At 33.4% G+C, this 66,378-nt stretch overlaps 1 protein-coding gene across 1 annotated transcript; it reads left to right on the plus strand.

Moving 5' to 3' along the window:
- Positions 1–31,744: 31,744 nt before the first annotated feature.
- On the plus strand, positions 31,745–37,062 carry LOC107841047 (pectin acetylesterase 8). The gene is made up of 13 exons (XM_016685057.2): positions 31,745–31,899; positions 32,003–32,157; positions 32,286–32,368; positions 32,989–33,115; positions 33,215–33,294; positions 33,398–33,484; positions 33,613–33,737; positions 33,890–33,950; positions 34,799–34,852; positions 34,930–35,007; positions 35,689–35,770; positions 36,304–36,443; positions 36,749–37,062. The coding sequence occupies exons 1-13, from the start codon at positions 31,844–31,846 to the stop codon at positions 36,917–36,919; spliced, it is 1,299 nt and encodes a 432-aa protein (XP_016540543.2). The 5' UTR covers positions 31,745–31,843; the 3' UTR covers positions 36,920–37,062.
- The last annotated feature ends 29,316 nt before the right edge of the window (positions 37,063–66,378 follow it).

Here is a 66,378-nt window from a genome sequence, read left to right on the forward strand (position 1 = left end):
AGGCCCCAAACATATGATTTTCTAAACACGAAACATCAGGGGTTTAAATCAACCCCTGAAACAGAAGAAGATTAGTCTCTTTCTGAAAAGGTCCAAAATAGATATGTTTGAGTGTTTGGAAACTAGAGTAAAAGAACCTAAAGCTGGTAATATCCTCAAGAAGATGGTGGGGGGATGGAACATTTGTTGTAACTACCCAAGAATTTGGCTAATATGGCAGCCTACAGTAAATGTGTCTATAATCTTGAGAAAAGAGCAGTTCATACATTGCTATGTCACTGATGCTTCAGGAAATTTCTCAGCATATATCACTGTGGTGTATGCCAAAAACAGCATGCAGGAAAGGATAGAACTATGGAACGAGCTCAAAGCATTGGGTGTTGCAATTCAAGAGGCATGGACCCTGAGTGGAGACTTTAATGTTGTGCTAATTTGTGAGGATCGACTTGGGTCACCAATCACTTAACAAGAAGTTCAAGATTTCAAGGACTGTATAGACCAACTCTAGATTACTTCACTAAGAGCAAAAGGTTGCTACTTTATTTTTTACAATAAACAGCAGCAAGATCAAAGAGTGTATTCAAAGATTGACTGGGTCCTGGGAAAATATCAATGGCTACAAAGATATGGTAATGTGGAGGTTGGATTTCTATTACCTAGGATTTCTTACCACTCTCCAATCTTGGTCCAATATATTAGTCAGCAAGCTTCCATACCTAAATCATTCAAACTGTATAGTACTGTGTTAGAGCATCAAAAATTCCCTGAGATTGTGGCAAATACGTGGAGGAAGAACTATTCTGGAACTTATATGTATAAGCTAAACCAAAAAGTAAAACTCTTCAATATGATTTGCAGGAACTGAATACTTATATGGAAACTTACACATAGAAAATTCAACAAACCAGAATACTATTAGACATCACACAGAGTAAGCTAGCCTCAGATCCTATGAATCACGAACTGATACAAGAGGAGGCCAAGCTACTAAAGGAATTTCAACATTGGAACTTGGTAAAGGAGAAGGTGTTAAGACTGAAATCCAGAGCAACATGGATCAAATGTGAAGATGCCGATTCCAAGTACTTCCATGCATAATGTAAGATCAGAAGTAATAGAAGCTCCATCACCTCCATCTATGATAACTCAGGCAACAAAGTTACTAACCCTGATCTTATTAAGAAGGAATTTATTGAGTTCTTTACTGGGCTAATGGGTGATTCTACCCCTGAGCTGCCTTGCCCAAATTCTGAGGTTATTAAGCAAGGGCCCTGCCTCTTACACTCTCAGAAGCTTGAACTCATACAAGAAGTAATCGACCAGGAAATCGTAAATGGAATGAAAAGTATACCATTAGAGAATTCTCCTAGGGTTGATGGTTTCCCTGTGGAATTCTACAGAAGTCAATGGACTATTATCAAAGATGATGTCTTACTTGCTGTGAAAGAGTTTTTCAGATCTGGTAAGCTTCTAAGAGCATTTTATTGCACTGCAGTTACTTTGATCCCCAAATGTTCCAACCCTTCCATGGTAAAAGATTTCAGACCAATAGCCTGTTGTACCACTTTCTATAAGTTTCTCGCAAAATCCTGACTAATAGGATAAAAAAAGGTTATTGATACACTCATAGGGCCATCACAATCAGCATTCATAGAGGGTAGAAGCATCATAGATAATATCTTATTTAGCCATGAGTTATTCAAATGGTACTCAAGAAAAGGATTATCCCCAAGATGTGTACTGAAAGTTGATCTCAAGAAAGCATATGACTGCGGGCAATAGTGTTTTCTTTTGAGTATTTTAGCTGATTTGGGGTTCCCATTGAAGTTTATCAACTAGATTATGGAATGTGTTTGTTCAGTTTCTTATTCACTGATCTTGAGTGGGGGCTTACAAAACCTTTCCAAGGAAAAAGAGGGATAAGACAAGGTGATTCTATGTCACCTTATTTGTTTGTTATAGCTATGGAATATTTGAATAGGGAATTGAAATGCCTACACCAGAAGAAGGGGTTTCAATACCACCCTAAGTGTAAGCAACTTGATATAAAGCACATGTGTTTTGCAGATGACCTTCTTCTGTTCTGTAAAGCTGATATTAACTCTGTAACAATGCTCCATCAAGCTTTCCTGAAATTCTCAAAAGCCATAGGATTACAAGCCAATATTGACAAGAGCTCAATCTATTTTTCTGGAACCAAACCTCAGGTCAAGCAGAGCATCCTGGATTTTTTGGGTTATACTGAAGGTGAATTGCCCTTTAAATATCTAGGGGTGCCATTGTCCTCAAAAAAGCTTACAATCAACCAGTGCCAACCACTTGTGGATAGAATAGTGGAAAAAATAAAATGTTGGAGTGCTAAATTACAATCATATGCTGGTAGATTACAGCTGATTAAATCGGTTATCTTTGGCATACAAACTTATTGGGCTCAGATCTTCCTACTGCCTAAAAGAATCATGAAGGTAATCACAGGCCTCTGTAGAGTGTTTTTGTGGACAGGAGCCATTCTAACTTCAAATAAGGCACTTGTTTCTTGGGAAAAATTTGTCTTCCAAAATCAACAGGTGGTTTAAATGTTCTGAATATATATCTCTGGAATAGAGCTGCAATCATAAAACAACTTTGGGCATTATCTGAAAAGAAGGATGGTTTATGGATAAAATAGGTGCATACCTATTATGTGAAGGCTAAAAATGTTGAATCCTATAACGGTCTAAAAAATGCCTCATGGGCAATTAGGAAAATTATCAGTGCACAGAAGTATGTTATGGAGGCCTTAGGACTACAAGGGGACTTGGAGGTTAGATTGAGAGCATGTGTCACAGGAGAGTCATTCACAATAAAGAAAATGTACAATGCTTTAACTCCCCAGCTCCCTAAAGTACCCTGGAAAAGTATTATATTACAACATTCAGTACACCCCAGACATAGCTTCATTCCTTGGTTAGCTCTGCTAAACAGATTTTCTACAGTTGAGAGACTAGAAAAGTTTGGAATTCAAGTGCCAAAAATATGTGTGGAAATGATGATGAAACACATGACCACCTATTTCTTGATTGCAGTATCACCAAACACTTATGGAGGAGGTTGCTGAATTGGCTAGGTATACAAAAAAATATAGGTAGTTGGAATCAAGAGACAGAGTGGGTATCCAGACAAGCTAAAGGGAAGTCTACACAAGGTGCTATCTTATGTATTATATTTGCAATGATGGTCAACATCATATGGAGAAGTAGAAAAAGCATCAGATTTCATAAGGGCAAATATGAAGAGGAAAAGGTCTGCAGGGAGATATTAATCCACATTCATATACAAAGTCAAAGGCATCAAAGATGGGGAATGATACTCCAATAAGCTGCGGGAACACCATGAAGCTAGATTGATGATTTCTTAATACTTTTGATTTGAAAATGTAATATAAGACTTTATGATTCTCAATACTACTGAGTAGCGTCCCTCCATGTTAGAAGGGGCAAAGCTAGTATAGGCTTTTAGTCAAAAATGAGAAAATAGGGAGTCAGGCCCTATTTTGATTTGTAAACCCATATTTTGGTGAAATAAAAATGTTTTATTTTCCAAAAAAAGATAGAAGAGTTTAAACATAAATGACAAAGGGACAAAACAAGATAGATCCCGAACTACCACTCTGAAATAATTTGAAAAACAGAAAAGAAAAGAAAACAAACTACCAGAACTCTTCCTAGTAGGGAGAGAGGTGACTTCTCAATTGCTCAGTTTGACAACTTAGCCACTGGTTTGCATAACAACATGACTAGAGCTTTCACCACGATCAGACACATTCCCTTCAACTAATAAGTTTTAGGTCCTCATGCTTAACTCATTGCTTCCCACATATTGTGCAGTACCATGTGCTGGCAAAGAACTTTGTGGGACGGTTGAGTTGCCAGTGTTTTGAACCACAATCAATTTTTCTTGAATCATCCTTTCTATTTCTCTTTTCAAAGCACAAAATTCCTCAATACTGTGACCCTAAACATCAGAATGATAAGTACATCGTACATGAGGATTAAAATTTCTTGAATACGGGTTAGGAGTATACCCAAGGAGAGGAGAGATCGTGCCTAACTCTCTCAATTTCTAGAATAAAATGGCATATGACTCCCCAATTGGTGTAAAATTATCCCTAAGCTTCTTGTTAAGAATTTTTGGTGTCTAATTAACATTGATGTAGGCTCAGAAATATAGCAATGATCATCAAGAATATTGAATATGTATTCACTAATGACCTGGGGAAGCACAACCATTGGATTGATAACCAAAGTGGAAGCCTCAATAGAAGGTTGAGAAATAAGAGCACAGACGGTATGTGGTGCTGTCAATGTGGTAGGTTTATACTAAAGGGCTAGAGAATGAGTGATGGAAGCATTGGGATGCTTTTGGCTTAGAATGGATTCTGAGGCATGTTGTAGTGCATCAACAATAGTAGGAAACTGGCTTTGCAATTGTGATAGAAAACTCAAGGCATTACAGGGTCAATAGTAGGGAATAGAGGAGGAGGCGACCCACTAGCTCAAACTCGATACATTTATGTCATTTGTTGCCTCAAACTCATAATTTCTTGCTTTAAACTTTAATTTTCCTGACTCTTTGTTTGATCCATGACGTCATTCTCTATATCTTTGTTGGACACAACTAAACCTTCCTTGGATTTGGTATGATGTGGAGGACCAGCTATAATGTCACAATGCTACAAACCAACCACCTTAAACTAACTGAACAAGAAATAACAAATGTGTTAGAGTTCAACGCTTTCTCAAAACCTTTTTTTAAAAAAGATCATCGAACCCAAGGAGGGCGCCTACGTATCTCATCCCCGAATTAGGAGAATTAGGTGTGCGTAGTTCGTGAAGTTTGGCCACAAAAGAGCCAATAAAACTCTTTTCTTTTTCTTTTTCTTGAAACTTTAAGAAGAAAAGAAAATAATAAATTGTCAAAAGAATTGACAAAAGATTTTTTTTGCATTTTTCAGTTTTAACATCTCTATACAAAATGAAACATATGATTACCAAAGAAAAATCTTTTTTGGGTTTTCGATTTTGAATTTCATACGAAAATAAAACTTGAAATTATTAAAGGAAAATCTTTTTTGTAGTTTTCTTTTAAAAGATATATATGACACCTACTCTAACTGAAGAGTGAAGAAGATCTTTTTGAATTTTTCAGATTTCTATAAAAAATGAAACCCATGATTATCAAAGAAAAATCTTTTGGGGTTTTCAATTTTGAATTTCATATGACAATAGACTTGAAACTATTAAAGGAAAATCTTTTTGTAATTTTCTTTTAAAGATGTATATGACACCTATTCTAAATGAAGAGTGAAGAAAATATTTTTTGAATTTTCTTTTTAAAAAAATAAGATCCTCGAACCCACAATAGACTGCCTACGTATCTCACTCGAGAGAGAGGAGAATCAGGGGTGCGTAGTTTTTCCAGATCGGACAATTAAGGATTAAAGAATAAACTAAATCTTGACTTGAGAGACACGACTACAACGATGAAAATAAAATATTTTTGGGGATTTTCAATTTGACACTCCACATAAAACTTATACCAACAACTATGAAAGAAAAATCTTTTTGGTATTTTCATTATATGAAATGTACAAAACTTCTACCATCTTTTTAAATTTTCATTTTATAAAAAGCTCCTATTGAAAAAATCTTTTTGAAATTTTCGAATTATAAATGCTTGCTAAAGAAAACAAAGGCAAAATGTTTTTGATGTTTTTTTATTTTTTGGAAAATTAGTGCAAAACATAAAAAATCTTTTTTGAATTGTGAAAAACAAAAGTCATAAAGAACACTAAAAGCTACGAAACTCTTTTTTGACTGACTTTTTTCTTTCCTTTATTTTTCATTGCCTATACACTTTACTTCTAACACATATTTTTTCCCAAATCAGTCCATCAAATGACCACGTTCCCCTCATAGATGCAACATTTAGAATGTAGGGATGTTTTAAAGGTGAGTCTCCAACAAAGGACCAAGTAGGTCCCGCTGGGTCTCAATATGATGCAGATAAGCATGACCTAAAGGCTGACCTACGCTTGGGTCCACTAACAAGGTCGTTTAGGGAAGCATATGGTCGATAGTGGTTGTTTTGCTTTCCACCCACTCCATACGTCCGACAGTTCCCCCTCCTAAAATAAGGGTGACTCAACTAGAGTTCGTGCGCACGACACGCACTCCAGGACTTGTTGTAGAAAAATTAGCTCGAGTTATGCACATGATGCCAGATATAAAGTGGTAACACACAAAAGAAAAATTGTAAACACATAGCACGTAAGCACTCAATAATAAAGTCAAACAGTAACACAAACAATGTTTATACACCCACAAAATCAAATGAATTCTGAAAATTCCCCAGCAGAGTCGCCAAAGCTGTCACACCCCTTTTTTTAACCAAAAAAAATTATCATTTTAAAGTTTGAAAGAGTTTTTATTATTAAGTGACAAAATGAATGTTTGTTTCGAAAAGGATTCATTTTATAATCAACTCAGAGTTGCCACTTGGCATAATCAGTTGTACCAAGTTACCTTTGGGAATCTTTTTACAAAACTGTTTTTGACTCTTTTGAACTGATTTGCGAACAGAGATTCCGGCTAAGGAATTCTATTGATCGAGGGGAAGGTGTTAGGCACCCCTCGATCCCGTCCCGTGGTTCGACCACAGTTGCTTGGTGGAGTATATCGGCTAATTGGACATTACAAATGTATAAACCACACAAAGCACATAAAACAATCGATCAAACACATAAAACAAAATAAATCCAAAATATATTGTTCAGTCCAATTATACAGTTCGAAATTAAAAAAATGTGAAAAATAAACCTTATTCTAACCTACGTTAATCCTAACTACGCTCTTGTTCTTTACCCGATGCATCGGACCTTGATCATGAATCGGGGCATTATCCAGTAAATAAAGACAACTTCCTTCGGGGCATACCACGACCAAATAAGTATAATTGATCCAAATTTATAAAATAAAACCATTCAACAAATATTTTCAACATTCAATAATCCACAAGTTCTAAATTTGCCTACCCGAACCTACTAATGCCTACCCGGCTCGACCTATCATGATTCTATTACGTTCAACTCATCAATGAATACAAATTTACTTTTATCGAGGCCAACCCCTTCCCGCATTGATTCTCAAATTAATCAATTCTTCGACTACCAATCCTAGTTTCTACATTCAAATCCAACACCAACCAACACAAAACAAAGATTGAAACATGTCAAACAACAAATCATTCGCATTCACATAAAAAATTAAAGGGAGAGAAGATAGAATTGGACCTCAATGCCACTTTTAAAATCGATGTAGTACACTGATTAAATCCGACAGAGTCTGCGCCGATGGACCTCGAATCGATCCTAATAACGAAACCAAGCCTCGGTATTTCACTTTTTACTCTGTTTTTCACCTGCCGATGAGATTGTTGTCTGAATCTCCATTGGAAGACACCGGCCATCGTGGTTTTTTGTTGGCGCGACGATGCCATCATCAGAACTATACCGAAAACGATGACGGCTCATCGAAATAACCCAACCAGCGCCAAAATCCCCAGAAATCTTGTCGTTGTTGTTGAGCTTTAAGCGAAATCCACCCGAAAATAGTATCCTATTAGCTCGTTAGTCCTAAACCGGCCATCCAACCCAAATGGCCGGTTTAGGACTAACGAGCTAATGGGATACTATTTCCGGCTGGATTTAGCTTAGAGCTCAACAACAACGAAGAGATTTCTGGGGATTTTGGCGCTGGTTGGGTTATTTCAACGAGCCGTCGTCGTTTCCGGTATAGTTCTGATGATGGCATCGTCGCGCCAACGAAAAACCACGATGGCCGGTCTCTTCCGATGGAGATTCCGACAACAATCTCGTCGGCAGAACTCTCACGAGTCTCGCCCCTGTCTTCTCTCTTTCTCTCGACCTCTCACTCTCTTCTCACCATCTCCCTGCGTGTAGTGATGTGTGTATGCATTTGTGGTGGAGAAGATGAGTGTAAAATGGCTGCTGTGGTGTCAATTGTGAATCTGTCAGGATTTCAGTGAGGTTTTTTATGTGCCTAGAGAGAATTGCGCGTGCTCTCTATTCCAGTGGGCCCCACTGTGAGTGTATATGCTGGTGTTGTATTCTATTAGGGAAAGGGGAAATCAACACTTGGGGTGGGGTCTAGGGGCCAGGGGTATGTGGGGTAGGGGCAGGGTGTGGGGTGGTGAGGTATGATTTATTAGGATAAGGGAATATTAGGGATTTATTGAAATTTTGTTATTTTTTGTATTTTCATGGGGCGTAGTCACATGGGTGGGGTGTAAGGTAACGTGAGGTAAAAAAAATGGATAAATTAGATTATTGGGAGGGACAAAATTAGGCTTCTACATTCACTATGAGTCAATAAAAAATTGTGTTATAAATTATGTTTTTTTCACTGAATGGATTTATTGGAAAATGCATGGTAGAAAATAGATTACTATTAAAATACTAAGAAGTTTTCTAATTTTTTCGTGTGAAAACACTATTTTTTTTCTTTTCTCATTGTTTTAATTAAATATCTGTGAAAATAGTCATTAAGCATTTTTCATTGGAAAGTTTCAAAGGGAAAATAGTGATATTAATCGCCATAAAAAGAACAGATTTGGGCATCTATGCTCGCCAAGTAAGAAAATACTTGTTTACTCTTCAAACGATACAAGTGAATTTATACACTTGAGTTTGAATTGACCAAACGAATAGATTGAAATGAAATAAATTGGAAGAAATGCACAGTAAAATAGGTAAAATCAATAATTAATAAGTATGAATTGAAGTATAAGATGATTAGATTAGCCTAAGCTCCAAGGGAGTTGGCTGGCAATGACATAGGAAATAAGTGATATTGAGCACTGAAATTGTAAACTCTATATTTTCTATATCATATGCCATATATTAAGTTTGACTTGTGATAAACTTTCTTTCAAAAATCCACATGCACACTATATATACAAACAGCAAGTATTAATAACAATAGACTAAAAGAGTGAAATAATATGTATAATATCGAGAAGCTATTTTATATTTGCTGATTAATTTAGCCATTCAAACATTGACAAAAAAGATACAACTAAATAATACAATAAGCTAGTGATATCAGAAACTCTAACACCTTCATGTAGACCTCAGCTACACTAAAAGATCCAAGTATTAGACTCATTTGGACACGTTAGAAAGTGTGTTATGTTACCTCAAGAATGTGCACAACCATATGATTGGCTTCAAAATTGGCTTTACATATGTCATTTTATTTGTATGTGAGAAGTGTTAAAAGCAGGGACGGACCCATGTGTAATTTTAGGGTGCTCCGGCACCCACTAAACTTGACGTAAATTAAGTATAATTATATAAGAAACACAGAATAAATAGTATAATTTATTAAAAACCACCTAGATAACAAACATATGGTTGGGTGTAGTGGCTTGAGGATGTGAATCTCATGTCTAGTTTTCTAGGTTTGAATCCCTATAGCTACATACTATTTTTTATAAAATTTTTGAGCACCCACAACTTTGAATTTCTGGGTCCGCCATTGGTTAAAAGGTTACATATTCTCCATCCTGGTGGAATAATAGAATATCTCTATGTTTAATTTCCCTCTCTCTCTCTATCTTTTTGAAGGTAAATTGAACTAGCCAAAACAAAATTTAGCTAGTGGAGATGTGTGCATGGCATGTGGTAGTGTGTTTTATCTTCGTGGATGCTTAGTTGGCATGCCACATAGACAGGGTTAAATGTACACTTGCAGAGAACAAATTAAAATATAACAGAAGCAACTTTAGAATTCAATGGCGGGTCTTGGAGGTGAATAATATGAGCCACTAATTTATCATCAAGTGAGACTACTATGTTTGGCTACAATACATGTCACTGCTTTTCATAAGTTAATAAGATATACTGTATAAGAAAAATACATCTAATGAGCTAATAATCATGATCAAAATCCCTAACAACAGAAAGTCTTAAGTTCTAATACATAAACGTACATATTCCTACTTATTTAGACAACAGTAAAGTTTGACCGAAAACATTGTCTATTCAAAATTTGTCTTTACCAAAATATCTTCAATGAATTTATTCAAGCAGCCGGAGTAAAATCATAATCTCCATCGTCATCTCCTTCTAAGGATGCAGCAGGAGCATAATCATAGTCTCCATCATCACCATCTCCTAATTCGAAAGATGCTGCAGGAGCATAGTCATAATCTCCATCATCATCACCATCTCTTTCTAAGCATGCAGCTGGAGCATAATCATAATCACCATCGTCATCTCCATCTGAACACAACCTTCTCTTCTCGAACCCAATAATCTTTAAAATTCCAGACATTCTAGCTAGATATGTAGTGGATATATTGTATGATATCTTTGCTAAGGTGTGAAGATTAATAGTAATTGTGTTGTGTATGAGAGATTGGTGAAGAAACCATATGGTTATATATAGGAAGGATCCCAAGTGTGAACTCTTTGGGACACGCTAGAAAGTGTGTTATGTTACATGAGGAATGTGCAAAGCCATAAGTTTGGATCCAAAATTCACTTTACACATGTCGTATGTGATGAGTGTTAAAAGGTAACATATTCTATATCTCGGTGGAATAATGGAATCTCCTATGTTTTATTTCTATCTCTCTCAATTTTTGGAGTGTAAATTGAACAAGCCAGAACAAGATTTAGCTAGTGGAGAAGTGTGCATGGCCTGTGGAAGAGTGCTTTATCTATGTGGATACTTAGTTGGCATGCCGCATAGACAGAATAGTGAATATATATGTCAAATTACTCTTTATAAATATATATTAAATCTTGAACACTTAACCGCTGCACATAGATAGGGTTATATACATTGCAGAACAAAATATATATGATGTTGATTGTCGATCACATTATTGTTGAACGTACTTTACTTACTCTTCCGTTTCAATTTGATTGTGTTACTTTTCTTTTTAGTCTGAGTCAAAATACTTTTTCCATTTTGTTTTACTTGGCCTTCTTGCTAAAAAAAATTATTTCAATTTGCTTGTCCAATTTATGAAATCAAGAGAATTTTATCATTTTTCTTCCAATACTACACCTATCATTAACTGACAACATAAAATATTAGTCGTTATATTTAAATTTTCAAAGCATAATTAATACAGTTAGTTTAGTAAAATTACCCATTAATAAATATTTCTTAAGGAGAGTACCAAATCAATATGAGATAAGCAAAATGAAACAAAAAGAGTAAATGTCTCTTTTCATTTTTTGAAACCCTTTTAATCCAGCTTTTCATATGACATGTTTTTTTTGATCGAACGAACACATTTTATTATCTTCAACTATCACCCGCTCTTTTTGGAGCATTACAGTGCAAAGGAAAAAAATCACTTCTACCTCATCAGCCAACTCCCGACCACACAACTCCTATTTTCCGGTCTTTGATCATATACATTTGATCTATGTATATAATTTTCGATCCAAACTCTATCTTTACAGATTATTCTACCCCGTATCCGATCAAAAATTCTACGTTCGCTCTCCTGTTGGATTTTCCTGATCACATTTGCGAACCTTGGAACCATGTTGTTTCACAAAGTTTGATTCCTTTCTTTCCATATGTGATATATTACCGCTACAATTGTTGCACAGATGATGCTTCTACTGATCTTGCCTACTGCCTTCCTTGCCGTTCTTTTCCATATATTCTTCAGGTCCTTGTCGTGCAAATTAATGTTAAGCCACTCCAAGATCCCTTCCAAGCATAGTCTTGAAAACTTACATTCAAACATTAAGTGTTCTATTGATTTCGGAGCTATATCGCACAACAAGCACTTATCACTTTGGCAGACTCCCATTTTTACCTACCTGGTTCTTGTTAGCAGCCTTCGATGCATTTCCAACCAACTAATGAAACTATGTTTTGGTATATTTCTACTATTCTAGACACCTTCCACCAAGGCCATTCATTATTAGCCCTTGTCCTCCAGTAGTAACCACTATGAATGGTGTATTTACCCCCCTACAGTTAGCCAGTGATTTTGTATATATCCGCCCTAAACTTTCTCTTTGATTGAGCAGATTTTCCTCCAATAACCACAACAATCTTAAGGTGGTTGATATTGCCATCAATTTAACCCCTTTATATAATAAGTATGACAGCCCAGGCTATTACCTGTGAAGTAAAATACCTATCATAGCAGCTCACGTTCAAGGTTATTTTTTTCTATGCTTTTAATACTAAAGAAGAAAGAAGAAGCCTATGGAAATACATGGTGGACAACACCAAACCTTGAATGCTAATGGGTGATTTTAACTCTGTACTTCATGCAGAAGACAGACTTAGAGGCAGTCCTGTCACCTGGATTGAGGTGGCTGATTTTGCTGCTTGCATGGAAAAGTATGGGTTGATTGTGTTACCTCACCAAGGTAATACTTATACTTGGAATGATAAAGCAATGATACCAGGATATACTCTAAGATTGACTGGGTATGGATAAATCAATAATGGCTAAACAACATGCCTACTAGTAGAGTAATTTTTCTCCCTGAAGGTACCAGTGACCATGGTCCTGCAAAAGTGAAGTTGACAGATGAAAGACACAAGAGGAGAAAATCTTTCCAATATTGTAATGTGTGGGGATTGCATCCACAATTCTTAGAGACTATTATAAAAGGATGTGAGAGGAATATACAAGGATGTGCAATGTTTAAAGTTGTACAAAGATTGAAATCGCTAAAGTATGAGCTCAAGCACATGGGCAATCAGCATACCAAAAGTATCATAGATGAAGCTGAAAAGGATAGATAAGCACTTAAGTTGGCACAACTGGATCTGCAGACTAATCTTGGATATAACAAACCCACAAGAAGATAAAATGTTGAATAGGAAGTATAAAAAATCCTCATATTTGGCTGAAATATATTTGCAACAAAAAGGAATGGTTACATGGTTGAAACTAGGTGATGAGAATACAAGTTACTTTCAATCTGTCATAAAGCATAAAATACCCAAGCAAGCTATCACACAATTAAATGACAGACAAGAGGTATGGAAAACAACTCCAGGTGCAATTGCACAGGTGTTTGTGACATATTATGAAGAGTTATTGGGAAGAAAGAGAGAAGTAATGAGGAAATCTAGTCCTTACTTCTTAAGGAATAGAGTAGTACTAACCATAGATCAACAACTACAATTATTGATTCTCTTTCACACAAAGAAGTCAAAACAACTATGTTCACAATTGATAGCAATAAGATCCCAGGACCTGATGGTTATGGATTTGGTTTTTTTAAGTCTGCATAGAGTATAGTAGGACCAGACATCACTACAATAGTACTAGATTTTTTTGAGAATGGCAAGCTCTTGAAGCAACTAAACTCTACCAATATATCCCTCATTCCTAAGGTGGATCAACTAGAGCTGGCTAGCCAATATAGGCCAATTTCATGTTGTAATGTGGTATGTAAGTGCATCTCCAAATTATTATATAGTAGACTGAAAAAAGTGGTGGATGCAGTTGTTTCATCTAATCAAGCAGCATTTATACAAGGAAGATGCATGTTTCACAATGTACTGATTTGTCATGATCTGCTTAGGCATTATAATAGGAAGACTTCCCCTAGATGTATCATGAAAATTGATCTTAGGAAAGCATATTACATGGTGAGTTGGGAGTTACTTGAGGAAGCACTGGTGGGATATGGTTTTCCAAGAAAATTCATCTAGTGGATATTGATATTGTCACATCTACTAAATTCACTATAAAAGTAAATGAAGAAGGATATGGTTATTTTGAAGGGAAGAGAGGTCTTAGAAAAGGTGATCCAATGTCACCATTATTTTTCATTCTTGTGATGGAGTACCTATCAAGAGAGATGAAATGCATGAGTTTATTGCAAGAATTTATATTCCACCTAATGTGTAAACCATTGCAACTTACACCTCTTATATTTGCTGATGATCTCATGGTATTTTGCAAATGAGAAGCAGGTTCAATTACAAGAGTGAAAGAAGCTTTGGAGCATTTCAGTGCTACAACAGTTTTAATGGCTAATTTTGAGAATCTAGCTGGAATGAATGATCAAAAGAAAGTTGAACTGCTTTCTTTAACTGGGTTCTGTCAAGGATCAATCCCAATAAGATATCTAGGACGACCTCTCTCATCTAACAAATGGAGTAAGCTGGACTGTCATGCATTAGTGGAGAAGATTACTATGAGGATTACAACTACATACACTAAAAAATGATCTTATGCAGGTAGATTACTGGTGGTGATTGCAGTTTTGTTCTCAATTCATAGTTTTGGGGGGTTAGTTTTTATACTGCCTTAAGGAGTGGTGAAAAAGATTGATAAAAAATGCAGGACATATTTGTGGGGCAGTAACACAGAAATTAGAAAGATAGCTCTTGTATCCTAGGAGAAGGTTTGTAACTCCAAAATGAATGGTGGTCTAAATATTAAAAGTTGTGGTAAATGAAACATAGCTTCTGTTGGGAAACTAGTATGACACATATTGATAAAAGAAGATACACTATGGGTTAAATGGATTCATGAAATTTACTTAAAGGGTGCTAACATATGGAGTTATCAGGCTCCAATAAACAGTAACTGGTACTAGAGGAAGCTTAATTCTCTGAAAGAGTGTATGATCAACTGGTATGTGAATTATAGATTTATACTCACAAAGACGGGGAAGTATTCTATCACAAGAGGTTACATGGCTCTTGTTGGCAATCAGGAGGAAATAAAAGTGGCATAACTTGTATGGACCAATATTTCATTGCCAAAACATCGATTTATCATATGGCTGGCAATGCATCAGAGGTTTTTACTAAAGCAAGGCTTATACATATGAATGTTCCAGTGGAGAATAATACATATTGCTTGTGTGAGTCATAGCAGACAGAAATAAGTCATCATTTATTTGTCACGTGCAGCTGGTTTAGGAGAATAAGAGAGGAGCTGTTGAGTTAGGTAAATCTTCAGCTACCACCTAGTGAATTAGCTCAAGTATTAGGAATGGTTAAGAAAAGATACTGGAATAAGTTTAGAAAGAAGTAGCAACAACAATATTGGGAAGTATGACATATCATATGTGGCGAGCAAGGAATTGGAAGCTTCACAGAGGGATTCAAGTGAAACAATTAGAACTAATCTAGCAGATCAAGAGAGAAATATTAAAATGAATTGAATGTTTTTAGGATTCAAGAAAGGCATATTGGAGTAGGGGATATTGGCAACAATTATGTATATAGTTACTTTGTAGTTCTGCTCTTTTGAGGCCTGGCATTAACATATTAAGATGTTGACATCAAGTGCTCTTTATTTGTATCTTTGTTTTGTTGGTTAATGGTATTCACAATGTTGCTAAAAAGAAAAGTAGAGTATTAGTACCTCTTTTAAGTTTAGTAGAATACAAATAAGTATGTTGCATCTACATAGATAAAACACATCTCTACTGGATAAATTATGTATTTGTTTGATCAATTTACCCTCTAAAAAGTTAGAAAGAGAGATAGAAATTGAAAATTGTAGAACTAGGTAGTTAAAGGTGTTCCAACTATGTCAAATTACTATTGCAATGACTCAGTGAAGTTAGTTATAACTAACCTCTAGCTCACCACTAACCAATCAACTAACCCACTAGTAGTCTTAGCTCACTTACTATCTGCATATATATACATATGTATCATGTACTATTGAATAACAACTTGAATAACAGAATTACATTCTTGGTTAATACTCTATGATTCACTTTGTTGATGGATATGAGATTCTTGATCTTATGAATCGCCTTTTTGAACTTAACCCCCTAATGTTCCAGAAGATTGCTCTAATCATAGAAACACTAGGAAAGGGATAATTTGTGCATCCTCTTTGGTGAGAGAATTTTCCTTGAATTCGTGATTTTTTTTTCATTTTTTCTATTTCTATTCCTTTTTTTCTTAACTGGTGAAAAACCTTTCATGTCTTCTATCCCTGTACCTTCATAGTTTGATTGATTACTAATTGACCAAGCAGTCACAATTTTTCCATCAGGAGAAGATTCCATATTTTGAGTGGAAATAGTCTTGTAATTTTATTTTTTTACAGGATCTGGAAGAGCACCAACATTTAGATCCACAACTAAATCAAGACTAGGTAGAACCTTCGTTTCGAAAGGAACTACAGATGACTCTTCCTCTTGTTCTTGAGTTTCTTCGTGATTGTTCACTTTATGATCTTACCTGTTTAGCCTTGCTCGGGATATTACTAGATTCCTGTACCATCTCACTGTTGTCATGTTCACTATATTGGGATCTAATGTTGCCATCTCTATCATTGTTGCTCTTTTCCATAATATTACAAGTCGCCTCATTATTATTTTCACCTGTGTTACTCTTTTGTAGATTGCCAATATCAACACCAATGCCATTCTCCCCTCTATTGCATTTTTTCAGAAAATTGGTATCGACTTCAACACCATTCGCTCGTGTGCCCTCTTCTCGAGTATTGTTTTGCTTAGTATCTGCCATCGTAACACATAAATCCTTCACTTTTGTAATCAGTTCATGTTCCTGCTCCATCTTATTCGCTTGTTTACTCTTCACAGCCCTCTTCTTTTTGGGGGTTTTGTCTTGTAAAGCTGCTTTAAAAGTCACAGTAGTTCGTTTCTTAGGCATTTTTACTATCCTTGTTCTTTCTTTTCATTTTTGTCCCCATAGACATTTACTCTTTTTTTTTCGTCAGTAATCAATATATAAATATAAATGAGACTCTAAGACAATACTATATGGCATGTCTTAGAGGCCTCCATTTTCATTTATCTTTTTTCTTCTTTTTTAATTTTTTTCTTCATTCTTTCACTAATTAATTTGTTTATTAATTAAAAAACATTCTATCATATTTACTATATGTAATTATATCACATAAGTTATAAAAAAACTTTCATCTATTTGTATTTTTCACTTAAATGACATGTCGTCTCAACTTCATTCTACTTAATTCTTATGAATTAATCAATCTATAAATACCATTCATCTATGAAATTATTGGATACTCATTTGTATTTTCTCCTTCTTCATCTTTAATAGTATTTTTTGTCCTTCTTTTCTTTACATTTTTTTCATGTGATAATATGATAATCATCATTTTGATAAAGATCATAAAAATATTTTTTAGAATTTTTTCTTGTATAATAATAGCTAAACATACACAAGTTTATCAAGATTAAGAAGCAAGTTTGATGGCGGTACAAAATTCATCAAAGAGACAATTAATTTAATTTGATACAAGTTTATCTAGAAAAAGAAGAAAGTTTAATGTTCTTGAAAGATTCATTAAGAGAGATTATCAAATTAATTAGTATGAGAAAGTATTGAAGTTTCAATGATCTATCTATCTGTCTATCTATCTGTCTCTCTCTCTTCTCTCTCTCTCTATATGTGTGTGTGTGTAACACCCCATATTTTTGTGCTAGAATTTTAATCGTCGTTCCTACACGTGTAAGCTCTACTAAGAATGATTTTCATGTGGATATAAGTTTCATGATAATTATAATAGTGTGTGAAAGGTTCATGAGGTTAAAAATGTTTATAGAAATAATTTAGAACCAAGTTGAGCTAAGATCCTTTGATTCGTCCAAAGCTTGATATTTTATTCTATAAGGGTCTACTTTAAATGTGTATAAATTATTATATACAAAGAATTTTTTAGATAAAGACCCACCAAATTGTAGATAATCGAATTAGCTTTCCAACGATATCAATCTGGCCTTAATCCAATACCCGAGCTAAAAGTTATGCCATTTTTCGTGTGAGGCAGTAAGGGATCGCGATATCCCAGCGATGCGAGGTCTGTTTGACCCAAATAGGGGTCGCGTCACGAGGGCTACTTAATCTAACTAGGGGAAACAACACTGTAACACCCCGAAAAATGGTTCCCGGAGCATCACACGATGCTTGAGGCTACGAGTAGCCCCAAGCTAACCCTTTGAGCCATTTTCATTTAGTTCAACACAAATCAACGGGGTTTCATAAATAACCCTCAAATATCAACAGAGTAATCACCATCCAAGAATAAAAGAATTTTAGAAAGATAACAAAATATGACTTATTAGTCAACTCCCAACATCTATACTAGTCTGACAAGCCTCTAAGAAAATCAATAAAACCAGTGAGCCATTGAGACATGCCCCAACTGACTCATACTCAGTTATCAAATGTAAATAATTTTGTGAAACCAACATCAGACATCACGTCCTCGGAACATAAGGACTCACCACAACAGAGGATGTAGAACAGTGTGCCCGAAGAATCACTGTCGAACCTGGAACTGAGCACCTGAACCTATATTCCGAGAAAATACAGCCCACATCCGAAGATGTGGATCAGTACCATGAAAAGGAACTGAGTATATGGGGGTGTATGCAGTTGTATAAACATCATCATCATAAATATTTATAAGAAATATGCAGGATGTATGAAAGACTCACACAGCCCGAAGAAAATCATCATAATCATGAGAGGATAAAATAAGTACAATAACACATGTGAGTCATCCTATAATTTGTCAATCACTTTATGTTCATCAAGAATATCAATTCTCATAATGTAAATATCATTTAAATCTTTCGAAAGAATAACTTTCACAATTCCACTTTCAAATCACTTCACCATTCACCATAGACACAAGGAAACACACACACACTGGGAGATCCTATAATCGATATAAACCATGTGAGCTACATGGAGTCCAACGTACAACCCACGTTGGGGAGAGTAGTCCTATCCTTGCCATCGGAGTAGGACTATCGATATCAAATCCACACAAACTAGTGATCACTATATAAATCAGCCTCAGGCTCACTCCTACGGGGGCACATAGTTCTAGGGAATTAAGGTTGCTTTATACCTCCCACTCGGTGCTAAATATTTCTCCCGAACTTAGCTTAGATTAGTTCAAAGATAATCCACAACAAAACAATTTCAGTAATATATAAATATACATCGGGAGCCATCATGCTTCCCATCTATCAAAATCAACCACGCTGTGGATTTCTTTTACACTCGAGTTCAAAACAACTCCATTAAGACCAAAAGGTCAAATCATTCAAAATATCTCAAATATTCAACATCAACGTGCTTATAACACACACTTTCTCAAAAAAATACAATTTACAATGGGGATTCACGAGCCAAATATCAAAATCATGATAAATATCGTTCAAGATTCATGCTTTATATCTCCACACATGTAAATTCATCTTTCAAAATCATAAACATCAAGATTTCATAATAATCATTATAAGATATGGGTTCATGCTTCAAATTCATAAAAATCAAATAAAAATCATGCCTTTGTAAAGAAAATTAGTTTTGGGTACAAGAATGAAAGAAAGTTCTTGTTGAAAAACCCCACATACCTTGAATGATGAACTTTAGATCGATACTCGTTTTTGAGATGTTAATCGTGCCTTTGAATAATGATTCTTGGAGTTCTTGAACTAGGAACTTGGAATCTTGAATAAATTTGCAGAATTAATGGTGAACTTTGGAGGTTCTTGAAGTTGGATGTAGGAGCTTAGGATTTTCTTTTGAAGGAAATTTGATGAAATATAACATATAATGCTTCTAATAGGCTTTAATATAAGGTTTGGACGGATTTTGGGTGAGGGGGAATGACCAAAACGCCCCTAAAAATCAAATAATTCTTGAATCTGTTCTTTGGTGGACTGTTTTGATAGTCTGAAGTAGATCAACGATAACGTTTTACTCCGATATCCAAATTGGATGAAACCAATTTCATTAAAAAGAGGACTCTCATATCTTTCCGTTGATAAATAGTATCTCACCCAAATCATTGTGTACGAGAATTTATGATTGTTTGAAGTAGAAGCAAAAATACGCCAGGCCTCAATACTTTTTCCTGCACGTTTTACTGTTCACTACTATTCACAGTTCGATCGGAATATTCATAACTCATCACTCGGGTGTCCGTTTTGGATGATCCATATATCGTTGGAAATATTATTCGATACTCTATGCAATGGTGGGTCATAATCTAAGACATTCCGCACAAAAAAATTGTAATTCATTCTAGAAGATAGAACCCAACACGTTTACGCACAAAATTTCAATGAAAAATTTCCCAGGGTATTACAGACACGAGGGCTATTCCCGCACTGTTTTAGCTTATTAAGGATCAAGGGACACTATGGTCCTTTCCCCTCAACCCCAATGCATCCAAACACGAATTATAACACCTAAAAGGGGCATTATTTGCCCATCTTCTTCAAATAAACTCATGCAAAAACCCTCTCCTTTTCCATGAAATAATGATTCAACCTTTTCCCCTCAAGAACATAAGAATTCAAGTATCAATTTCAAGATTCCTTCAAGAAATCTAAGAGTTCAATCTTCCAAGTTCAATAATTCTTCAATAGATATCAAGAACAAAGTTTCTTTGACAAGTTCGTTATTCAAGTTCAAAGATTCAAACTTTCTTCATCAAATCAAGTCTATTAAGGTATGTGGGGTTTGAACAAGAATAAATCTTTTGTTCTTGTACCCCAAAACTCGAATTTTATTAAAGATTAAATGATTTGTAAGTTAGGGTTTACACCCAAACCATCTTGTTTTGATTTTATGAATCTACAAGTAATTTGAGTATTGAAGTGCATGTTATCTCATTAAATTATGCTTTGACTTGAAGATTTCTATTATGATTTGTATTTTTCTATTGTGAATTGATATTGTTGATTGATTTCTAGATGAGTATTGAGAATGAAACTTTACTATGAAATTTTGAACATTATAATGCATATGTTTAAACCCAAGTATGAATTTTGATATTTCATGAAGAGTATGTTATTAGTATGCTTTAAAAAGCAAGCATTTAGATTTTCAAGAAAGATTGATCTTTGACCCTAAGCTAAGATAAGGAATCCACATTATTCATTTAGTTTGAGATTTAAAGTAGAAAAGCATAATTTGTCTTGATTATAAACCCTTATGTTATTTTAAGGTGGATTTCCTAAAGTTCTGAGCATAAGTATGGAGTAGTATTTAGCACCAAGTTGGGTATGATTCCAAGGTCTCATGTCCCAGAACTACGTGTCACCGTAGGACTAAGATTATTCCCACTTCTACGTGGATGACTAAGATTGTGATCACTTAAGTTAAGGTTCTATTCCGATGGCTAGGGTAGAACAGCTCTCCCCAACGTGGGCAAGACGTTGAACTCCATGTCATCTCACATGATTTATGTCGGTTAGAAGAAACTCCCAAGTTCCTAAGCCCAAAGTCCCAAAGATCCTAAGTCCTAAAAAAAGATATGAATAGAAAAGTTTTTAGAAAATTAAGTGTAAAAGGCTCACAAGTTTTACTCAGATTATGCTTTACATAAAGATATGAGCTTTCAGATTTAAGAGTGAGTCTTTTCTACACTTAGACAGTATGATTTAAAGAGACAATACAAGTATAAGTTTTAGAACTAAATGTTATGACTCACTAGATTTATAAAGCATGTTCTGCTTCTTATTACTACATATTTCAATATTTCAGATATTCCAACTTATGTAAGTCATTTACATTTAGTATGCATTTTTTTACAAATTATGATGATGTTTTACTTATGCATTTTACCCCCATATACTCAGTACATCCTCAAAGTACTGATCCACATATATGTCTATGTGTTATATTGTCTCATAATGTAGGTACAAGTTTTAGTATGCACATTCAGACTCAGACAGTTGCAGATTCTAGCCAGCAAGATAATGAGTCCTCCTACTTCTGGGACTTCAGTTAGATTTATTTATATTCTTTATTTTCTTAATCACATGTATTGATTAGTGATAGTTGGGGTCGCGTACTAGCTATCTATAGTCAGTAGAGTAGAGGCTTCACAGATGTCAGTTAGAGTAAATCTTATAATTTTAGTCTTTCTTTTCAGACTTTATCAAAATGTAAAAGTTGTATCAGTATTGTATTTTACAGATTCCATCATTTTTTGTTTCCACACAACATGTTATTCAATTGCTTATGAGTTATGCTAGTAGAAGGGTTAGCTTGGGATCACTTGTGGTCCTAAGCTCCATGTGACGTCTCGGGACAGAATTTTGGGGCGTTACAACACACATATGTGTGTGTAGATAGATTGATAGATACATACAGTTTTTATTGTTTAATTTAGTATTTCAATTAACTGTTTCGTCAAATGAAAGAAATGCACCCTTCAAGAAAAAGATTTTATTACAAAGTTTAACACTATGTAAGCAACGGAAAATATCTTCTACTTATTGCTTTGTTGATAACATAGAACTTATTGGCTCGTAGTTTTTTGACCAATGATTCATCATTTTTTTTTTTTACTTTTTGGATCTTCTTTTTGTTCGATTCTCTCTAATTCGAACTACATATCACTCGACTTTCACAATTAAGCATTTCAGTTAGTATTTCTTTTTCTTCAAGTATCAATAATTAAAAAAAAAATCTGACATCTCATAACCTAACTTAAAAATATGTACTCACTTCAAATACTGTCTTGCTTAGTCAGCATTTGAAAGGTCCATGCCAAGAAAATAACAGTAGTGGTGGATGAAAAAAAAAAAACATACGTGACATGAACCATTGTAGATCGTTTCTCACTAATTAGAAAACTCTAGGCAAGAAAAGAGTATAGAGTTTTTAATCCTTAGAATAACATCACTAATATTCTCTTTTTTAATCTTCTTTTTTTGCTATTCAAAATCACACCTAATGAGTTAAATGGGACATAATGACACTAGATTCAATTATATATTGATTTCTTTTAATGACTCACTAAAGCTATGTAAAAGAAAATTAATAACATGACACCTCTTTGGCCATGATTTAGTACATCAAGCTTTTTTTTTTTTATATTTTTTCTCATTTATTTTGTTGTAAAATTATTTTAATAACTCACTTTTTATTCTTCATAACTTCTATTCTTAATTAGTGTTAGTATCGTAATCCAATGGTTTTATATTTGTAACCTCTCTCAATTATGTAATAATTAAATTTATGACATCTTAAGATTACACCAAAATAATATTTCTATGTAAATTATAAATTTACTTTGAGCTTGGTTATCTTACACTTTTATAGTGCAATAAGTAAGAAAGAATAATTAGTTTATCTTTTCATGTCATAAACAGAAAGAAATATTTCAAAAATGATTTAAATTTTTCTCTCTTTTTTTTAGCTCTTTAAATAAACTTTGTGGTAACAATATATTCTTTCTTCTTTAAATCATGAAATTTGCATCTCAAATTAGTCTTAGAGTTTCGCTCTGAGTCGAGAATTTGAGAGACTCATATTTGGAGATTAAAAAAATTATATTGTTAATTCCAGTGTAAAAGACAGTATATATAACTTAATTCTTTTATGAAGATTAAATTTGCAAAAAAATAAAAATAAAATCTATTCACTAATATTTTAATGATCGTGCTAAGTGCAACTATATTCACTAGTATATATCTAAACGTAGCTCAAATTTCCCCTTCCTACATTAACTTTATCTATTTTAGCTAAAATGACATGTCAACTCACTAAACCAACCTTTCTCTCCTATCACCATCCAAAATCACCTTCTTCTTTGTCATATACACCGTTAACACCAACTTATTGAGCGATGAATATTGGTTACACAGAGAAAGCTATTTTTATCTGATTATAACAATCGAGATTCAAGTGTACATAAACATTCATTCTATTTTAATTCATGTGTATTACTTCCTTTTTAATTCGTATAAAAGGGGATGCCGCTTTCTCCATTTAATAGGAGTAATTGTTTAGTTAAACATATACCCTATATGACATGTTTTGATCTGAGAATTTAAAAGACATTCTATAATTATTCAAGGTAAGACGCATAAATTAAAATGGAGGGAGTAAAATCATATCTTCAAGTGAGAATATATATGTTTTGAGTTTTGACTACAATCCATGTCACTGTTCTTCATTAGTTAATACTAAGACATTGCATAAAAAATACATCTAATAAGCTAATGATCTTGACCAGAGTCCCTAACAACAGACACCTCAGTCGCAAAAGCTTTCAACTATATAAGTTACTAAAATAGAAACCTACATATTCCTATTTATTTAGACAACAATAATAAGCTTGACCAAAAAGCTATGGGCATTCTAAGTTTGTCTCTACCAAGAACCTTCAATGAATTTATTTATGCAGCCGGAGCATAATCATAATCTCCATCATCATCTCCTTCTAAGGATGCTGTAGGAGCATAGTCATAATTTCCATCATCATTACTCTCTCTAAACATGCTGCAGGGGCATAATCATAATCACCATCGCCATCTCCATCTGAACCCAACCTTCTCTTCTCGAACCCAATAATCTTGAAAATTCCAGACATTCTATACCTTAGAGAAAGGTTGAAATATGAGCTAGATATTGGATGTGTGTACTTGTACCTCTTTTAATAAGATGTGAAGATATATGGTATTTGTGTTGTGTATGATAGGTGCAGAAACTATCTGCTTGCTTATATATAGGTAGCCGAGAGTGCACTCCTTTGTACACGTTAGGAAGTGTGTTATGTTGCGTCAAGAATGTGCACAACCATAAACTTGGATCCAAAATTCACTTTACAGATGTCATTTTATTTGTATTCCTTGAGTGTTAAAAGGTTACATATTGTCTATCCTGGTGGAATAATAGAATCTCTGTAACTTTTTGAAAGTAAATTGAAATAGCCACAACAAAATTTAGCCTGTGTAGACGTGTGCATGGCACGTGGAAGTGTGTTTTATATACGTGGATGCTTAGTTGGCATGCCACATAGATACGGTTATATACACTTGCAGATCGAGAACAAAATATTACTCTCTCGGTTCGCTTTTATTTATCACAGATTTTCTAATTATATTTTTAATTATCAATTTTAACATATCAATAAAAGACAATTTCTTTTTTTCTATTTTATCCTTAGCATTATTAATTTTTCTCTAAGTTAATTTCAATGTATAATATAAATATCATTTAATAGGAATATTATAATAAAATAATCATGTTACTAATTAATTTTTTTAATGAATATGTCAAATCAAAATGTAACAAGTAAAATGAATGAAGAGAGTATGTTTATTGTTGATAACTATGTTGTGATGTCGATATGTCATTTGATGTTTGAAGGCTCGCTGATCCGAAGTGATAATTTAGAAAGATTTTTTTTTTTCATGCACGAATAATGTCGACATTGTTGACCATACCTTTCATGCATGATACTATTAACATTTACCCCTTCCCATTGATTTGGAATTGGTTCTAGAATAGGGTATTCATGATATATTTAGAAAGGTGCACAACTTTTGGGAAAATATAAAAAACCAATTAACTATTTATTCTTGTAGCAGACATCTTATTTCTATATTATAGAAGAGCTGATTTCGATCAGTTATTTATTATTTATTATTTTATTTTTAATTGCTTTGTAGTTTACTATATTATTCTTAATTAATTATTATAAGTTATTTATATATTAGAATTAATAATATTTTTTATTATATTATACCTAAGTAATTATTATAAGTCATTTATATATTAGAATTAATAATATTTAATTAAAAAGTAGATATTTATGATGTTTGTTTCAGTTGCTTTAATCGTGATTTTACTATATCATCCCTAATTAATTATTATAAACCATTTATGTATTAAAAAAATTAATAATATTTAATTAAAAAAATAGATGACATGTCTGCCTATATTAACCCTAATTTTTCAGTGATTTATTAAATTACCCCTAATTAACTATTATAAGTCATTTATATATTAAAATTAATGAATTATTAGAAGTCATTTATATATTAGAATTAATAATATTTAATTAAAAAATAGATATTTATGACGTTTGTTTCTGCTGCTTTAACCGTGATTTTACTATAATTTTACTATATCATTCCTAATTAATTATTATAAGTCATTTATGTATTAAAAATTAATAATATTTAATTAAAAAACCAGCTACTTCGTCATTTACTATATTATCTCTGATTGCTCCGTGATTTACTATATTACCCCTAATTAATTATTATAAGTCATTTATATATTATAATTAATAATATTTTTTTATTAGTCATTTATGTATTAAAAAATTCATAATATTTAATTAAAATATTGATTTCGACATGGCTGCTTCAAGAGTTGCACCGTGATTTCACTATATCACCCCTAATTAATTACTATAAGTCATTTATGTATTAGAAAATTAATAGTATTTAATTAAAACAAGAAAAATATGCGTTTATGACATATTTGTTGCAACTGCTTCAACCATAATCATCTTTGAGAAGATGATCCAAGACTTTATTGTTAATTGAAGTATCTTTTGTTCGAGTTTTTGTATGAAATAAGCCTATGAATATTAGTTTTACATCTTTTCTATATTTTGTAACAGGTCTCAATTTTATCATCAAACAATTAAAATAACTCGACTATACGATACATCATACTTTCTTATTATGTGAAAAAACTATTATATAAAACTTCACTTTTTAGTGAGTACCGTCAAATAGTTATTATTTAAAAAGTTAGCATTTTAAATTAATGTTCATATATGTTTGTATTTCATCAATATCAAATATTAATGCTAAAAAATGTTATAGTATTGGGCTCGTACTAACACGGCATGCACCTCTAGTTGTATTAAGAAGAATCGGTTAATACACGTTTCACTAGAGCTTGAAGCTTGAACTTCATACGCTTCACCCCTTACATGTTTTTATTTACTGATCACACAATATTCAACTACTAGTTATTTAATTTAATGAGTTAAAGTGTTAAACTAATAAGTAATACTCTCTCCGTCTCATTTTACTTATCCCAAATTTCCTAATTTGATTTCTCACTTGTTATTTTTCATTAATCAAGACAAGATAATTTTTTTTTCCTTTTTACCTTAGTATTAATTGGTTTATCTTCAAATTAAAATGTAAACATCATTTAATAGAGGTACTGTGATAAAGTAGTCTTGTTATTAATTATTTTTCTTAATCAATGTGCAATGTCAAATTGAAATGAGTAAAATGGGAAGGAGAAAGTATGTGTTTTTAACGTCAAACAAATTTAACTGTATCATTTTTTTCTCTAGACACTTATGATGTTGATTGAGTGCATATATATTCTTGACGCACAACAGTCATATATATCATATATGATTATTGCCACTAAATATTTTTACTGGCGACCTTAAGATTGATGTGAGTAGTTAATGTTATTTGTGAATGCTCCTGGAATTAATCACCATAAAAAAATAAAACCAATTTGTGGCAACTAAGCTGATCACCACAAAAACAGAAGTAAAGAAATATTCTTATAACGGTACAACTGAATTTGTACATGTGGGATTGAATTGATCAAACGATTAGATTGTATGAAGTAACTTGAAAGAAATGCACAGTAATTAACATGGGTAAAATAAAAAATTAAACAATTTGAATCAAAGTATAAGATTAGATTATTAGCCTGAGCTCCAAGGAAGTTGGCTGACAACGCTACCGAAAATAGTGATATTGAGCTTTAAAACTGTAAGAACTTAATGGCTCCACATTTTTAATCCAATTATCATATGCCAGCGATTAAATTTGATTACTTGTGATAAAAAAAAATCTTCCATGAATTAACAATAGACTAATCGAGAGACGTGGAATATAGAGAAAGCTATTTTTATATTTTGATGATTAATTAAATAGGCTGTTAACACATCGTCAAAAAAGATTCATCTAAAATTGTAGTAATAAATTAGGTAGTGATATCAGAAACCCCTAACATCTTGATGTAGAACTCAGCTACACTAAAAGATCCAATTGATATATCATTAATTGCATCTACTCTGAATCATATCATTAATTGCCAAAAAATCTCCAATGTATTCATGCAGCAGGAGCATAATCATAATCACCATCGCCATCTCCATCTCTGCACACAACCTTCTCTTCTTGAATCCAATAATATTGAAAATTCCAGACATTCTAGCTAGATAGTGGATCTGCTGGACCATTTTGCATCTTGTTGCCATCAGTGTTTAACTCTGCACCTGCTGGACCATTGTGAAGCTTGTTGTCATCAGTGTTTAACTTAACGCCAAGGCCATTTAGGCTTGTCCCACATTACTATACTGTGCAATCAATTCTTGGTACCAGAAGGGTAATTTGATTGCAAATGCAAAACCAATCCGATCCCCAATTCTTATCTGGTTTAACCTTGTTCAAAATCTATTTTATATGAGATAAGATTTGATACTTAATCCTTTTAATCGAACATTTGGTTAATTTTGTCATACCTTTCTGCACATCTAGCCTTCCAAATTTCCCAACAAACTAAACTACGATAGGTGTGGTTGGTAGAAAAAATTGTTAGATGGAATTATAAGGTTTGGGGCTACACCAATTCTTTAGAAAATAATCTTATAGGAATGTCTTTTCAAATGGTACACCTTCTGGCAGGAATGCACGGTAAGATTGCAGAGGGGCCTTCCTCGGACCCTGCGCATAGCAGGAGCTTTAGTGCACTAGGCTGCCCTTTGCATATGTTCAATATTCCAGACCCCATTGTTTATAACAGAAGCAGCTTTAAAATTCATTGGTTTGGTCTTGGAGTTGAATAATATGAGGCATTACTCCCATGTTTGTCCAGTGAATTTATCATCAAGTGAGACGACTAGTATGTTTGGCCACAATACATGTGAATTGTAATCATTTCTTTTCATAAGTTAATAAGATATACTGTATAAGAAAAATACATCAAATGAGCTAATTATCTTGATCAGAAATCAGAATCCCTAACAACAGAAAGCCCAGCGGCAAAAGGTTCCAACTTAGCTACTAATACATAAACGTACATATTCCTACTTATTTAGACAACAGTAACTTCGACCAAAATCCATTATTGTGTCTGTTCTAAATTGTCTTTACCCAAAAAACCTCCAATGAATTTATTCTGCTGGAGCATAGTCATAATCTCCATCATCATCACCATCTCTTTCTAAGCATGCAGTAGGAGCATAATCATAATCACCATCGTCATCTCCATATGAACACGTCCTTCTCTTCTCGAACCCAATAATCTTGAAAATTCCAGACATTCTAACTAGATATATAGTGGATATATTGTATGATCTCTTTGGTAAGGTATAAAGATTAATGGTAATTGTGTTGTGTATGATCAATAGGTGAAGAAACCATATGGTTATATATACGAAAGAGAAAACGTGTGAACTCTTCTGGACACGTTACAAATTGTGTAATGTTACAAGAGGAATGTGCAAGACATAAGTTTGGATCCAAAATTGACTTTATACCATGTCATTGTATTTGTATGTGATGAGTGTTAAAAGGTTACATATTCTATATCATTGTGGGAATAAAATCCCTCTATTTTTCAATTTGTATCTCTCTCGAACTTTTTGGTGTTTATTGAACAAGCCAAAACAAGATTTAGCTAGTGGAGAAGTGTGCATGGCCTGTGGAAGAGTGGTTTATCTATGGGGATACTTAGTTGGCAACTTGGCATGCCACATATACTTGTGATTACTCTTTGAGGAAGTCAATGAAATTAAATACACCTTTATGGTGAGTAAGCTCACCACAAAAAGTAAGCAAATACTCTATCCCTTCCTAAATAAGTAGACTTTTTAGCTAGATACATCCTTAATATTTTGATGGTTTATACTTAAATATATACCACCTTTCTCCCTCACAAAAGTACTCAGTGAGAGATAAAGAGAGAGGTTTTATACTTCCACCAACATATGATTAATGGAGAATAATAACTTTATAAAGCTTATCATCATATGTGATGAGATGTAAAGTTAATTTTTGGATGTGCACATTCTTGAGGTAACATAACACACTTCCTAACGTGTCCAAACGAGTCTAATAGTTACCTCTCCATTACCTATACATATAAACAAATGGTTTCTTCAATAAATGTAACATCCAATATCATAAATTTTAATATATGTACATATAGTTCAAGAATTAATTAAGAGTGATATATACAATGTCTAGCATTTTCAAGATTGTTGAGATTCATAAAAGGTCATGGCCAGATGGAGATGACTATACTCTAGCAGCATGCTTAGAAGGAGATGGTGATGACAATGAAGCAGACTATGATTATGCTCTTGCTGCATGAATTCATTCATTGAAGACTCATGTTTAGTGGCGGAGCCAAGTTTTTCATTAAGGGATTTCAAAAGTGCACATACGAACTAGTTGAAGGAGGTTCAACACCTACTATATACGTAAAAAATAATTCTAATCATATATAAATGATAAAATTTTTCATTGAAAGAGACTCGAATAAACCTCTGAGTTTATGCTAGCTCTACCTCTAATCATGGTTAGATCATGGTGGGATTTATAAATTAGAATAGATGCAAAGCTTTTAGTCAATAACTTACTATTGTCGAATTCATACATGGATGCAGAAGTTTTAGTTAGGATATTATAATTAGCTTATTAGATGTATGAAAGCTATAGTATTAGTACCTCTTTTAAGTCTAGTAGAATACTCATAAGTATTTGACATCTACATAGATAAAACACATCTCCACTAGCTAAATTATGTATTTGCTTGATCAATTTACACTCCAAGAAGTTAGAAAGAGAGATAAAAATTGAAAATAACAGCTTTTATTATTTCCACAATGATACAAATACAATGAAAGTCAATATTGGATCCAATCATTATGGCTTAATCTTTATTTCCACAATGCTAGTACAAATACAATGACATGTGTAAAGTCAATATTGGATCCAATCTTATGGCTTTGCACCTTCCTCGTGTAACATAAAACACTTTCTAACGTGTTTGTTGTACTAAAAATAAATATTTAATAATATTTATTGAGTTTGAAAAATAATTAAATAATTTATGCATTTGTATTTATTTTAATCTTAATATTAAATATTATTCATTATACAATGTATTTTCTAAATAATTAAATTTATTTATTCAAAGAATTATATTGTAAAATTACTCTATTATTTATTATTTCTTAAAGCATATGTCAAGTCAATAATAAATAAGTATTATTGGACAAAAAAAAATATTATGTAGGTTTATATAAGTGCTGTTTGGATTGACTTTTGACTTTTGGCTTATAAGTCATAAGCTATAACATAGAAATTCTAACTTAAAGATTGTGGCTTATTTTTAGCATTTTAGCTTAAAATTAAGTGTTTATAAGCATTTTTTAAATTTACACAAACATTTTAAAAGTGCTTAAAAGTAAATTTTGACGTAAAAGCACTTAAAATAAGTCAATCCAAACGGGGATTGGGGATCTGATAAAGATCATTAGCTTATTATTAGATGTAATTTTTATACAATTTTCTTCCTTTCAAAAGAATGATCGGTTTTGACTTGATACGGAGATTAAGAAAATAAATAGAAAGACGTTTAAAACTTGTGGTTTTAAATTAAAGTTATGTCAAATGTATCAAAATGCTATTTAATCTTGTCGTCTTAAATATGGCACGTGAAAAGTTAAAATTAAAATATTGCCAAAAAAAATCATTCGGACGAGAAATAAATATAAATCATTTTCTTAAAACTGATGGGGTATTATTAACTTATGAAAAGCAGTGGCAAGAATTTATGTACCTTACAAATAATATTTATGTTTCAAGGATTTTTTTTATTTTTTTTTTGAGAATATTCAGACAAGTGTATGGTTTTCTAATGTTGTGTTTTCTATTTTAATGCCTAATTTCCCTCTGCTCCAAACAATTTAACTTCTCCATCCTCCTATATATAGATGAGTGATTATGCTAAAATTTATTCATGGTTTTAAACATCTTCTGCAACATATATATTTTAAAAAGTAAATGCACCTTCAAAATATTGTTATTTTTTCTCTATCAACTTATATTTCTTTGTATATATGTTTTAATTAATCATCAACTTTTTAATTTTATGTTTTACAGGATGATGATGGCTTCAAGATCACTTCAACTTTTTATCTTGTTTGTTTGTTCTTTGACCATCATCACAATTGAATGTTCAGAAGTAGAAAAACAAAACCCAAATCTTTATAATATCACGAAAACAGTAGTTCATAGTGCAGTGTCAAAAGGAGCAGGTTAATTAATTATTAATATCTTCACTTATATGTAAAAATAATTTCATGTTTGATGAGATATTCCAAGAATAAATTTTATATTAGATTTACATTATATATGTTTAAATTTAATATTATTTATTTGGCAGTGTGCTTGGATGGATCACCTCCAGCATACTATTTTGATCCAGGATTTGGAGATGGAGTTGATAGTTGGATTGTCCAAATTTCTGTAAGCAATTTACAACAAATTTTAAATTCTATTAATAGAGTAGAAAAAAAATAGATACGTATTTTTTTTACGTTTAAAAAAGAATGACTTATTTTTTTTTTTAATTGGTTTAAGAAAAATGATTCATTTTTTTACAATACTTTAATTCCAACTTTCCTCTCCGTATGCTTAAGACTATAAGATTAAAGGATAATTTTATACATTAGACATAACTTTAATTTACTACGATAAAAATCAAAAGTCTTCTTTATTTTCTTAAACTTTGTATCAAGTTAAAATATGTCATTCTTTCGGAAACAGGGAAGTATATCGTTGTTTCAAAAAACATACTCTCTCTATTTTTCTAAAAAGAATGACATACTTTTTTTTTTAGTCCGTTTCAAAAACAACGATCCTTTCCTTTTTTAGCAACTCTTTAATTCAAACTTTTCATGTGGCATGTTTAAGAACACAAGATTGAAAGACATTTTAATACATTTGATACAATTTTAATTTTAAACTATAAGATTCAATAGTTTTTTTTATTTTTTTAAATTTCATATCAAATTAAAACAGATCATTCTTTTTAAAACGAGGAAAATAGTTGTTTCAAAAAAATTATTAAACGACATTGTTCATAGGGAGGAGCATGGTGTGTAAACGTCACAGACTGCATAGGACGTACCAAGACACAACTTGGTTCATCAAAATACATGGGTGAACAAGAATTTCGAGGAATTCACAGCAAAAATAAGAGTGCAAATCCAGGTATTTTTTGGATTAATATATCTTGAAATTTTGATGAATATTTTAAGAATTTAAGCATAATTAATCCCATATATGATAATTTTTATATAAAATAAGCAGATTTTTACAATTGGAACAAAGTCATTCTTGCATATTGTGATGGTGGATCGTTCGTAGGAGATGTTGAATATGTTGATCCAGTATGTTTTTTATCCAAAGCTATAATTTTCAATTCCACTTTAAAATATTTTCTTTTATTTGCTGTAAATAAATTATCACTACCTTATATTTTTATTTGTTTAGGCTACCAATCTTCATTTCAGAGGGAAAAGGATTTTTTATGCAATATTAGAGGAGTTGCTAGAAAAGGGATTAAAGAATGCCAAAAATGTATGTGACTATTTCATTCAGTTCTGTATTTATATAAATATGTAACACCTTAATTTAATATTATTATCGCAATTTTTATTTTACAAAAAAATTATTTATGAACCTCAATATGTATTTTGCTATTACAGGCCCTCCTAGCTGGTGGTTCTGCCGGAGGATATCCAGCTGTATTATACTGTGATAGCTTTCGCGATTCATTGCCAAGTGCCGCTCGAGTTAAATGTCTGAATGATTGTGGCTATTTTCCTCATTTGTAAGACTTTAACTTAAACCAGACTTTTAAAGTCATTATATTTAAATGTTATTTAAAAAATAAAAATGAATATATATATATATATATGATTAGCAAACTATTATATTTCGTCCATTCTAACTTTGAATATATATTTATCTTTTTTATAACAGCAAGAATTCTGAACTCGAAAAAAATTGGCACGTCAGATTTTCAGGAGTTGCCGAATTACAAGTATATTCTTGTTTCTTTCTTACAAGCTAAGTGCTAGATAAATTATTTTGTTGAATTCAAAATCGATTAGGCGTCATGAATGTCAAAATTAATGTGTGGTGTGATAAGAAATCCTAGAAAAGATCGATTGAGACTCCCTCCATGGTTCCACAATGATCTCTACGTACTTGTTCAGGACAAGTGAAATCTTCGATCTGTGTGCCTGGGAACAGCTCAAACAAAGAAGACTGTGACAAATCGATTAGCTCAGGTGAATGAGGGAGGATGTAAGAGATGATTTACAGACAAAAATATTCGACTATTCGAAAAAAATAAATATACTTCTAAATAAAGCATTTGGTCAATCTCTTCTTCAGTGTCAACTGTCAAGGTAATAGCTTTAGTTGCAAATGAAAGCAGTGATACTTCAAACCATAAAGAAAAATATACTAAAAGCATAATTATTTAGCTAATAATTGGCCTATATAAGATAAACTAATATAAAAAAATTTTAAGAATTTTGAGAGAAAATCTCCTCCAAAATAAAACTGTACACTGTAAATGTAATTGTGTTATGGTTTAAGATGAAGAGTCTTTATCATTTATAGAAGTTCAGAATTTCTTCCCCCAAAATCCCAATCATGGAAGAAATATTTTACAGTAAGAAAATTTTTTCCACCAAGAAATTAAAGGAAATTCTAATTACGTTAGCAAATCAGAAAAAATAGAAAAATTCAAGACAGATCTTAACATTTTATGTTGTTCCAACAATTCATGTAACTGTATTTTCTTTTTAATAATAATTTATATTCTAAATTAATTGAGATTATTGTTTCCTAAAAAAACCTCTATAATTATGTGAGTTGCAGGGAGCTGCCCAATCATTACCTAAATCATGCACTTCAAAAATGAAACCAGAATTGGTATACACTTTTAATTCCCTCATATATATATATATACTTTTTTCTTGAATGTTTTTTAATTTTCCAATTTGCTGCAGTGCCTCTATTCACAGAATATTCAACAAGATATCAAGACACCTCTTTTTATTTTCATGTCAGCATATGATAATGTTGAGGTCGGTAATTCATATTATTATTACTATTTTTCATCGTTTTTATTTACTCTAGTGTAAAATCTAATTTTGTGATATTACCTCGGTTTAAAATTATTTATCATTTTTTTATTTGGCACATTCATCAAGAAAATAATAATTGTTATAGTAACTTTACAAATTACCCCTATTAATTGGTACTATTTAAAATTTCAACCCCTATGAATTGGTACTATTTAAAATTTCAATAAGTCTTTGTAAATAAATTAAAGGATAAAACTAGAAAAAAATTGTTTTTTCTTACTATATAAAAAATATTAAGTAAAAATGGAAATCAAAAATAGGAATAAGTGAAAAATAACTTTGAAATTTCAAAAGTTTTTTTTCACAAACAAAGTCTATTTAATAAGATTAACTTTTAAGTAACATTTAGGGATGGTTTGGTGTGAGTTATAAGAGATAAATAGTTTTTAAATAAAATAAAAAATTATTTTATCTTATATTTAGTGTAAGATATTAGTTAGTATCAAGATTATTTATTCTATCATTTATATCATAGTGATAAAATAAATTATTTCACATATATGGAGGGATACTACCCCACAATAACTAATCTCAAGATAAATTATCCCGAAATAACTCTTTTCCAACCAAATCACCCCTTGCTATATTAATGCTTCTCCTAAATGAACTGTATTTTTGCAGACAAAATATACCTTTGGAGATTATATGGGTGGCCTGATTGACGGTGGAAAATGCTCAGCAAGTCAGAATCAAAGCCTGATAGGTTAGTATACACATGACCTACACAAAAATTGACTTTAGTAGGTGTTTGGTATAGATTTCTTTGATCCGACATCTTTCATTTTATTTTGATTTGATTTGTGTGGTATATTTTATTCTTTCAAATCTCACTTTTGAGATTTTTGTGAGTATATTATTATTGTTATTTTATTAAAAGTTTATAAAATTGTGTTTGGTTATACTTTGTGCAAAGAATATTTGAAACAATATTACGATAGAACTTCAAGTTGAATCTAATATTTGCGTAACTAAACACTAATTAAGTTAAAATTATTTAGGAAAAAAATAATACACCTTCTCAACTATATTATACCGTCTAAGTTGTACGGATTCTTCACTCTTGATGTCGCCATTTGTGTTGGATTCTTTAATAATACATGACTCCTCGCATTCGTGTTGAATTCTTTAAATATATTAAATTTGATGAATTCAACACACGCCGTTGATATTATTAAAGAGTGCAAGCAACATAATATATAGTAATATTTCTAATATTTTTGGATTTGTCAATTTCAGAAATGAGGTCAGAATTCTTAAATGCATTACCCAAAGGAGATAATCCAAAATTAAGAGGAGTTTTTGTAGACTCAGTACATCATCATAATAGCCTTCTGCGGAGGTGGATTCCTGAAACTGCCATTAACGTAAATGGCCAGGTAAGATATTATTTATTTATTTATATTTGAAAATGAAATTTATAAACTTAAAAGTAAAGTGATCAAAAATATTTTTTATCTTTGCCAAACATCTTCAAAAATAAAAAAAAAATATTTAAAATCTAAAAATACTTATAAATATGTCAATTCAAACACCCTTTAAAAAACACTTTTTAAAAGAAAAAAATTTCTCAAAATAAGCTGATTTATAAGTTTATCCAAACAAATTATTAATGAGTGAATTACTATTTTGATAGCGTGGCTTGCTAAACTATTTTGTTTTCCACTTTTGTTTGTTTATGCAGCTTCACACAGAGGTATTTGCTGATTGGTACTTTGATCGAAAATACACCTATTTGATTGATGAAACTAATGAGTTGCCACTCACAAATAATGCTCGACTCATATGGTCATGGAAAGTTGACAATGCAACTTACAATGCAACTGCTCGAGTCATATACAATACAACTCTCTAATGTTCATGTAAACTGTTTCTCATATATATATATGCATATATAAAGTTCCCTTTGACAAAAGTACTAAAAAGTTCTGGCCTCCAATATTGTGACATAAGTTTTACTTATCTAATTGTTTACTTATAAACTTATTAGTTTATGTATTTTGCATTTATTCCATCTAATTGTGTAACACCTTATGTTTTCGGGTTAGAATTCGAACCGTCATTCTTATGTGTATAGACTCGAACCCAATAATTTTTATGTAAATATAAGTGGATCAATTCTATAGTGTGGGAACATCTTTGACGATGAATGGAGGTAATAAAAATCTCCTAACTCAAAGTTGAGTTGAAAACTTTTCTGCTGGTTGAGTTTTAGTGGACATTCTTACTTGGATGAACTTCCAATGACTATTACTCCTATAATATAATAATTTAGGTGGCCTACTACATACCAAATGAAATATCTTCGAGTCTTCTTTCCAATGCATCTGATTTTACCTTAATCTGATATCATAGTGGAAAGTTATGCTTACTTTACCTAAGAATGTCTGTCTGCCAAAGATTGACAACAGGAGTTGACGAGCCGTCAACAAGTTGATGGGCTGTCAACTGAAGCTTTCAACGTTAGGCAGTAAAGCTCAAAATCTTTCAGAAGTTGACGACGGGAGTTGGCGGGCTGTTAACTAGTTGACGGACTGTCAATTAGTTGGCGAGCTATCAACTGAAGTTGTCAACCTTAGTAAAGATCAAAGATGGATAGAGATTGGCGACAAGAGTTGACAAGCCATCAACTAGTTTACGGGTTATCAACTGAAATTGTCAACTGCGAAATTCCTATAATTTTTTTTAGTTTTTTTAGGGGTATTTTTTTCTTTTTCTCACCTCAAACCCTACCCCACGACTTAAATCACTCTATAAGCATTATTTACTCATCAGTTATCAATTTTTAAATGTTCAATATCCTCTCCTCTCTTAAGAGAAAAGAAGATAGGTTTTCTTTTTAAAATTCATATTTCTAAGGCTCAGATTCAAGGTGTCTCAAATTTTGTTCATCAAAAAGAAAGGTAAAACGATCATAATACTCATCAGCTTAACTATGGTGTTTTCATATTCTAGAAAATTATATTTATATACATATGCTATGGATTTTAAAATTGTTGAAGATTATGAATTACGAACCCCTTTTTATGATGAAATTTATGCATTTAACTAGTGTTGTGAAATATTTATTGAATGATGAAAAGGTTGAGTTTTAAATGCTTCTTTAGCAAATTATATATTTTTTTTATTTATGTGGATTCAAAGGATGTTTCTTGTATTTTTAAATGCTCCTGTTTTCTCAAGGAGAGTGTATGAATCATGAAAAGATAACCACTTTTACCAGTTATAAAAATGTCTTTAAAGAATGTGATTTTACCTAAACTTGCTCATGGATTTTGTAAGAGAATTCTTATGTGATATCTGAATTAATATGGTGGTCAATGATATATGTTTCGAATGAAGGGCTATGAGGATGATATGATATGATACAACTTGCAAGTCTAGATATGACGATACCTTTTACGGGATGCCCTTAAAAGAATATGAGATGAGCTTTTATAAGAATGAAACATGATTTTAAAAGGCTAAATATGGTCTTTAAGCGGGTTAGATGGTTAACCGAGAAGTCATGAGTTGATAATCTTACAACCCAAAATAGTGTTTTCCTGACGCTGGAATTAATTCAGTCTTGAAATAAGGATGGGCCACGTATACTTGCCTCGGGCATTGGTATACTAAAATAGAATGTAGAGACTCCAATCCTTGTGGAAAACTTAGATTTGAGGGCTGGGTCAATGAGTTAAAGTCGAACAATATACCCCGTTGATAGTAAAAAGGTCGAGAATACCATCTAGCTCTGAATTAAATAAAAAAGTTGAGTCTATCTTTTTACGAGATTGATTGAAGCTTTTAAATTATTCCCATGTATTTTGATTTCTATTTTTGTTAAATTATTTTCACAACGCTCTTATTTATTTTGTATAAATTATATGTTGTTTTGGGGTTGTTATACATGCCAATACATTCCAAGTATTGACCATCCTCGGACGGCTACATCGTTTCAAAATAAAGGTTTTGAGGCTCAATCCCACGGTCCATCACAGTAGTAGAACCATCTGAAGCATCAGAGTTGGCGTGCCTCCATCTTTTGAAAGGCGTTTTTTCATGTGTTCATGTCTTTTAGTTTATGATCCTACCAGTGGCCTTATCCCGACCTAGACAGTTATTCTTCAGTAGAAGCTTCGTAGACTAGACTTAGTTAACCTTTTTGTTATGACCTTATTGATGGAGTTTTCTTATAAGATATCTTGAACTTCATTATATCTTCCGTATTTCTCATGAATTATGCTTATGATAGTATGCTATGGCATCTCTCGGGCCTTTGTGGTTCGGGATTCTCGTCACGATCAACGCCACGACTCAAATCCTGAATACTTGGTATCAGAGCACGATTCAGAATCTCAGGGTATATACAAAGCCGTATCGAGTTGATACAAGAAAAGATACAAAAATCTACAACACACACAAACGAGGGGGAAACAAGGGGAAACACGAGGTAACAAGTAAGATAAATAGACAGAAAGACAGACACAAAATGATATTCTAAAGGAAAAATAAAAAGTATATCAAACCCTAAACCCCCTCTTAACGATTACTACGAGCACCTAACTCTTATGTATACCTCAATGGAATCGGATTTCTGAGCAATCAATATTTTGAACCGAAGTATCAACACAAGCTAGTCCAAGCTTGTAATTCACTCATAAAGAGCATTCATTCATAAATTATCAAAAGTTGTAAATGAAATGACTAAGGCCTCTATTTATAGTGTTTGCCTTTGCATAAAATAGCTTGTTACAAAATAGCCCAAAGTGGATATTTGGGAAATAACCCACAAGGACTCTTCAAAGAATCCTCCAAGCTCCAAGCAATTATCCACACATAGAATTATGGGTTTAGGAGATTAAAAGGGGTCTACCAAGTTCATTCTCGAGCTCGTTGCTTGACCATGACTTGTACCTCTTTTTATTGGCCTCGAGTGATTTAATCTAAATCTTTAAGGCCCTTTGGATTGTATCATCCCCCTTCTTGAAAAGGATTCGTCCTCGAATCCAAACCTTGCTAAAACAAAGGAAGGATAAACAAACACGATATCCTCAAGCATTAGGGTTAGAGTTAGCACAATCAATCATAGCATCATGCCAAGCTTGCACACACTTAAGATATAACCAAGCATCAAAATAATCAATCAAGGGTTTATAACCTAAAATGGTAAGAACTACTTAGTCATTCAAGAGCTTTAAACAAAAGGGTATGTTAGAGGAACCATTGTAGTGAATCAACCGCTCATGAAGGTTCACATGGGTTCCAAAACTCAATAAGCACCAAAACCTTCTATGTCTCTCATTTGTGTTGGAGATCCTTCCGTTACACAAAATTGGTCCCTCAAGTAGATTATAAATCTCTAAGAAAGAATTTCCATCTTAGGGATAAGTTCCAACACCCTCACCCATGGTTGTCTTGTCTTCTTGCCCAAGCACCAAGTGGTATGAAGAGGAACCACCATATTTCAAATTATCACTAGGATCAAATGGGTAAAGTGACCATGGATATGGGTTTAGGAAACACTTCTTTTCCCCATATTACCACTAATACAATTATTTATACTCTCTATACTAGCATGATCATTAAAAAAGGCAATTAGGGGGTTACTCCGACTTAATCGACCAATATTTTCAGCATCATCATTCACTTGAGGTCCTTTAAACACTTCACAAGCATTCCTAAGAGATGGGATAGGTTCACACACAAGTTGGTCCTCATGACTTCCACAAGACAATATACTATCACTCAACACAATGGCTTCAATACTAGGTTGACACAAATTGATCTTTCTAGAAGAGTTAATTTTGTCATTATTATGATCAACTAGTGTATCCATACTCTCAAGTTGTACATTATCACAATGAAGTAAAGAGACATTAGACTTATCTAAATATAAGCTATCATTCACAGTTAGTTGGCTTCTAACCTCATTCACAAGAGTACAAGAGTTAGCTTTGTTACCTTGAAGTTCAATTAGAGCATGTCCACTCAAGGGAGATTGAAGATTTGGTGGATTAGGAAGGGTGGATTTAGGAAATCTTAGACGATCTATCATATTATCCATATTCCCTTAAAGAAATCTTTCCCTGCTCTCCATTCTTCCTTCAAGAGATCTCATTCGGCTATCCATGGCATCAAACCTTCCCATGATTGATCCAACCCAACTAGGAATATCACCTCCATCCACCATTGTGCCTATTAAAAGAAAAACTAAACAAAAAAACAAAAATAATAAATAAGTTAATTTTAGGAAAACAACCTCACAAGCTCTCAAGGTTCACCTTTGATTGTCACTCAATTGGAGTTGCAAGTGTTGATAGCTCCTTTTTACTCTAATGAGATTACTTGGTATTGATTATGGCTTGAGGTTAGAATGGATTCTTATTTGAAGGACTCAAATAAATAAAAATTATGTACGGACTTGAATAAAAACTAACAATGAAATGAAAAGAGAAAAGCTAGAAAGAAATAGGAAAATGAAAGAAGCGGACTCTAAAACTAATTCACAACTAAGTAGGATGATTACTACTTTTTAATTAGTGTTTGGAATCAAATAAAAGAAGTTAAAGAATCAATAAAAGAAACTAAGAATCTAAAATTGCGCTTAAGATAATTTGACGATTTGAATTGATGTTGCTGCCTCCAAGCGACGACTAAGGTGGGTGGGTCATCACTTGACTGACGCCTAAGGTTGAAAAAAAGGGGAAGTCGTCATACTTAGGTAGTGATTGTGATGACTTGGCCTTCTTTAGCTGCCGACTTATCACTAAAGTGATGAATATGGGCTAGTTATCAACCTTAGACAGTGGGGTTGATGACTTATTGTGATTGATTGTCACTTGGGATAGTCATCACCCCTAACCAGTAGGGTTGACAACTTGTTGTGGTGGCTTGCATTTGAGTTGATGACTAGAGGTGACGACAAGGGATAGTCGTCACCCTTAAACAGTATGCGTCTAAGTCTCTAATCATGCAATATCAAGGTGTGGAGGGTCTTCAAATGTTTTTCTCAACTTTTGGATCATCTTGATAGATTCTTGGAGATTATTGAAGGCCTTGATCACTTCAGTAATGAATCAATCTACACTTGAAAGCCTTGAATTCTTTGTGGTCCCCTCCTTTGTACTCACTGCTATTTTCTTCCTTAGGAATATTCCTTTTTTATGCCAATTGATCCTTTCCTCTTTTTGGAAGACTTGAAATATTCTTTGGAACAAACAAGTACAACACCTTCTCTTACCTTCCTTTAGGATAAAACACTCGCTTTTTGAATGTTCTTTTTCAATAACATATGACGAACACCAAGAACATTTAAAATTAACCCTTAAGAAAATGACATCGAAATTCGATGAAATTCAAACCCCAAGCTCACGTTAATAATCTAAGAACAATACCAACATTTTCAAGCCCAAAATCTCAACAACAAATCACCAATTTGAGAACCCACCTCAAATTTTCTTCAAACTCAAGCTTTAACAATGGTAGGTCACTCAACTCAACTCCAATTTAGCTCAAATTTTAGATCTCAACTTAAATAGTGTTAGGGAACAAGGATCTAACAATAAAAACATAAAATGACACAAAAATCAAAAACTTAATTTTTTAGCCTAGGGGTAAAATGGGAATAAAATGTTTCCATTGTGATTTTTGAATTTCAACACAAATAGACCCAACATTGACTTAGTGGAAATAAAATCAGGCTCTGATCTAATACAAAATAATATGAGACAAGATAAGAAAAGCGAAAACACACACAAACGAGGGGGAAAATATGGGGAGATTCAAGATAACAAGGTAAAGAGATAGAAAGATAGACACAAAATGATATCAAAAGGGAAAATAAAGAGTATATCAAACCCTAAACCCTCCCTTAAATATTACCATGAGAACCTAACTCTTACGTACACCTCAATGGAATCAAATTCCTGAGCAACCTACATTTCGAATTGAAGTATCGACACAAGTTAATCCAAGCTTGTAATTCACTCTTAAAGAGCATTCATTCATAAATCATAAAAAGTTATAAATGAAATGACTAAGGCATTTATTTATAGTGATTGTCTTTGCATAAAATAGCCTATTGGAAAAATAGCCCAAAAGTGGCTATTTGAGAAATAACCCGCAAGGGTTTTTCAAAGCATCCTCCAAGTTCCAAGCAATTATCCACATATGGAATTGTGATTTTAGGAGCTTAAAAAGGGCCCACCAAGTGCATCCTCGTGCTCTTTACTTGACCATGGATTGGACCTCTTTGTATTGGCCTCGAATGATGTAACCAAAAGCATTAAGGTCCCTTTGGATTATATCATGAATAGAGTCCCTTGTATGGGTGTGTAGCATACCACACTTATAGGAGGGAGGCTATGAGGCATTTTTGAAATATTTCTCATTCTTTTATACTCTAGATCATGCAATAGTGTTATCCATGTGAAAGTTATCCAAACTTCTTCCTTGCTCTAATTTTGTAGGCTATGCCTCATTGTCGAGGTGACAAAAGTGCAAAAGCTTAGATTCCAAATGATGTGATCCCCTCTACTAAGTCATCGAAAAGTTAGGAAACCACATAAGTTCTTGAAATGAGTTCTTTAGTGCATCAAAGTTTATAAATTCAAGGTATACCTCTATCTTCATGAATTGTGCATTTTCGCTTGAGTTAAGAGGCGTATTAAATCCCTTTCAGAAACTTTATTGCAGACATATCTCTTAAGGAGAAAGATGTGTATCTAAATATTGGGATAGTATTTCCATCCAAAAGGTTGTATAAATTGGGGTATTATGACTTATGAATAGTAAGATGATCTCAAGGTTAGTGATATGAAGTCATAAGTTTAAAAGTCAGAGTGAGGGTAATTTTTGAGTAAAAAAGGTAGTAATATTAGTGTAAACATTAAGTAAGTGTTGGAGGTGGTATGTTCTTATGGTGATTGGCTATGGATGTAGAAAGACTTGTAGATTTTATGTTAGTTAGGAGAGAAAGTGATTAGTTATGATGATTTAGAATTTATTTGAAATAGGAAAGGATCTTATGATGGATAGTTATTATAGTAGTAAAAAACTAATCATAGGTTGTGAATGAAAGAATAGACTGACTAATAATTTATCAATTTATACTTTAATTGGGGAAATCTTAGGGAAATAGGGACTTAGTGATACATAGAATTTTGAAGGTAGTTTAAAGGTATGCCTGGATAAGTAGATTTAATGTGAGGAAGGAGACTATGCTCATAGAACGTAATGAGTTATGTTAATATTAAGATCAACTATCCTATTTATGTGGTCTTACTACATTAAGAGTCTTTTGATTTTTTTTATGTAGAAGTTGAAAAATAGTCTAGTAGGTGAGAAGATATGTTGTAAATTTTATGGTATAGCATTAATATTGTGAAGAAGATGTGGTTATAGGTCGTAGTTAAGTGAAATATGGAATTCAGATTGATCAATTTGTCATAAATTTTGATGGACTAGTACAATATGTGGGATATTTCTTTGGCAATTCATGATTGGTAATAGTTGTTAAGCTTGAACTTTAGATGTTGATTGTGGTGATAAGAATGTTAGCTCGAGGATAGTAATACGGATTTACGGGAGTAAATTAGTGCTTGATTTGATGTATGAAAGAGCATAGGTAGATAACTTATGAAAAATTTAAGTGGGTAATTGTGATGTATATACATAAGGAACAGTGTTGAAATAATGAATTGTGGCTAAGTAATTAGGTAGATAAGAGTGTTGGGTTTATAAAGATAAGTTAAACCCCGGGTAACATGTTGTTGGATGAGATTTTAAGTGTATAAGTGTCATATGTACCTAGTTCATGTTCTCGAAGTTCTTCGTATGGAGAAGTCTAGGGAGTTGTTATATGGCGTTCTTTAGAGCTGAGTTGAGGGAAGTATATATAGATGATGTGAGCTCTTGGTATAGTTTTTAAATTTTGTTAAATTATTTGGTTATGCGATTAGAGGTTTAATGCTAGTATATTAAGGAGTGGAGTGTGGATTGTTACATGTTAAGCAGTACGTATGTGTATTCTCTTGAGGATGTAAATTATAGGGTGATGAATATTGACCTGTAATACGCTGTATTAGCCTTACCTCAATTATCTCCCAATGTATGTTTAAGAGGCTTAGAACCTGAAAATTTATCTAACTATTAGAGACCTAGTTTCATTTTTGACCCCTAAACTTCGATGATCTTATTCTCAATGTTCTCGACCCCAAAAAGTTGGTCTCTAATTGAATTCACGACTAGGGTTGTCGATAGTTCATCTCGGGTGAGTTTTGGGTTTTTCGAACGATATTTGGGGCATGTTTGGATGGCCAAACCAGTGGACCAACGTGATATGGCCACATCGCATTGGCTATTGCATTGGAAGAAGCAACACAGAGCGTCGCTTATCGCGTCGGGTTGAGCAACGCAGTGGGTCGCCAAATACGTTGAGGCCCAATTTGGTTTAAACAAATTACGGGTCCAGAGGGGTATTTGGGTCTTTTCCCCTATTTTAATTCAGCCAAAACATGGGATTTAGGTCCCAAAGCAACAATTTTGCCTCATATTTCATAATTTCCTCAAATTGAAATCATTCTCTCTCAAGAACATAACCTTAGACCCTTCAACCTTTAAGATCAATTATCAAGAAATCCACCAAGAATTTCCAAGAATTCTTCAATTAAGGTATATAGGTGTTCATCCTTGGGTCCTTTTCACCCTTGGATCCCAAACACCACTTTTTAAACTTAGTTATGAGTTTTACATGATTAAATTGATTTATGTCCATAAATATATTGTTATGTTGATTTCAAGTTAAGAATATATGTGTGTTCAAGTAGAATGAGCTAATACGTTTTTTGAATGATGTAAATCTTACGCCAAATCCCTAAGTTGTGAATTGAATAGTATAGTCGTGATATTTTCTTATGTTGCTCATTCCCATGTAAAATTTCATGCCACACATGTTTTTGATAAAATGTCTAGATGAATGAGTTCTAAACAATGACTACTTATTATGTTTCTAAAGTTGTAGTATGGTCCCATTGCAAATGCTATCGAGTCCTAGGGTTATGAATACCCAAAATTTATCTGTTTACTTAGTTTTTAGAATATACAGTATGAATTCAGTTATACCTTGAGCAATATCTTTCTTTCAAGTTAGCATGGTTAGTTGTGTATTCAGTTAAGCCTAGTCCAGTCTAATAATCAGTGTCAGTTTAGTTGAGAGTAGAATTTAGCACCGAGCGAACCAAGGGATAGGGGTATTCCTATGAGGTTAGGGTTTGACCTTTAGTAGCAATCCTTGAGTTACAAAACTATATAGCCAGCGTTGTTTGAGATGTATTCCTATCAGTTAGGGTTAACATATCTCCTGAGTACTCCTTCCAGATTAGGGTGAATAATGTGTCCTTTGGGAGATTAGTTTAGTGGATCCACAAAACCATTGTTATTACCCATGGCACGATATTGACAGCCTTCGAACTGGGGTTACAAGTTGGACCCCGATTAGCTCATATTGGGGCATGCCGGTTAGATGATACCTCCTACAGTCTCAGTTTAGTATTCACATATCAGTACTAGTTACTCATATATCAGTATTCTAATGCTTCTGTTTACAGATTATCTCAGCGTCATATTCTATGCTTGGTCATGTATTTTCAGACTTCCTAGTTTTCATGCATTCATATTCAGTCATCTTATGTCATTTCATTATTACCTTATTCTTATGAACCCATGCATTTCAGCCTTACCTCATCTAACATACTAGTACATTTAAAGTACTGATCACATATTTATTTCTTACGCTATGATGTCTTATATCATAGGTTCGGACGCTCAGGTTACCTACCATATTTAGACTTTTTAGTGCATCAGTAGTAGCAGTAGGGGGGAGTCCTCATCCTTCGAGGACAAGTTATCTTATATTTAGTTATATCAGTAGTTCAGTTGTTTAGTCAGCTAGATTTAGTTGAGGGCTTGTCCCATCAACTCCACAGTCAATCAATTTAGAGGCTTTCAAACTAGTATAGACAGTTGGTCAGTTTTTGGTTGTTTTTATCAGTATTGCTAGCATGCTTTCAGAAATTTAAAAATATGATTTAGTTGTTAAAACTTATGGAATTTCTAGTTAAATTCCGCACGTCTTTATTATTATTTTTTAGTGATTACAGCAGGTATCAGTTCTTGGGTTAGCTCGTCGTCTTTCGGGGCCGTACGCACCACTGGCATCCATGGTGCATTCCCAGGGTGTTACAAACTTGGTATCAGAGCCTAAGATCTTAAGTGTCCTTGGGAGTATGAAAGTTGTGTCGAGTAGAGTCTTATGCATGAGTGTGTAGCGTGCCACACTTATGGACAAGAGGCTACAAGAAGGTTTAGGAAAAGTTTCCCTTCTTTTAGTATTCATGTCGTACGAATGAGCATATGCTCAAATTAAACTCTCTGTCTAATTCAAATCTTCCTTCTGTTTATAGAATATGTCTCCCAGAAAGACTAACAAAAGAAGAAATAGAAACCAGCCAGCACCCTCGCCCATTCAGGAAGATCCCCTGAATGAGCATGTTTCTCATACAGAATTCAGAGCTATATTCATCACTCTATCCCACTCTGTAGCAACTCAAAATGTTCATCCAGTTAATTTTTAGGACAAACCAATGGCCAATACTACCACAACTAGGATTTGGGGCTTTACCCGAATGAATTCTCTTTCATTTTTAGGATCCAAGTCTGAAGAGAATCCACAGGATTTCCTCGAAATAGTGCAAAAGGTAACAGACATTATAAAGGTAACTTCTAGTGAGTGTGATGAATTGTCTGCTTACCAACTGGAGGATGTAGCTAACACCTAGTTTAAACAATGGAAAGGGGATAGAGGTACAGATGCAGGGCCTATAGAATGGGAGGAGTTTGCTTCAGCCTTCTTAGATAGATTTTTCCCTTTGGAGTTAAGGGAAGCCAAGGTGCAAGAGTTCATAAATTTGAAACAAGGCAACATGAGTGTGAAGGAGTATTCCATCAAATTTACCCAGCTATCTAGGTATGCTCCTAATGTAGTGTCTGATAACAGGTCTAGAATGAGTAAGTTTGTTTCTGGTATGGCAGATAATATGGTCAAGGAGTGTAGGAATGTGATGTTGATTAAGAAAATGTACTTGTCTAGGTTAATGGTCTATGCTCAGCAAATTAAGGAGTAGAAGGCTAAGGAGAAAGAAAAAGAGAATAAGAGGGCTAGGATAAGTTGTTTTAACTTTGCTCAACCGAGGTCGAAGGGTGTTAACCTTCCTTAATTCCATCAAAAATCTTTAACTCCAGCCTCGTCCTCAACTAGTGCGCCTACACCAAAGTTCAAAAATGATAACCACACTAGAACGCCAGGCTCTAATACTCAAGGTAGTATAAACAGTGGTCATACAAGTCCCTTTTGTTAGAAATATGGTAGAAACCATTAGGGAATGTACAGATCTGGCAATTATGTATGTTTTTTGGTTGGCAATCCAGGCCACAGAGTTAGAAAATGTAATTTGGCCAGCCCGCAAAGTCAATACAGTCTTCCTCTAGTTTAAACCAGTCACTCGACTCAGCAGGGTGCCACTTCCAGTGCCACCAGTGGGCAGTGCCACCAGTGGGTAGCACCTAAACAGGCTATATGTACTTCTGTCCCGACAGGATCATGAGAGTTATCCTGATGTGGTTATGGGTACATTATAAGTCTTTTATTTACATGTTTATGCTTTACTAGATCTTGGAGCTTCTCTTTATTTTATAACCCCTTATATAACTGTCAACTTCAGGGTCAGTACCGAAACCTTAATCAATCTTTTCTCAGTATCAACCTCAGTGGGTAAGTCCATCATAGCCCGACGGGTATGCAGGAACTGCCTGGTTACGGTGTCTCAAAAAGTTACTTCAGTAGACCTTGTAGAGTTAGAGATAATGGATTTTTATGTCATTCTTGGCATGGATTGGCTCTATTTATGCTATTCTACAGTGGTTTGTAGGAACAAAGTTGTCTATTTCCAGTTCTCAAATGAATGTCTTTGAATGGAGGGGAGTACTATAACGCTTAGGGGTCAACTTTTTTCATATCTTAGAGCAAGAAAAATGATATCCAAAGTTTGTGTCTACCATCTTGTACGAGTCAAATAATTTAGTTCTGAAGCTCCTAATCTTGATTCAGTTCCAGTAGCAAGGGAATTTCCAGATGTGTTCCCTGAAGACCTTCCCGAAATTTCTTCCAAAAGGGAATTTAATTTGGGATACACCTTCTTCCAGATACCCAACCTCTCTCTATTCCGCTGTATAGAATGGCTCCAAGATAACTCAAAGATCTAAAAGAATAGTTAAAGGACCTCCTATATAAGGGATTCATTAGGCCAGTGTTTCCCTATGAGGCACTACAGTCCTTTTCGTGCGAAAGAAAGATGGTTCTCTTAGAATAAATATGCACTCCCTAGAATTGACGACTTGTTCTACCAAATTCAGGGTGCCAGTTACTTTTCTAAGATAGATCTCAGATCCATCTATCACCAGCTCAGAGTCAGAGAATGTGATATTCCAAAAATATCTTTAGAAACTCGGTATGGTCACTTCAAGTTTCTAGTTATGTATTTTGGTCTCACAAATGCCCCAACAACCTTTATGGACTTGATGAACTGAGTGTTCAAACAATACTTGTACATGTTCATCATAGTCTTCATCGATGACATTTTTGTCTACTTTCATAACAAAAATGATCATGCAGACTATCTCAAAATTATATTGCAAACTCTTAGAGCCCATCAGTTGTTCACCAAATTTAGTAAGTGCAAATTTTGTCTAAGTTCAGTAGCTTTTTTTGGCTATATTATTTCCTGTGATGGCACTAGAGTTGATTTTCAAAATATCGAAGTTGTGAGAAACTATCCCAGACCCATCTCTTCTTCAGATATTAGGAGTTTCTTGGGTTTGGCTGGTTCTTACCGATGGTTTGTTGAAGAATTTTCATCTATTGCATCCCTCATGTCCAGATTGACTTTGAAGAAAGTTAAGTTTTAGTGGTCAGATTCTTGTGAGAAGAGTTTTTTGTCAGGAGTTAAAGACTCGACTACCACAACTCCAGTTTTGATGCTTCCAGATGGTTCATTCGGCTTTTATTTGTACAGTGATGCTTTTAGAGTTGGTTCGGGGTATGTTTTGATAGATAAGAGTAAGGTCATAGCCTATACCTCTGGACATATTAAGGCCCATAAGAAGAATTACCCTACCTATGATCTTGAGTTAGCAACTATTGTGTCTGCCATGAAGATTTGGAGGCACTATTTTTATGGGGTGAATGTAGATGTGTTCACGGATCACAAAATCTTGCAGTACGTGTTCTGGCAGAAAAATTTAAATCTTCATCAGAGAAGGTGGTTAAAATTGCTAACAGACTAAGCCATAAGTATTTTGTATCATTCGAGAAAGTCCAATGTAGTGGCGGATACCCTCAGTAGATTGTCTATGGGTAGTGTTGCTCACGTTAAGAATGATATAAAGAAGTTAATTCAGGAGGTTCATCAGCTCACCAGATTAGGTGTTCACTTGATAGATTCATCTGAGGGTAGTGTATGGGTGCAAAATAGTTTGATATCATCTTTGGTTGCTGAGGTGATAGAAAAACATGATATAGATTCAAGTTTGGCTGGATTGAAAAAGTCTATTAGAGATCAGAAAGTAGAGGTTTTCTCTCAAGAGGGAGATGGTGCGTTGCATTGTCAGAGTAGACTATGTGTGCCGTGTGTAAATGAATTGAGAGAGCAGATTTTGTTGAAGCAATGGTGTGTGTTACTCTATTCATCCAGGGTCCACTAAGATGTACCACGATTTGTGGGAAATGTATTGGTGGAGTAGGATGAAGAGGGACATTGTAGAGTTTGTAGCTAAGTGCTCTACGTGTCAACAGGTTAAGTTTGAACACCAAACGCCTAGTTTTTCTATACAAGAGTTTAATATTCCCACTTGCAAGTGGGAGGAAGTAAACATAGACTTTGTGATTTGTTTGTCTCGTACTTGTTGTCAACATGATTCGATTTGGATCATTGTGGAAAGGATGACCAAATCACCCAATTTCTTGCTAGTCCATACTTTTTATTCAACTGAGGACTATGTAAAGCTCTATATTAGAGAGCTAGTTAGGTTGCACGGTATTCCGTTATCCATCATTTCTATCGGGTACTCAGTTTACCTCTCACTTTTGGAAAGCTTTCTAGAAAGGTCTGGGTACCTAAGTTCACCTTAGTATAGCCTTTCAACCTCAAATAGTTGTTCAGGTAGAGAGGACTATTCATACCCTAGAGGATACATTAAGAGCATATGTCATCGACTTTAAGGGTAGTTGGGATGATCACTTACCTTTGATTGAGTTCGCGTATTATAACAATTATTATTCCAGCATTCAGATGGCTCCGTGTGAGGCTTTTTATGGGAGAAGATGTCGATATCTAATTGGTTGGTTTGAGGTAGGTGAGACTACTTTGGTAGGGACTGACTCGGTGTTTGATGCTTTAGAGAAAGTCTAGTTGATCAGGGAGAGTCTTAAGACAACCCCACGCTGACAGAAATCCTATGCAGATGTGAGAAGAAGAGACCCTGAGTTTGAGGTTGACGACTTAGTTTACTTAAAAATCTCTCCCATGAAGGGAGTAAAGAGGTTTGGTAAGAAAGGAAAGTGTAGTATCTGATATGTTGGACCTTATAGAATCCTAAGTCGCTTCGCAAAGGTAGCCTATGCGCTTGAGTTGCCTAAATACTTAGCATCAGTGCACCCAGTATTTCAGGTCTCATTGCTAAAGAGGTATATTGGAGACCCAACTATTGTGGTCCCCTTAGAAAACGTAGATGTTCAGAACAGTCTCTCTTACAAAGAAATTTAAGTCAAAATCCTTGATCGCTAGAATCATACGCTAAGGAACAAAAAAGTTCCCTTGGTCAAAGTTCTTTGTCGGAACCAGTCCGTTGATGGAGCCACTTGGGAAGAAGAAGTATTTATTCGAACTAAGTACCCTCATCTCTTCTCTGCAAACTCAGACTTAGTTTAAGGTAACAGTTTCCCTCAGATTTCCCCTTTTTCCATACTCAGTTTCAGTTGCACGTCATCCTTATGTCATTCATACATTTATGAAAACAGTTCAGCCATGTATCATGTTTCAGACTCAGTTAGGCAACCATACTTTCAGTATGCATAATTAGCATGTAATCTCTTGTACCTCAGTATTCTTAGCTTAATTAGTCTCATTTGAGGATGAATGTTCACAAGGGGAAGATATTGTAATACCCCATATTAGCCTTAACTCAATTTAACTCCAAGTGTATGTGTAAGAGACTTAGAGCTTGAAAATTTAGCTTAGTGTTGGAGAATTAGTCTCATTTTTTACCCCTAACCTTTGATGATTTTATTCTCGACCTTCCCGACCCTAAAAAGTTGGTTTCTAAATTAATTCATTTCCAGGGGTGTCGATAGTTCATCTCGAGTGAGTTTTGTTTTTATGGACGATGTTTAGGGAATGTTTGGATAGCCAAAGCAGTGGACCAACATGATATAGCCGTGTCCCATCGGCTACCACATTGGCAACAATAATACAGTATATTACATTGGGTTGCATCACCAAATGCGTCGGGATCCAGTTCAGTTTAAATAAATTTCGGGTCCTGAGGGTTATTTGGGTCCCCCCCCCCCCCCCCCCGTTTAATTCAACTAAAACATAGTATTTAGGTCCCAAAACAACAATTTTGCCTTATATTTTATAATTCCCAAAACTAAAATCATTCTCTCCCAAGAACAAAACCCTAGCCCCTTTAACATTCAAGAGAAATTCTCAAGAAATCCACCAAGAACTTCCAAGAATTCTTCGATCAAGGTATGTTAGGTGTTCATCCTTGGGTCCTTTTCACCTTTGGAGCCCAAGAACCACATTTTAAACTTAAGTTATTAGTTTCACGTGATTAAATTGATTTATGTCCATGAATATTTTTTTATGTTGATTTCGCGTTAAGAATATATGTGTGATAAAGTAGAATAAACTAATACGTATTTTGAATGATGTCGAATCTCTAAGTTGTGAATTGAATATTATAGTCATGGTATTTTCTCATGTTGCTCATTCCCATGAAAAAGTTCATGCCTCCCATGTGTTTAGTAAAATGTCTAGATGAATGAGTTCTGAACAATGACTACTTATTATGTTTCTAAAGTTGTAGTATGGTCCCATTGTCAATGCTATTAAGTCCAAGGGGATATTAATACCCCAAATTTAGTTATTTACTTAATTTTTAGATTTTATAGTATGAATTCAGTTATACCATGAGCAATATCTTTTAGTCAAGTTAGCATAGTCAATTGTGTTCAGTTAAGCCTAGTCCAGTCTAATGACTAGTGTCAGTTCAGTTGGGAGTATGATTCAGCACCGAGTGAACCCAGGGATGTGGGCATTACTGTTAGGTTATGGTTTGACCCTTAGTAGCAATTCCTGAGTTACAAAACTACGTAACCAGCATAGGTTGAGATGTCTTCCTGTCAATTAGGGCTGACACATATATCCTGAGTACTCCTATCATATTATGGTGACTCATATGTTTTTTAGAACGTTAGTTTAGTAGATCCACACATCCATTGTTAGTACCTGTGGCACGGTATTAACACCCTTCCAATTGGGGTTACAAGTTGGACTCCAATTAGCTCATATTGGGGTATGTTGGTTAGATGATGCCTCCCACAATCTCAATTTAATATTTAGTAGAGTCAGTTCAGGTTTGTGGGGCATGTCAGTTAGATGTCTTATCTCATAGGTTCGTACACTCAGGTTCCCGACCATACTTAGACTTTCCAGTGTATCAGAAGCAGCAGTAGGGGTGATTCTTCGTCCTTTGAGGATGAGTTATCTTATATTTAGTTATGTCAGTAGTTCAGTTATTTAGTCAGTCGGAGTTGGTAAGGGGTTTGTCCCATCAATTCTACAGTCAGTAAATTTGAGGCTTCCAGACTACTACAGAAAGTTGGTCAGTTTTCGGTTGTTTTTATCAGTATTACTAGCATTTTTCAGACCTTTAAAACTATGATTTAGTATTGATTTTAGTTGTTAAACGTTATGGCATTTCTAGTTAAATTCGGCACATGTCTTTGTCCTTATTTTTCAGTGCTCACAGCAGGTACTAGTTCATGAGTTAGCTTGTGGTCTCTCGGGGCCATATGTACCATGTGGCTTCCAGGGTGCATTCCCAGGGCATTACAAGAACCTTTCAAAATCATAAAGACTTGAATTCCCTTGAAGGGGTATCCTAAATAGAACTTAGTGTCCTCATATTATAGTTATCAGAGGGAGTTTAACACTCATTTATATAGTGATACCCCTTTGTTATGAGTATCGTGCTTATAGATTTAATGAAAAAGTATGTCCACAAGTCTAGTGTAGCGACCTTTGAGCTAAGGCGGAGATGATGAACTAAGAAAAGTCTTGAATTTTCTCATGGTGGTGATAAATCTATTCTTATCCTAGTAAATTCCTCCTACTTCAATTTAAAAGGATATTCTACCAATGTCTTATGTATCCAAATTGTGTCTATGCCTAAGGTCCAAGTTCTCTATGCAACTTATTTCCATGCTCCAACCCCTGAACTAGAAGCAATAATGTTTCTCAGCACTTCATGCTTCCAAGTATTCAAGTTCTATGTTATGACACTCATGATTCGTAAACCCATATCTCATTTTATACTTAGTTCCAAGAAGCTATTCTCTCTATACGTTACTGACTCATTGTATGTCATTTCTTAGCCCAAAGTGATGTTTCCTATGCAAACTAATAACCATTCTCAGTTCTTAGATGAAAAGTAATAGCTTCAAGTGACACTACTTGTCTTATTCCTTTAAAATATGAATCTCGTCTTTATGTTATATGACTCATGATATATGTACTCATATTTCTCACTGTACCCAGTCCTAAGAACCCATGCTAGCTTATGATTATGCCTAAATTACCCTCTACTTATGATCTAGGTGTTTACTATGAAGTATTTCGTTCCTAGTATACCATATCTCACTTCGCATGTCTCACCTTGAGCAGTACGATAAATTGGATTCATAATTGAGAAGTATCACCCTCATTCTAGATTCTTGTACTCTAGTCCCTCAATGACACTCCTTATGTTAAGATGATAATGATTATTAAAGCTTAGTAATGTTTTAGATAAGGGAGTAAATATTTTTTAATGTGAAAATTGTAGTGTGACTACTCGAGCTAAGATTATAGATGAAGAAGGGTAAACTGAGATGAACTTTCATTATATGATATAGATAGGAAGTGGAGATGTGGTGAAAATCATTGTGATTGTGATTAAAGTTTTTGATTTTTGGTGGGGAAATCTAGAAAGTGGGTGTGGTAAAGACAGGCTTTAATGTTGTGATTAATAGATACACTACCCATTGTGTTATATAGCTAGTACTCCTTGATTAAGACCCGAGGGTCTTTGATTATAGTGATAATACAGAGTAGTATTTTTTTAGGAGTGTAGATTATAATGTTCCATAGCTAATATAACTCCTTTTAACTCTGAATTAAGTATCAACATGGGAGAAATATGTAGTTAGACTTAGGATCTTGTAGTTATGTGTTTCATAGAGGAATTACAAGATTGAAATGGTAAGTGTGGTATTCATAGCTGAAAGCATTATTGAGAAGAGTCACTAAATTTATGGGCTATTAGACATCTCATTTGAGGTGGAGAATACTTCTATTCTTTCGTCCCTTGAAAATTTTATTTTATGTCAAGCTTCCATATAAATCAGGACCTATGATCACAAAATCAATTTATGCCTTACGTTGTTATGATCATGCTCTATAAAAATCAGGTCCAATCTCATCTATGTGTCAAGTCTTGTTAATTCATGGTTCGTTCTTACACAATTTACTTGCCATTGTCATGAAGATTTTTTTAATGCTTTGTATGTCTTGTTGAAGGAGAATTCCAAATGCGAAGTTACATCCTTTATTCCATACTTTTAGAGCTTCAATAAGTTCCTACCTATTATTCAAGGATGAATGATTCCAAGAGGGAGATAATGTAACACCCCATATTTTTAGGCTAAATTTGAGCTATCATTCTACTTGTATATACCAAAAACCAATGATTTTTATGTTAATATTAATGTGACGATCAATTCTATAGTGTGGTAACATCTCTGGAGATGAATTAAGGTCATAAAAATCTCGTAACTCAAAGTTGAGTTGAGAACATTTCTGTCAATTGAGTTTTAGTAGACGTTCCTACATGGGTTAACTTTCAATGAACATTACTCCTAGAATAAAGCTATTTAGGAGGCCTATTATATTCCAAATGAAATATCTTCAAATCTTTTTTTCAATACATCTGATTTCACCTTAATTTGATATTAGAGTAGAAAGTTATGCTCATTTTACATGAGAATGTATGTCTACCAAAGATTGACGATGGGAATTGACGAGCAGTAAACTAGTTGATGGGATGTCAACTGAAGTAGTCAACCTTAGGTAGTAAAGCTCAAATTCTGTGAGAAGTTGGCAACTGGAGTTGATGAGCTGTCAACTAGTTGACGGGATGTTAATTGAAGTCGTCAACCTTAACTAGTAAAGAGCAAAGATGGCTAGAGATTGGTGATAGGAGTTGACAAGCCATCAACTAGTTGACGGGCTATCAACTGAAGTCGTCAATGGCAAGCCATCAACTAGTTTACAGATTGTCAACTGAAGCCGTTGTCATACCCGATTTTTACTTAAGGTCAAAATGAGTACGACATTATGGACTCTAAAAGAATTAATTTTTTGCAAAGTCGCCACCTAATTTTTAAGGAAAAATAGAAAACTTATTTATTTGTTTAACTAGTATGAATTTATTTAATCTACGAAATCATTTTAGATTCTAGGTAAGGGTCAAAATTATTCTGAAGGGAAGGAATTAGACACCCTTCAGAATCCACAAATATGGTTCCCGACCAGACTTAGGTTTATTAAACAGAGAAAGAGAAAAAAAATCAATGTTTGTAAATACAAATATAAAATATGTGTTGAAATAATATAATGTGTATGTTGTAGTAAAATATAGGGATAATACCCACGAAAATACCTGAACTTTGATCGAATTTCCAGTTGAGCATACTGAACTTTGCGGGGGTCTATTACCCCCTAGACTTTTTTCTTTTTTGTATTTTAAAGGCATATATCCAGTTAGTTGGGCGTGTGATAGTGATAAAAATCATTATAAAACCTTATTTTTTGGTCAAAAATACCCTCAATTTTTTAATAAACAATAATTTTTATGTTTTTTATTTATTTTTTATTTATATCTTTTTCCTTTTCTTTCTTCTCTTATCTTTAATGGTGCTCCTTCCTCTTATCTCTTCTTTCTTTCTTCTCTTCAATGGTGCTCTATTGATGCTCCATTGTTGAATTGAAATTTGGTCATCTTCACACACCCAATTCAATTACATCAATTTGAACCAATTTTAAAACACATACACACACCAAACAGCAATGGTGGCGCAGCGGAAAGGGGCTGCCCTAACCTACCCAGAGGTCGAGGGTTCGATCCTGGGTATGGACAAACAATCTGTTGGGATCTCTCTCCCGCCCCCCCAAATGAGGCCTGACGTGGGGCGAATCCGGATATAGTCGGACTCCTAAAAAGCGGGTACCAGACATCGGGTGGTTTAAACCAAAAAAAAAAAATACCAAAATTAACCCACCATTGCCACCACCAACCAACTTTCAGAATTAGGAATTAAGATTTTGGTGAAAAAAGCTTGTCACCACCAATCAAATTTAAAGAATTAGGAACCAAAATTTTGATTAAAAAAAAGCTTGTTTGGGTATGGAGCTTTAGCTCCATTCACCAAAGGAAAATACGGTATACCTCAAATGATTACAGTTGCCAGTCTATTAAAAAGGAAAATACGATTTTGGACTAAAGCAATGAAATCGCCGATTTGGTGAATTGTTACAAACTCAAATGAGACTCAAATCTTTTCCAGTTGATATTATCCACAGTTTTATTCCCTTGAAGTTTGGAGTGTTTGTTCTGTGAAAATCTTTTCCATTTAATATTCATTATAGAGCTTGTATGTTTGTGGAAACTGATGTAAAGAAACTTAGTGGTCAAGTTTTGATCTGCTATGGTTGTTTCAAGAAAATAAAAGTCAAATTTAAAGAATTAGAAATCAAGATTTTGGTGAAAAATGGTGAAAAATAATAAAAATTGATGAAAAGAATAAGAATGGAGAATAAATTAAATAAAAATTAATTTTAAATAAAAAAATACATGTGTCAATATCAGATTGGCCCGTGTATTATACTTTCTACTCTAAAACTGGATATAGATTTTTTTTTAGGGGTGGGTGGGTAATAATTTCATTTTTAAAAAGTCTAGGGGTTAATAGAACCCCCGCAAAGTTCAGTATGGTCAACTGAAAATTTGATCAAAGTTTAGGTATTTTCGTGGGTATTATCCCTAAAATATATATAAACAAAGTATATAAATATAGATGTAAGTACAAAATTGAAAAAAAATATTTTAAGAAAAGACTATGTAATATTTTAGTGTAAAAGTGTGAATTATTTGATTAAATATCTAAATCAATTTTAATATAAATATTAACGGCCTAAATTGCTTAACGTGTGGTGAGGATTGCGTAAATAAACAATATCCCGCCCAACACTCTAAAATAAAAATTTTACTATAATTAATATTTGTACAAGTGTAAAAATATAAAAATACAAACATAAAAATTAAAGCCTTCTTTAAATGTCATTCCCGATGAGTATTCTCAATAACATGCATAAACACTTATAAATAAAATGTTAGTAACAAATAAATAATTATCAAAACTAATTTAAAAGATATGTTCGCATAAATAAATATAAAATATAATTTTTCATTGAAAGGGAGGGCTCGGATATGATTTTAGGTACGCTATGGCTAAGAAGTGATTGCTCAATTTATTAGCCATCCTAAATCGCTTGCTAAGATACCAATCATAAAACTTTTGTGTTATTATAAAAATTTCATCATCGCCCAAATTTATTTATTTTTATTACGTATTTATATACGTAATATTCGTCTTTTTATTTGCGGAGGCCTCAAAAATCGCCAGAGAATTTCTTCATTAGTCATGTGTCTATTTTTGATATAAAATAAATAACTTCAAAATTAACAATCCGTCTTTTGTATTGGGGTGACCTCACATATCCGACGGAAAGATAATGTCATTGGCCAATTATATTATCAGTGTAATAAAATGAGGAGAAAAAGATTCCAGATCAGCTCCAGACAGTTCAAAACAATAGCAAACCAATAGAAATACAACAAACCATGAATCAAGAACCAAGTCACTGGAGTAGATTTTTTCTAGTCAACGATCAATACGAAATTAGCAAGATAATGTAAAAAAGCAATCTAAGGAGTAACAAACAATCAACAATAATCCATCGAAAAATATCAAATAATTGCAAAGAAGATCGGGAAACTTGCTTCTATGGCAAGAGTTGTCGGAGCATGCTAGATATAGCCAGATCTATGTGAACCAAATGGGTAACATGTGAAATCAGTTCAAAGCAGTGGTGACCATTCATGCCCAAAACAACAAATAAAAAATAGAGGGGTAAGGGGGAGGGAACGACGGCGGCGGTGGGGTTGGAGGCTCGTCAGTATCACCTCCGACGAGCCAGCGATGGAGCTGTGAAAAGATGGGGCGGCTGGACTGATTTATTCGGCTAGAGACCGATGTTTGTGGGTCGTTGGGTGACAGAAAAGTGGAGATCAAGAGAGAAGAGAGATGTGGTGGTGGTGGTCGCCGGTAGAAAGTTCGCCAGAGAAGACAATGAAAATGGAAAGGATAGATAGAAGAGAAGAAAGAGGCGGCTGAAGGGAAATATATGTGTGTATGTGTGGTGTACGTATTTTTGCCTTTTTAATAAAGAAAACTCCCACCCTATTTATTTATACAAAAAAAAACACAACCTTTTATTAACCATATAAAATATTGAATCCTTTTGTTCCTCTAACACACGTTAAACCACGGGTTATTATCCCATGGATTTTTTTAATATTTTCAACCAATATGAATAAAGTTAATCCAATGGATAAAAGTCTCAACCCGTTATCTCAAATGTCATCTTTTAAAAAGTTGACATGATCTTGACTGATTGATTTGTTGCTCTATATATTAAAATAATTAAATCGACACATATTTGCATATCGTATTAAATAACGTACAAAATAATAAATGCCGATGTATAATTATAGAAAAATATAAACAACCAATAAAGAATATAAATATCTTGAAAAAAATATATAATGCTATAAATAATTAAAATTATACTATGCAGTAAAAAATTACAGTGTTGTGCTGTGTACATATGCAAATGACTATGCAAAAATATTAAAATAATAATAAACTTATAAAAATTCTAAAATTTATAAAATTAAAAATAATTATCATTAAATTATGTAAAAATTAAAATGTGACAAAAATTGATGAAAAATCTTAAAATAATGACGATGATCAATAAATTGTTAAAAATTAGAAAAAATGTGTGAAAGTTTATATTTTGTGCCATTTAACGATCAAGAAGTCTAAATGCATTAATTTCATGTTTGGAGAGTCAAAATTGGGTGTCAACAGTCGTCAACTGAGAAATTTCTGTATATTTTTTTTAGATTCTTTAGGGGCAGTTTTTTCTATTCCTCACCTCAAACCCTACCCCACGACTTAAATCACTCTATAAGTATTATTTACTTGTCATTTATCAATTTTTAAACGCTCAATCTCCTCTCCACTCTCAAGTGAAAAGAAGTTAGGATTTCTCCCCAAAACTCATACTTTCAAGGCTAATATTTAAGTTGTCTCAAATTTTATTCATAAAAAAAAGTATGTAGAACGATCCTTATACTCACGGGCTTAACTATGATGTTTCCATAAACTTTAAAATTTTATTTGGAGAAAAGACATATAGTCACCCCTCAATTTGTCCAACTTTTCTAAAAAAGGCACCTAAACTATACGGGCGACCTATTACCCCACGAAAATTACATATACTGTTTGTAAATAGGTCATTTTGACCAAAATTTTGTAAACACGCGTGAATGAAAAAATTATTGAACCAACAAATTAAAAAATACTACGTATAATAAAAAGGTTCCCTTTTTTTCATTTTGTATTTTAGTTATTTTTTTTTCTTCCTTTTCTTCCTTCTTCTCCAAAAGAATATCCCCAAAACAACCTTAAAATGGTAAAACAACAACTCCAAATAACTCAAAACCACATGTGTTCCCATCTGTTGCTATTTAATCAATCACCTCACTTGTATAAGAAAATTTATTTGTGCCAAATCATTTTTGAAGGTCATATTTGACTCCATTTTTACACACAATTCAAAAGATTTATTATTACTAAATCTTTCTATTTGCATCTAGAATATTCTCATAGATTCCAAATTTATTTTAAAGGAGTATCATTAACTAATGAAGTAAAATGAAGATTTTTTAATTAAATTTTAGATAATATCTAGGAGGTCTTGGTGCCATCCCTCAATTTAGAGAGATGAAAGTGGAGCTCATAAATTTTTTAATTTTTCGAGTTTGTTGATAGCTGCATTGTAATATTCAATACCACTATCACTATATTTTTCTTCATAATTGACTTTAAAATTGCTGCTTCTTCCACTAATTCCAAAAGAAAAGAACAAGAACGTGTGTGGGATTTGGGCTGGGAGTATTGGCTGACGTGAGGGGAAGGGATTGTGTAAGAGGTCCAGAGGAAAAATAGTGAAAAGAATAAGAGAGAGAAAAAAATAAAAGAGAAAAATAAAAAATACATTTAAAAATAAATTAATACATGTCAATCTGTGATTGGTGTGTGTTTAACATTTATTTTTAAAAAGATGGGACTGATTTAAAAAGGATGTATTAATATCATTTTAAAATAATTTAGGGGGATAATAGGTTCACCCGCAAAGTTAAAGTTTCTTTTTGAAAATCTCGGACAAGTTTGATGATATCTTTATATCTTTTCTCTTGTATTTATATACATATGTTATGAATTTTAAAATTGTTAAAGTGTATGAATTATGAACTCCTTTTTATGATGAAAATCATGCATTTAACTAGTGTTGTGGAATATTTATTGAATGATGAAAAGGTTGAGTTTTAAACATGTCTTTAACAAATTATATATTGTTTATTTATGTGGATTCAAAGGATGTTTCTTGTATTTTTAAATGCTCTTGTTTTCTCAAGGAGAGTATATGAAATTATGAAAAGATGACCACCTTTTTGAGTTATATAAATATCTTTAAAAAATGTGGTTTTGCCTAAACTTGCTCATGGATTTTTGTAAGAGAATTTTTATGTGATATTTGAAGTATTATGGTGGTCAATGATATATGTTTCGAAAGAAGGGCTATGGGGATGATATGATTTTATACGACTTTCAAGTCTAGATATGACGATACTTTTTATGGGATGCTCTTGAAAGAATAAGAGATGAACTTTTATAAGAATGAAGCATGATTTGAAGAGGCTAAAAATGGGCTTTAATAGAGTTAGATGGTTAACCAAGAAGATGTGAGTTGATAAGATTACAACCCAAAAATTGTGTTCTGCTGACGCGTGGATTGACTCAGTCCTGAATTACGGATGGTCAATGTATAATTGCCTCAGGCGTTGGTATACTAAAATAAAAGGTAGAGAATCCAATCCTTACAGAAAACTTGGATTTGGGGGCTTGGTTGATGAGTTAAAGTCGAACCATATACCCCGAGGATAGTAAAAAGGTCGAGAATAGCATCTAGCTCAGAATTAAAAAAAAGTTGAGTCTATCTGTTTACGGGATCGATTGAAGCTTTTGAATTATGCCCATGTACTTTTATTTCTATTTTTGTTAAACTATTTTTATAATGCTCTTATTTATTTTGTATATAATATATGTTGTTTTGGGGTTATTCGACATGCCAATACATTTCAAGTATTGACCGTCTTCGTACGATTACATCATCTCATATTGAAGGTTCTGTGGCTCAATCCAGTGGTCCATCATAGCAGTAGAACTATTTGAAGCATCAGAGTTGGCGATCCTCCATCTTCAAAAAGGAATTTTATTTATATGTTCATTACCAGTGGCCTTGTCCCGACCTAGATAGTTATTCTTCAGTCAAGGCTTCGTAGACTAAATTTGATTAACCTTTTTGTTATGACTCTATTGATGGAATTATCTTATAAGATATCTTGAACTTAATTATGCTTATGTTAGTATGCTATGATGTCTCTCGAAACTTCATGGTTCGGAATGCCCATCGCAGTCAGGGCCAGAAATCAAATCTTGACATACTTGGTATCAAAGCACGGTTCAGAATCCCAGGGTATCTATGAAGTCACGTTGATTAGAGTCCCTTTTATGGGTTTGTAGCACGCCACACTTATTGGAGGGAGGATATGAGGCCTTTATGAAATTTTTCTCATTCTTTCATTCTCTAGATCATGTAATAGTGTTGTCCATATGAAAGTTATCCAAATTTCCTCCTTGCTCTAATTATTTGGGTTGTGCCTCATTGTCGAGGTAATGCAAGTGCAAAAACTTAGATTCCTAACGATGTGATCCCTTCCACTGAGTCATCAAAAAGTTAGGAAACCGTACGAGTACTTGAAAGGAGTCTATTAGTGCATCTAAGTTTATGGATTCAAGGTATACCTCTATCTTCATGAATCATACGTTTTAGCTTGAGTTAAGAGGCGTATCTAATCCCTTTCAAAAACTTCATTGCATCCGTCTCACTTAAGGAGAAAGATATGTATCCAAATGTTGGGATAGTATTTACACCCAAGAGGTATTATAAATTGAGGTATTATGACTTATGACTAGTAAAATGATCTCAAGGCTAGTGATACGAAGTCATACATTTAGAAGCCAGAATGAGGGTAAATTTTGAGTGAATAAGGCAGTTATACTCGTGTAACCATTAAGTAAGTGTTGGGGTGGTATGTTCTTATGGTGATTGGCTATGATCGTAGAAAGAATTGCAGATTTTATGGTAGTTAGTAGAGGAAATGATTACTTATGATGATTTAAAATTTATTTGAAATAGGAAAGGAGCTCCTGATGGATAGTTATTATAGTACTAAAAAACTAATCATAGGTTTTGAATAAAAGAATAGACTGACTAATAATTTATCAATTTAGACTTTAATTATGAAAATCTTAGGGAAAGGGGGACTCAGTGATGCATAGAATTTTGAAGATATTTTAAAGGTATGCCTAGATAAGTAGATGTGATGTGAGAAAGGAGACTGTGATACTAGATCGTAATGGGTTATATTAAGACTAAGTATGACTATCCTGATTATGTGGTCTTACTACACTGAGATTCTCTAATTTTTTTGTCTCGCAGTTGTAAGCTAGTCTAGTAGGTGAAAAGATGTGTTGTAAATTTTAAGGTATAGTATCAGTGTTGTGAAGAAGATGTGCTTGTAGGTCGTAGTTAAGTGAAATAAGAAATTCAGATTGATCAATTTGTCATAAATTTTGATGGACTAGTACAATTGTGGGATATTTCATTGGCAATTCATGATTGGTAATAGATGTTATACTTGAACTTTAGATGTTGATTGTGGTAATAATAATGTTAGCTCAAGGATAGTAATGCGGATTTACGGGAGTAAAGTAGTGCTTGATTTGTTGTGTGAAAGAGCTTAGGCTGATAACTTATGAAAAATTTGAGTTGTAATTGCGTTATATATACATGAGGACTTAGTGTTGAAACAACGAATTGTACTTATAGATTTAATAATAGAGTATGTCCATAAGTCTAGGGTAGTGACCTATGAGATAAGGGGGTGATTATGAACTAAGAAAAATCTTGAATTTTCTCATGGTGGTGAGTTTCAAGGAAGGCCATGCTAAATCTATTCTTATCTTAGTTAATTCCTCTTACTTCGATTTAAGAGGACATTCTACCAATGTCTTATGTATTCAAATTTTTCCTATGCCTAAGGTCCGAGTTCTCTATACAACTTATGTCCATGCTTCAACCTCTAAACTAGAAGCAATAACGTTTCTCAGCAATCTGAGCTTCCAAGTGTTCAAGTTTTATGTTATGACACTCATGATCCGTAAACTCATATCTCACTTTATACTTAGTTCTAAGAAACTATACTCTCTATACGTTACCGACTAATTATATGTCATGTCTTAGCCCAAAGTAATGCTATCTATGCAAACTAATGACCATTCTCAGTTCTTAGATGAGAAACAATAGCTTCAAGCGATAATACTTGTCTTATTCATTGAAAATATGAATCTCGACTTTATGTTATATGACTCATGATATATGCACTCATGTTCCTCACTATGCCCAGTTCTAAGAACCTATGCTAGCTTATGATTATGCCTGACCGTCTACTTATGATCTAGGTGTTTACTATGAAGTATTTTGTGCCTAGTATACCATATCTCACTTCGCATGTCTCACCTTAAATGGTACGATAAATAAGAGTCATAATTGAGCAGTATCACCCTCATTCCTAATTCTTGTACTCTAGTTTCTCGCTGTCCCTACTTATGTTAGGATGATAGTGGTTATGGAAGCATAGTAATGTTTTAGATAAGAGAATAGATATTTTTTAGTGTGGCTACTCGGGCTAAGGTTATAGATAAAAAAGGGAAGAGTGAGATGAACTTTTGTTATATGAAATAGTTAGGAAGGGGAGACGTGGTGAAAATCTTTGTGATTATGATTGAAGTTGCTAATTTTTGGTGGAGAGATTCATAAAGTGGGTGTGGTAAAGATATGCTTGAATGTTGTGATTGATACATACATAAACTATGTGGCTAGTACTCCTTGAGTAAGACCTGAGGGTGTTTGATTATTGTGAAAAGATAAAGTAGTATTTTTGGAGGAGTGTATAGTATAAGGTCCCATAGCTAAGTTAACACCTTTTAACTCCGAATTAGGTTTCAACATTGGAGAAATATGCAGTTAGACTCATGCTCTTGTAGTTACGTGTTTCACAAAGAAATTATAATATAGAAATGGTGAAGTGTGGTTTTCATAGCTGAAAGCATTGTTAGGAAGCGTCGCTAAATTTAAGGGCTATTAGACGTTTCATTTGAGGTAGAGAGTGCTTCTATTCTTAAGTCCCTCAAAAATTTTATTTCATGTCAAGCATCAATATAAATCAGTATCAATGATTACAAAATCAGTTTATGTCTTATGTTGTTATGATCATATTCTATAGAGCTCATGTCCAAGCTCATCTATGTGCCAAGTCTCGTTAACTCGTGATTAGTGCTTACACAGTTTACTTGGTATT

This window comes from Capsicum annuum, chromosome 9 (assembly GCF_002878395.1).
Source record: "Capsicum annuum cultivar UCD-10X-F1 chromosome 9, UCD10Xv1.1, whole genome shotgun sequence".
NCBI lineage: Eukaryota > Viridiplantae > Streptophyta > Magnoliopsida > Solanales > Solanaceae > Capsicum > Capsicum annuum.

Coding starts and splice junctions, on each gene's coding strand:
- LOC107841047 (XM_016685057.2), top strand. CDS start 31,844: ATGCTAAAATTTATTCATGGTTTTAAACATCTTCTGCAACATATATAT. Junction 32,369..32,988: donor GTTGGATTGTCCAAATTTCT/GTAAGCAATTTA, acceptor CATTGTTCATAG/GGAGGAGCATGGTGTGTAAA. Junction 33,738..33,889: donor TGTGGCTATTTTCCTCATTT/GTAAGACTTTAA, acceptor TTTTTATAACAG/CAAGAATTCTGAACTCGAAA.